This window comes from Staurois parvus, unplaced genomic scaffold (genome assembly GCF_062004578.1).
Source record: "Staurois parvus isolate SC_StPar_1 unplaced genomic scaffold, SC_StPar_1.0 ptg000684l, whole genome shotgun sequence".
Lineage (NCBI taxonomy): Eukaryota > Metazoa > Chordata > Amphibia > Anura > Ranidae > Staurois > Staurois parvus.
This window is the reverse complement of record NW_028318480.1, coordinates 2,093,710-2,165,798: the sequence shown is the minus strand read 5'-3', so window position 1 is coordinate 2,165,798 and position 72,089 is coordinate 2,093,710. Positions and strand designations below refer to the sequence as shown.

Genomic DNA, 72,089 nt, shown 5'->3' with positions numbered 1-72,089 from the left:
ATGCATTGCACTTGCTGAAGACAAAACTGAAGGGAAAATGCCCCAAGAACAAGCAGGAACTGAAGACAGTTGCAGTAGAGGCTTGGCAGAGCATCACCAGGGATGAAACCCAGCGTCTGGTGATGTCTATGCATTCCAGACTTCAGGCTGTAATTGACTGCAAAGGATTTGCAACCAAGTATTAAAAAGTGAAAGTTTGATTTATGATTATTATTCTGTCCCATTACTTTTGGTCCCTTAACAAGTGGGAGGCACATATGCAAACTGTTGTAATTCCTACACCGTTCACCTGATTTGGATGTAAATACCCTCAAATTAAAGCTGACAGTCTGCAGTTAAAGCACGTCTTGTTAATTTCATTTCAAATCCATTGTGGTGGTGTATAGAGCCAAAAATGTTAGAATTGTGTCGATGTCCCAATATTTATGGACCTGACTGTATATACATCCTAGCACCTATCTAGGAGGGTGCTACACAATGAACAGTGCCAACATCACCAAATAACAATCTGGTCATTGAGGACCGAACCCTCCCACACCACAGAGTAGAATAAAGGAGGGGTGGACCGGGGCTGTCACATGAATAAACATTTAGGCAAGTTAAAATAAAACTATAGATTAGATGCAGGGAGGTGGAAAGGGAAAAGCTTTAGGAGCCCATGCTCTTAGAAATAGAAGCTGCATCCAGAAGGCTAGTTGCCTGGCTCTATCATGCTTTGAACATTTTTTAAGTCAAATGGAAATTGCATACTACAAGTGAAATAATTTCACTCCTGATCTGCATACATACTTCTCCTGGGTCAGTGATATGATTGAATGCACTGAATCAACATGATATTCAGGTGACTATTACTTGTGGTAGAGATTAGCAATGACAGCCTTTAGTACAGGTTTCACCTAAAGTTGTTCTAAACTTCACACATGAAATATGAGCAAAGCATGTCCCTCTATAGTGTGTGCTGGTCTCAATCCAGAGCACTATGTGACATTTCTCTCTGCTGTCTTGTTCCTCTGCTATCTGCATGAGTCACTTCTGACAATTTTTTCTAACACAAAGAGGTAAAAGGTGACAGGGGGAGGGAGCTCCAGCACACAGCCTGTGATTGACAGCTTCAGCTCTGTTCCCGTGGGCTGTGTGAGAGGGTGTGTGCCCCTTCCCCCCAATCACCTGCCAGCCCTCCTCACTGAGCCCTGCAGAGTTTATATTCAGCTCCCCACCCCCTGCTTTCTGGGAGCACAGACAAGCTGTATACATTCTTCACTTCAAACAGATGTAGAGAAGAGTTGGCTGTAGATAAACAGATACAATATTTGTAGAAGAATTTGTTTAATCTCTGTGTATCATCTGAAGCTAGTCATTTCACTGGGTATATGTAAGGGTTTAGACATTTTTTAAATGGTACAATCGATACTGACAATGTAATGCTGTGTATTTTTCCTGGAAGACACAATGATTTTGCCCTTCCACACAAAGGCAGTCCCCAAGTTACAAACATCCAGCTTACATACGTCTCGTACTTAAAGCCCAACTTCACTCTCGCAATCAACATGAGGCATTTCTAAATAGATAGGAAAGTATATCATATTTACTTGTTTTAACATTTTTTGCATTCCTTCATTTACTTCCTGGTTTCCATGCCTAGGCAAATGATGTCATACTTCCCAGGAGTCTATAGGAGAGAAGGGAGGGTTCTTAGCTCAGCCAATGCCTGAGCTAAGGAGAGATGGACTCCGGGAAGTAACTGCTACATGAATCATTTGCCCTTACTCATGATGGCCACTGCCAGAAATACCAATAGGTGTTTTTCAAAATTATTTCTCAGAAAAATGAAGCATGGAGACATGGATGGATAGAGGAGTTTGTTTGAATATTAAAATTATATAGCATTTTTAGTTTGTGGTACTGCAGTGCAGTTCCACTTTAAGAACAGAGGCAGCGTGACATCACGCTGGTCCCGGAAACTGCAGGGAAGCCATCTTGCTGCTCCAGTGGACCATTCAGAAATCCCACATCACTGCATGGCCAGTTGACCTTTCTTTATGCTATCCAAAATGTAAAAATAATTTTTGGGCTGGAGTTGCACTTAAAAAAATGTACCTATTCCAACTTACATACAAATTCAGCTAAGGAACAAACCACAGAAGCTACAGTATCTTGTTTGTAACCTGGGAACTGGCTGTAAATAGTGATTATGCCTAGACAATGGAAATTTCACTAGTTTGATCCAGCCATGCTAACTTTTGTTCTGTTTTGTTTTTCCACGCTGACAAATTATATGGCAAGATATGTTGTGTTAGAGAACTTTAACCATAGTAGACTTTTAGCCATATATAGGAAACCATTCTTTAGATCATTCTCAACCAGAGTTGCATGGTGCGAGGGTTACCTTGATATATGGTTGATTGAACTCCCATCTGATGGTGCCACTTGGAGCACATTACATAATGCAAGCAAAGAGCCTGCACTAAAGAAGTCCTAATAGAGGACAACCACAACTTAAGGAACAATACAATTTTATTGAAAAAAGAGAATTAAAAATTCTGTATATCAACACATAGAAAACCCCTTCACCCAACACAATAATATTGATAACGTTGTCAAAAACAGTAAAAGGACAGCCCGGGCTCATAGGCATTCAAACCACTCCCTCATAGATGTGGACAATAAATGCAACAAATCAATAATAGGTATTATATGAGGATCAGCCACAGCAGTGTAATAATAATAATAGTAATAATAATAAAAATAGTCCACCAGATGATAAGGTTGGGGATCTGCCCGTCACCTCATAAATAACCCACAATACACTACAGGAGCTAATGGAACATATATGCATATAATATGATAGCGGCCCTTTTAATTGAATTATAAGGAACTACTAGAGTATATAATGATTAATGTAACAGTCCAAAGCCATCCATCAGATTATACAGTTGCAAGAAAAAGTATGTGAACCCCTTGGGATTACGTGGAGTTTTGCATGAATTGGGCATAAAATGTGCTCTGAACGTCATCTAGGTCACAACAATAGAAGAACACAGTCTGCTGAACATAATACTACACAAACATTAGATGTTGCCATGGTTTAATTGCACATAACATGTAAACATTCACAGTGCAGGGAGGAAAAAGTATGTGAACCTTTGGACTTAATAACTGGTTGACCCTCCTTTGGCAGCAATAACCTCAACCAAACGTTTCCTGTAGTTGCAGATCAGACCTGCACAACGATCTGGAGTAATTTTGGACCACTCCTTTTCACAAAACTGTTTCAGTGTAGCAATATTCTTGGGATGTCTGGTGTGAATCGCTCTCTTAAGGTTATGCCACAGCATTTCAATCGGGTTGAGGTCAGGACTCTGACTGGGCCACTCCAGAAGGCGTATTCTGTGCTGTTGCAGCCATTGTTTTGTTGAATTACTTGTATGCTTTGGGTCATTGTCCTGTTGCATCACCCATCCTCTGCGGAGCTTCAGTTGGCGGACAGATGGTCATACGTTTTCCTGCAAAATGTCTTGATAAACTCTGGAATTCATTTTCCCATCAATGACAACAATCCGTCCAGGCCCTGAGGCAGCAAAGCAGCCCCAAACCATGATGCTCCCTCCGTCATGTTTTACAGTGGTGATGAGGTTTTGATGTTGGTGTGCTGTGCCTTTTTTTTCTCCACACATAGTGTTGTGTGTTCTTCCCAAACAACTCAATCTTGGTTTCATCTGTCCACAGTATATTTTGCCAGTAGTGTTGTGGAACATCCAGGTGCTCTTTTGCAAACTTCAAACGTGCTGCAATATTCTTTTTGGACAGCAATGGCTTCCTCCGTGTTGTCCTCCCATGTACTCCATTCTTGTTTAATGTTTTCCTTATTGTAGATGTGTCAACAAAAATGTTAGCATGTGCCAGAGATTTCTGTAGGTCTTTAGCTGACACTCTGGGATTCTTCTTTACCTCATGCAGCATTCTGTGCTGTGCTCTTGCAGTCATTTTAACAGGATGACCACACCTAGGGAGAGTAGCAACAGTGCTGAACTTTCTCCATTTGTAGACAGTCTGTCTTTACGAGGACACATGAACATCAATGTCAGGGCAGGAGCTGAGGAACGGACAGGCAGGCCTAACAATGTAACGCACTGGCTGACGACAACCACCACCCACAGACCAAAGTCCCTCAGGGCGCGGAGTCTAAGTCCCAGGCTGCCCTTCACCAGGGCCCCTGATGGTGGGGATGGACTTGACGCAGCCAGGAACCAGGTCGCGGCCCCCGAGACACCTCAGCTGCGGTAATGGCCGCCGCCAATGGCGTGTAGCTGGTGGAAGAGACAAAAGAGTAGTCAGACAAGCCGGGGTCAACAACAACAGGACAGAACAGTACAGGACAGCAGACGAGAATCACAGGTCACGAGCCGGGTTCAGCAACAGAGGGTCAGATCAAAGGAGAACACAAAGAATAGTCAAGACAAGCCGAATCAGATACCAGGAGAGTCACGAGAGTCAGAACAGAGTAACAGCAACACAAAGACACAAGACACAAGTGCAAAGAGCATGTGCGGGCCACAGGCTTATATGTCATCAGCCACACCCCTCTGGAGGATGGACCACAGAAACCTGAAGGCATAAAAGGGCTCCCATCATGCACAGCAGAATCCAAGATGGACACCAGCACATGAAGTAACATAACCACAGGAAAAAGGTAGGACCTTGACAGTACCTCCCCCTCAAGGGCCCCTCCCCCTCCGCGGCTCAACAAAAGGTTTCTGAGGAAAGCGGGTATGAAAAGCGCGGAGGAGGGCAGGAGCATGGACATCCGCGGAAGGAACCCAGGAACGCTCCTCGGGACCATAACCGCGCCAATGAACCAGGAACTGTAATTGACCGCGCACCAATCGAGAGTCCAGGATCCGGCTCACCTCATACTCCTCATGACCGTCAACCCGGACAGGACGGGGCCGAGGAAGAGAGGTAGTGAAGCGATTGCAGATCAGAGGTTTCAACAGGGAAACATGAAAGATATTGGAGATCCGCATCCCAGACGGAAGGGCAAGTGCATAGGCCACCGGATTCACTTTGCGGAGAATGCGGAAAGGACCGACAAAACGGGGAGCCAGTTTGGGTGTGGGCACCCGAAGATTGAGGTTGCGAGTAGACAACCACACCCGATCGCCGACCTGGTATGAAGGAGCGGGCAACCGTCTGCGATCAGCCTGGAACTTCTGGCGCTGAGCTGAGTCCCTCAAGGCCCTCTGGATCTGCCCCCAAGAAGAACGCAGGGCAGCAAGATGGTTCTCCACAGCCGGAATGTCCTGTGGTGAGAACCTCTCAGGTAATACCGCGGGTTGAAACCCATAGTTGGCCATGAAGGGAGACATCCCGGTGGAGGAGTTGACCGCCGAGTTCCTGGCAAACTCTGCCCACGGCAGGAGATCGGCCCAATCATCCTGATGGTCTGAAATATAACACCGAAGGAATTGTTCTAAGGCCTGATTGGAACGCTCCGCAGCCCCATTGGACTGCGGGTGGTAGGCTGATGAAAAGGAGAGACTAATACCCAACTGGGAGCAGAAGGCACGCCAGAATCTGGACACGAACTGACTCCCGCGGTCTGAGACAATCACCTTAGGTAACCCATGTAGGCGAAAAATCTCCCTGGAAAAGACCGTGGCCAGTTCCTGCGCTGTGGGTAATTTCCTGAGTGGAATGCAATGGCACATCTTGGAAAACCGATCGACGATCATGAGGATGACCGTATGACCCCGAGACACCGGGAGGTCTACAATAAAGTCCATCCCTAGATGTGACCAAGGACGCTCCCCATTGGGAATGGGTTGCAGAAGACCCAAAGGGAGATGCCGTGGAGACTTATTCTGGGCACAGATCGAACATGCCGCTACATAAGAGGCAATGTCGGCACGGAGGGTTGGCCACCAGAATAAGCGAGAGACGACCCAACACAGCTGGTTCTTCCCTGGATGCCCGGCAGTTTTGGCGTTATGGTAGGTACGCAGCAGGCGGGTGCGCAATCCCTCGGGTACGAAACATCTACCCTCCGGCCTCCCGGGAGGAGCATCAGTTTGAGCCGCCAAAATCTGCTCCCCAAGGGGAGAGGTCAGACTGGTGCGAATGGCAGCCAGGATCTGATCTGGAGGTATAAGTGAGATTGGCTCAGAGTCCTCCCTGGACAACTCAGAGTATTGCCGTGATAACGCATCAGCCCTGACATTCTTGGAACCAGGCAAATATGAAACCACATAGTTGAAGCGTGACAAGAACAGAGCCCATCTGGCCTGGCGGGGTGTCAATCTCTTGGCCTCCGAAAGATAAGTCAGGTTCTTGTGATCGGTAAGAATGAGGACCGGAACCGCGGAACCCTCGAGCAGGTGCCTCCATTCCTTGAGAGCCAGAATGATGACCAACAACTCCCGATCTCCAATCTGGTAGTTGCACTCAGCCGAGGAAAGCTTCCTGGAGTAGAACCCGCAGGGAAGTAGGGGTCCATCGGGCGACCGACGCTGAGACAGGAGAGCCCCTACTCCCGTCTCGGAAGCATCAACTTCGAGGACGAAGGGCAACCCAGGATTGGGATGCGAAAGAATCGGAGCCGAAGCAAAGGCAGCTTTCAGAGCCTCGAAAGCTCTGATGGCCTCGGATGGCCACTCGTGAGGGTTACTCCCCTTCTTGGTTAGGTCAGAGAGAGGCTTTGCCAATGTGGAGAAGTTCCTGACGAACTTCCGATAGTAGTTGGCAAAACCCAGAAAGCGCTGAATGGGCCGAAGACCATTGGGACGAGGCCACTGCAGAACTGCCGCAACCTTCTGAGGGTCCATGGAAAATCCCTCCGCGGAAATTATGTAGCCCAAAAAGGCAACCTGGGATCGATGGAACTCGCACTTCTCGAGTTTACAAAAGAGTCCGTTCTCACGCAATCGTTGCAGCACCTGCTTAACATCCTGGACATGGGACTCCATGGAGGTAGAGTAAACCAAGATGTCATCCAGGTAAACCACTACGCATTGCTGCAACAAATCACGAAGGACATCGTTTATGAATTCCTGAAAGACCGCGGGCGCGTTACACAATCCGAAGGGCATCACCAGGTATTCGTAGTGCCCAGTTCTAGTGTTAAACGCGGTCTTCCACTCATCCCCCTGTCTGATCCGTACGAGGTTGTACGCCGCCCTAAGGTCGAGTTTGGTAAAGACCGTTGCTCCCTTAAGGCGGTCGAATAACTCAGAAATCAAAGGAATAGGATATGCATTTTTAATGGTAATCCGATTGAGACCCCTATAATCGATGCAGGGCCTCAATTCCCCACCTTTCTTCTTTACAAAAAAAAACCCCGCTCCTGCTGGGGAAGTAGACTTACGAATGTGCCCCCGGGAAAGCGCATCCACCACGTACTCCTCCATGGCCTTATTCTCCGCAACCGAGAGAGGGTACACCCTGCCACGTGGAGGAGTGGCCCCGGGTTGCAGGGATATGGCGCAGTCGTAAGGACGATGCGGTGGTAAGGTACCAGCGCGTACCTTATCGAACACGTCCCGGTATTCCCCATAGTCGGTGGGCAACGCAGAGTCCGAGGAGGCACACAATACCTTAACCGGCCCCCGGATGCACCCGGCCCCACACTGTGGAGACCATGAGAGAATCTCGGCTGTTTGCCAATTGAAGGTTGGATTGTGCCTCTGGAGCCAGGGATACCCCAAAACCACCGAATAGTGTGGGGAAGAAATCACCTGAAAACAGGCCAACTCCCTGTGAACAGCCCCAATGGCTACCTCTATTGGCAGGGTCTCGTGGGTAACCTGCGGCGGCTGCAGGGGCCTGCCATCTATTGCTTCGAGAACCAATGGGGCAGCACGAGCCTGCAGGGGAATGGAGTGCTGCGCAGCAAACGAGCTGTCCAAGAACAACCCACCGGCCCCAGAGTCTACCAACGCCTGGGCCGTCACCGAGCCCCCTGTCCAAGAAAGGACCACGGTGATCAGTGGCTTATCCTTGCGGGACGCCGGGGACGAGGAAACTCCACCCAAGATCTGTCCCCGACATGATCTCAGGTGCGATCGTTTCCCGGACGGACCGGACAAGACTGCCGAAAGTGCCCACCGAGGCCACAGTACAGGCAGCGACCCTCCCGACGCCGAGCGGCCCGCTCCCCCTCGGAAAGGCGAGCAAACCCCAGCTGCATGGGTTCCCCACCAGACAAGCCATCCCCAGGAGGCGTGGGAGGAGAGGGAGGAACGGGTGGGACAGAAAACGCAGGTGCCAGTCGATTGGAAGGCCTCCGCAGGCGTTCCTTGAGTGAAGGCCTCTCCCTGAGCCTGGTGTCAATCAGGATCAGGAAAGAGATGAGCTCCTCCAACACCACAGGCAGTTCCTTAGCTGCAATCTCGTCCTTCAATGAGTCAGAAAGACCATGGGAAAACGCAGCCACCAGAGCCTCATTGTTCCAACCGACCTCTGCCGCCAGGGTACGAAACTCTATAGCATACTCGGCCACGGTCCGTGAACCCTGATGCATGGTCATGAGCAGCTTGGCCGCCGAGGCGGAACGAGCCGGTACGTCGAATACCCTACGGAAGGCATCGACAAAACCAGAAAAATCTTGAATCACCGGGTCGTTCCTCTCCCATAAGGGATTTGCCCAGGCCAAGGCCTTGTCAGAGAGTAGTGAGATGAGGAACCCCACCTTTGACCTCTCAGACGGAAAGGCGTGGGGTATTAATTCAAAATAAATACCCACCTGGTTGAGGAACCCACGACACTGACTCGGCTCACCCCCAAAGCGCTGTGGAAGAGGGGCTGAACCGGTCATACCTCTGGACACCGCGGGTGCCGCATCAGCCACGGCGGTAGGCACAGCAAGCGGAACGGCATCGGAAGCGACCACCGGAGCAACAACCGGCCTAATAACACCAGGAGTAAGGTGCGCGGTGCGTGCAAGCAGAGTTTGCAACGCCTGAGCGAACTGATCCAACAGGTGATCCTGTTGATCGAGTCTGGCGACTAGCATTGGGAGCGAAGGCGTGCCTGCACCGTCAGGGTTCATGGCACTTGTGTAATGTCAGGGCAGGAGCTGAGGAACGGACAGGCAGGCCTAACAATGTAACGCACTGGCTGACGACAACCACCACCCACAGACCAAAGTCCCTCAGGGCGCGGAGTCTAAGTCCCAGGCTGCCCTTCACCAGGGCCCCTGATGGTGGGGATGGACTTGACGCAGCCAGGAACCAGGTCGCGGCCCCCGAGACACCTCAGCTGCGGTAATGGCCGCCGCCAATGGCGTGTAGCTGGTGGAAGAGACAAAAGAGTAGTCAGACAAGCCGGGGTCAACAACAACAGGACAGAACAGTACAGGACAGCAGACGAGAATCACAGGTCACGAGCCGGGTTCAGCAACAGAGGGTCAGATCAAAGGAGAACACAAAGAATAGTCAAGACAAGCCGAATCAGATACCAGGAGAGTCACGAGAGTCAGAACAGAGTAACAGCAACACAAAGACACAAGACACAAGTGCAAAGAGCATGTGCGGGCCACAGGCTTATATGTCATCAGCCACACCCCTCTGGAGGATGGACCACAGAAACCTGAAGGCATAAAAGGGCTCCCATCATGCACAGCAGAATCCAAGATGGACACCAGCACATGAAGTAACATAACCACAGGAAAAAGGTAGGACCTTGACAATCAAGGCTTTTGGAGATACTTTTGTAACCCTTTCCAGCTTCATGCAAGTCAACAATTCTTGATCGTAGGTCTTCTGAGAGCTCTTTTCTGCGAGGCATGGTTCACATCAGACAGTGCTTCTTGAAACTAGTAAACCCAAAACAGGTGTGTGTTTTGTAAGGGCAGGACAGCTGTCGGGAACACATCCAATTTCATCATCATGATTGGAGTCAAGGTTGGCTCACTCCTGGCTCCAATTAGCTCTGGGAGAAGTCATTAAGCTAGGGCCTCACATACTTTTTCGTCCCTGCACTGTGAATGTTTACATGTTATGTGCAACTAAACCATGGCAACATCTAATGTTTGTGTAGTATTATGTTCAGCAGACTGTGTTCTTCTATTGTTGTGACTTAGATGATGTTCAGAGCACATTTTATGCCCAATTCATGCAAAACTCCATGTAATCCCAAGGGGTTCACATACTTTTTCTTGCAACTGTATGTGTCCATAGCCAGCTAAACCAAGTAGAAATAGCAGTATTGAAATGGATCAATATTGCGAAAGGGATCAGGTATCAGGTGGTAATGTAAGTTCATAAATGTATATACACAATGCTGCACTGACCACCATGAAGACAGCGTCACAAAGGAGAAAGTTGGTTAAGGGGCAGGGGAACAAGCAGCATAAGCTGATAGTAAGCAACAATATAAGCAGAGTGCAGCAATGCTGTATATGTATTTAGCACACAGAGGTAAGTAACGCCCAAAACCTGAAGCTCAGAGCAATTGCACTCCTGGGACCAGGGGCGGACTGACCATTTGGAAACTCGGGCACTGCCAGAGGGCCCGGGGTCAGTAGGGGGCCCCATGAGATGCCCCTGGTACCTTTTTCATAGGCTTTTTTGAGTTTGGACAAGGACACAGGGGCTCCATGATCCCCTATTGCCCGGGGGCCCCATGAGTTGTCAGTCCTGCCTTGGACCAACTCCCAATATAGGCAACAGATCACCCTTATGTGAATGACTGCTTACCACTCTCAATGTATCGATCCACTTTCAGTCCATCATGACTTTCTGTGTTCCACTGCTGTTGTATGATTCCATTAGTGGCCACATAGATAGTATCTCGAAGGGTCACATTGTTCTTTGCCAAACAACAGCATGAGATGGCATGGTGAAAGGCCGCATGGTGCAGTCCGGAGCACGGGCGTAATGGCGCTTGTGACATCAACGTGTTTTTCTCACCCTGTCATGTGAGCTTCTGCAGGATCGTGCGGCTGCCATATTGAGGGCTTAAATAGAGACCTATACATCACTCATTCCTCTCGGGGCTGCAGCTATGGTGCCACATAGACATCCAAAACCACTATGATATACAATATTAATGGCAAATTAATTAACTATTTTGTGATAAACTAAGTTATAGCACACATCCATCTAGGCATTTAAATGTGTTCTCATATGTACCAGTGAAACTGAATTATAGTTAATTGACACCTATAAATTGTGTGCTATTTCACCTACTGCAAGTCAAAATGAGGCAGTCTAAAAAGGAAGAAGAGGTAGGGTAATGTACATTTAACAGAGACAAATATTGACAAATGCAATCCTCGATATCTATCAACAAGCAATCAAAGTGATAAAAGGTATCCAAGACGATAATTGATATCCATATTAGGGTTCCAAGAACACCTGTAAAAAAATAAAATAAAAACCACATTCACTGTTAGAAATTTGTTCATTTGACAAACATTTTCCATCCTGCTCCTTTGAATTTTTCTGTTGCCATGGATGAAAACGAATGTCAAATTGACCCCATTAAAGATTAGAAAATCTAATGAACATCCTTGAAATGTCCATTCAGCCAGCAAAAGCCAGATTCCTCCATCCACATGAATGAGGTGGATGGAGGAATCCGCCACCAGGATATTGTAATCTGAGTGCAGGACCCACTGCTGTCAAGATTACACTGATCAGCAGCTGATTGGCTGCAGCTTGCTGATAAGAAAGACCAGAGATGTGTGAACTGACACAGGGAAACGCAGGCTCACGTATGGTGTAACAATATAATTTATTAAAGGTTATACACAAATATAACACACACAATATAACAAAACCAAACTTCCAACTGATAACGGAATGTACACAGACAAGAGCAGTCAGGGCTGGTGAGGTGGAGTGGTCAGGCAGGCCGGGTCAGGAACCATCGGGCAGACAAGACACAAAGGAGCAGGCAGAGCGTAGGCAGACGGGCCGGGTCAGGAACAATCAGGCAGACAAGGTACCAAAGGAGCAGGCTGGAGAGTGGTCAGGAATAGCCGGGGTCAGGACAGGCGGAGTTCATTCAGAGTCAGGATCAAAGCAGAATCAGGCAGGAAGCAGACAGGGTGCAGGTACAGGGGCTAATGGGAAACATACACCAAGGCACTGACTGCAGGTCTGGCCATTCCTTAAATACACCTTCTGCAATCAGCCTCAGGTGATGGTTGACTGCAGGAGTGAGCTTCTGGTTGCTGAGAGCACCCGCTGGCCAGCCCTGGTACTGCAGCCCACATGGCAGATGAGTCCCACCACCATTGGCGGGTCCATTCCTGACAATAACATTCAGACAGTCCCTGTCTATTGAATGGACAAATTGGACAACAAGTGTTGATCAGTGGCTGCAGTTTATTTAGAACTACAAGCTGTCAGCTGCTATGGCTGATGGTGCTTGTAGTTTTTTTAATTCACATGAAAATGTGAATGAATGACGCAGCTGTGTGGGTTTAGCCTCACATAGCAGAGCTGTTTTCAAATTGTGACAGCGGGTGCAGGGAAAAGATTCCCCACCCGCTGTCACAAGCTGTGTAATATGGGTGTAACATGGGGTGGACTGACAACTCATGGGGCCCCCGGGCAATAGGGGATCATGGGGCCCATGTGTCCTTCCCCAAACTCAAAAAAGCCTATGAAAAAGGTACCAGGGGCATCTCATGGGGCCCCCTAAAGACCCCGGGCCCTCAGGCAGTGCCGAGTTTCCAGATGGTCAGTCCACCCCTTGCATGTATCATAGTTAGAGAGGTGAACTTATCCTTTAAACTATTTTCATGTTTGATTCATTACCAACCATATTGGGTGACTAACTGGTTCAGTGCCTGTTTTCTTTGACATTGAACTATTACTGGTTAACAGGCATCACTTTCAGTGATTTCCTGTGATATTGCATGCTTTGTACATTCAATCTAGTGTGTCAGAGGGGCTGAAGAGGCTAAGGCAAAGAATGGAGAACACATCCTATCCAGCGGCTCTTTTGGAACTAGCACTTCAAAACGTTTACCTGTTTTAAAAACAAAATATCCAGTGTGATTTTTACAGTTGTTAGCCAACATCTGACCTCTAGCACAGAGGAGAATAGAAACCCCATGCCTCAGCTTCTCCAGCAGTCCGGACATGGGTGTGACCTCAGAGCCTGACTGAATTAGTCACAGAACCTCTACGCTGAATTTACAAATCATATCCTTCAGTGACCCGTGTCTGCTTTTCTCACTAACAGACGCTCTGAATTAGATTCTATTAATCACACCAATCCAGGGGCGGACTGACCATTTGGAAACTCAGGCCCTGCCCAAGGGCCCGGGGTCAGTAGGGGGCCCCATGAGATGTCCCTGGTACCTTTTTCATAGGCTTTTTTGAGTTTGGGCAAGGACACAGGGGCCCCATGATCCCCTATTGCCCGGGGGTCCCATGAGTTGTCAGTCCGCCCCTGCACCAATCCTTCTGGTGCCTGGGAATTCTCAAGTATGAAACTAGCCAAATCATTGATATTTTCTGCAGTCTTTGTAAATTTGTTTTTAGATATAGATGTGGAAATAGTCAGCCTAAAGAGTATGTAGAGCTAAACTCTTTTTTGTGTGTTGGCTAGAGTAGGGAAGAGTTAAAACTCCTATAAGGGCCCTTGCCCACTGATGCACTTTTGCAACGCTGTAAGGCACCTTTGCAGTGGGACAAGAGAGCATCAAAAATTATTTAAAAAAAAAACAATTCCGCGCTATGATATATATAAAAAGATAAAAGAATAAATATTTCAATCCACATGAGCAGCTAGCACAATATTGCAGGTAACAATACACATAAGATAATACACAGAAGTGCGGCGCTTCAGAAAAAATCTTTGAACTTAAAAGTCCAATCCGCACAAATGAAGATATATAGAATAAGCCCATCTTCACTGGAATCTCAGTGCTGCTAAAGATGTCTCAAAGTGGCCGGAAGAAGATAGAAAAAAGTCCACCATCACCAAAAAGTCCACCATCTTACTAGATCATGTTGACCTCCAGTTATGGATGGGCCAAAAAGCGCTGTATAAATTCCAAAAGGCAAGCCGCAGACCTGGACACTCTTTGGTTCCAAACTTTCACATCAGATTGTGGGCTAGAAGGTGAACCTACAAAGGAATTATCCTCATAGAGGACAACCCCATTCAATTTGCAAAAAGAATCCTCATAGTGTAGTAAGATGTTTAAAATTTATTTCCTCAAAGCATAATAATATAGGTTTCTAACCTGCTTTTGTGTTTAAATTGACACCAACAGCAGATTGCAAAACACAAAGGATGAAGGCAAGAATTTGCTAAAATTGAAGAGGCGTAAGTAGACTTCAGCAGAGGTTGAACCCCTAAGGATGGTGAACTAGTCTGGTGAAGCAAATTCATTTGGGTCTGGAAGAGGATTGAGATGAGACACTAGTGTAATCCTGTCTGCGGGGGTCCAGTGCTGTAGCCAGAGTCCTGCAGTTTCAGGGTTTTTGTGAGACAGTAAAGCAGTAGGCTGTAATACTGAATGTAGTACTGAACTGAACAACTGACATTAACATAGTCATTTGTAACTTGTGATGATCTGGGTTATGGAACCCTCTCACCCAGTTTGTAGCCTTTGCAGCGTAAGAGGTAGTCTCTCTGGTGGGGCACTCCATGTTCTCTTGGTCAATCTGTTAAGAAGCAATGCAGATGACAGCACTACATTTCACCTGCCTGCAGGAATGACTTTCCAGCTTGTCAGCAATACCAGTGGTCTGCAATCCTTCTCTCCTTCTCCATGAAGCGGCCCTGTCTAGTCTGGAATTCTTGAGTGCTTCTCCACACACCCGTCCTAGGCCTCTCACCATCTACTTCCTTCCTGTAAAGTTCCCGGGCTTCTCAATATATACACTCCCATCCCTTTGCCAGGTCTTCTGGGAAATGTATTCTGTTCACTCCTTGTCTGAGTGCAGAAGTCCTGCTACTAGCATACATACATGTTCAACAAGGCTTTGCTTCAATAGAGTCTGGATAACTGATCCTCAGAACACTGCCATCTTGTGTTTAATTAACATCCTGCAACCAATATTAATGCAGTGCATTACATACATAAGCAGTTTTCTTTGTTTACCCTCATAAATGATTGTTGATTTTCTAAATATTCAAAATAGTCCTCACTGAGGCTCTGTACAGATTGATCTGTAGGGCAAATTTTACATACTGTCACAGACAGCTTTTTTAGCTAAGATTGATACAGCAACTGACATACAGTCTTCCACAGAGCGGGTCACATAAACCTTCAATTCTTCAAGAAATGTCTCCCCATATGACAAATGAAATACATTACTGTACGTTTTTCTTAAAGGATAAGTTCACCTTTGGAACATGTTACATGTTCCACCCATTTTAAGGTGAAACATGTAACATGTTCCCATAGCTGCAGCCACGCCTGCCACCCCCACCTCTCCCTCTGACAGATAGTACAGGGAAAAGTTTCCCTCGTACTATCTGTCAGATTTGAAAACAGCGTGACCCTGTGGGGCTCCGTCCAAACACAGCCGCGTCACTCATTCACAGAGTTCTGTGAATGAGTGCCTACAAGTCCCAGCAGCCTTTCGGCTGTCGGCTTGTAGTTTTCAATGAACTATCATGGCACTGTGGAGCACCGTGGTAGTTCATTGAAGCTTCCTGTCAGAATATCTGCTTGTTCCTACATCCTGTACAGCAAGCAGATATTCTGACAGGTCTGCAGGAGACCTGCATAGCATCAGTGATCTACTGATCACTGGTGCAATGCCTTCCAGGCTTCTTTGGACAAACATAATAAATGCACATTTTTTTACCTGCAAAAAAATGTGCTTTTATTATTTTTGTCTAAAAGGTGAACTTATCCTTTAAATTTGTAAGAGTATCTTGTAAACTGAGCATATATTCAAATGAAATGCATTAGTACAAAAAATGAGCCCGCACAACAGCGAAGATAAATCTCATATCCTTTTTTTTATTGGCAGCAGTAAAATTGGTCTCCACCCACATTTCAACTTTCTGCGACAGAAAAACAGTAGGGATCCGAAGGAACCTCTTAAGTGGAGATAAAATGAATCATATTGTTCTACAGTTTAAATTTAAAACTGAGAGCATTTTACACAAGCCCTTAAAGGGTCAGCTCAGCTGAAGCTGATAGATGCTACAATGCAGTGCCCCCTCTCCCTCAATGTATAGCAAGGAATAATTGCTCATTTTGTATAAGGGGTAAGGAATAAGTATTAATACTTACCTTATTCCTTGCTCCTTTTCAGTTTCTCCGAGCTGCACGACCAGTCCCACAAAGTTGCTCCTATCCATGACCCACCCACATCCTGGGAGCAGAGGACAGCAGGGGAGTGCAGCACCTGGTGGATGAGTGAGGAATAAGGCAAGCAGTTCTTACTCCCTACCTCCTTCCCTCCTTTCTGTGTGGTGTAGGAGGCACTGCATTGTCATTTTTCATACTAACTGGAGTTCAGCTTTCAGGTTCTCCACTTTCTCATTTCTCTCCAGGACTCTATTGCTGAGATCTCTGTGCTGAGTTTTTGGGTTTGCATACCAGCAAACTAGGAATGCTACCTTTTCTTTTCTTATTTTCTTTTTTTTTTGTAGTATGCACTATAGCATTGTAAATGACCTGGGAAACCTTTGGTTACCCCAAGGAGACTAGTAAGCGTGCCACGGCGGACAGTGGGTGTAAACAAATTGCATTATTAGCCAACCAGATAGGTTGAGATGGGATGAGTCAGCCTGTGAGTGAGGCAGGAGTTCACCTCAGGACAGGCTAGCGAGGTTCTGAAGGTCAGAGCTTCTGGAGCCCTCCCACCTCTCCAGAAACTTAACAGCTTTTGGGAGGAGGCTCAGATCTGCATGCTTGAGGGACCTTGGCCAATCCCCTGGCAGGAGGCTGGACATGGTGACCAAGGCAACCCTTAACTATCACAAAGCCTGGGAGGAGTGAGGGCAGTGTTGGGTGGAAGATGGACTGAGAGGAAAACTGGAGTGAGGACCCTGGAAGGGAGGATCTCCTCTGCCTCGTTGTCTTCTTGGGAGGACGGTATCAAGGTCCTACCTTTCCTCAGGGCTTGTGCTGCTCCATGTGCTGGCATCCATCTTAGGTCTGCAAAGCATTGTGGGATCCTTTATGCTTTCAGCCCTCTGCAGCTCCTCCCAGGAGGTGGTGGCTTATCACATTTAGGTCTGCTGTTTGTAGCTGTCGATTGCATTCGAGTCCTGTCTGTTGCACAGCAGCAAGCTCCTGATCAGTTAACTCATTGCTCTCCTGGATACCGACTCGGCTTTGGCAAAGACTCCTCCTGGCTTCTGACCCCGGCTCTGGCGACCATTCTTCCTGGATTCTGACCCCGGCTCTGGCGACCATTCTTCCTGGCTTCTGACCCCGGCTCTGGCGACCATTCTTCCTGGCTTCTGACCCTGGCTTTGGCTACGATTCCCGCTGGTTCTCGACTTGATTATCCTGGAAGACGACCTCGGCAGGAGAACTTCTGTCCTACCAAGTCATCCACTGTTGCTGTCGGACTTGCATAGACTCTTGCCTTGTTTCTGTGTAAATAAACCTAACCTTTAATTGCACCTCCTTGTGTGTCTGGCTCCTCGCTCCCTGACAGACAGCCTGTGAAGCAGGGAAGGAGTCAGCCCAGCGAAAGACCTGAATGCAGCCACTAACCCACCAAGCAAACAGGGAAAGACAGAGTAAGCACTCCTACACCCCCTGGCACACATAAGGGGAGAGGGTGGTCAGGTGCAATACACAACTAATCTTCATCCAGGAATGTTCAAAAACTACAGCTCATGGGCCCCCTTGCCCAGTGAATACCCTCAGGCAGCTGGGTGAAGAGGAGGATTTATCTGGGGTCTGAGGAGTACACCAAAGAGCTTTGGATGCTCTTAGAGGAGAGACTTTTTTTTACATAGTTTCTCTAAGTTCTCCTCATGTTTACAGTTTCCTTAGGCATCCCGTATACCCCTACACCCCATCCAAGTTGTTAAACCCTTAATAAATCAACAAAACCAAGCTTGTTTATTGAGTTCAGTGTGCAAAGTGTGTAAGAAAATGTATGTTGCCTGGCTGTGCAAAGCTTTAGGAGGATCCAAAAACTCAGTGACTCCTAAGGCAGAAGTACTACATATACCTAGATTAATAAAACATGTCACTGTAAAAAAATTAACTTAGCCTACCTTTCAAATGGACAGTGTCAGTAGGGCAGTAGACTTGTGTGGACAGTGTCAGTAGGGCAGTGGACAATGAGTGGATAGTGTCAGTAGGGCAGTGGACAGTGTCAGAAGGGCAGTGGACAGTGTCAATAGGGCAATGGACAGTGTCAATAGGGCAATGGACAGTGTGTCAGTAGAGCAGGGGACAGTGTAAGTAGAGCAGTGGATGGTGTCAGTCAATACAGCAGTGGACAGTGTCAATAGGGCAGTGGACTGTATCAGTATTTTTCTTTTTTCTTTTATAATTTGTTACAGCAGTGTTGGGAGGCTTTGGGGAGATATCAAAGGTCTAAGCAGACCCCTGATGTCCCACTTTTGAGACAGAGAAAGGGACTGAGGACAGAGGTTCCCCAGTCCAGGGGCGGACTGACAACTCATGGGGCCCCTGGGCAATAGGGGATCATGGGGCCCCTGTGTCCTTGCCCAAAGTTCAAAAAAGCCTATGAAAAAGGTACCAGGGGCATCTCATGGGGCCCCCTACTGACCCCGGCAGTGCCCGAGTTTCCAAATGGTCAGTCTGCCCCTGCCCCAGTCCCTTTCTCTATAGCCTTAGCTGCACTGGACAGTGTATGAATTGGAAGTGCTCTGTGCTGAGCGGCTTCCTGTTCATTCACAAACTGAATCAAAGTAAACACGGAAAGGACAGGGTGGTGGGGGTGGCATTTACTAGAACCAATTGGCTTTATTTTCCTTACTTGCAGTAGCTGAATGCTGGTGGGAGGGAGAGGAGAAGCTGCCTTTCAGCTGCTGCAATCAGTGGTAACGACGGACAATTGTTTCTAGTAAATACTGCCCCTGCTGCCATTCCCGTCCAGGTGGGGAGCCATAGACCAGTCTGAAACCTGGAAACATAATGCAAAATTTGGACTCTACAGGTGAATTCCAGACAGGTGGCAACCTTAGCTGTACCTATTATGAAGACGTCAGGAATTATCATAAGGAAATCTCACTGTTGGATTATTCAAAGTATAATTGATTCCAGGGGCTGCCCACTGTGGGCCAGTACATCTAGAAATGGCAACTAGGACAGGCAAACTGTCACCCTACTTTTTTGGTAGTTTGGTTCTAGATGCAGAGATAAAGAGCAGGTGAATCATTAAATAACCCCCCAAAAATTGCTAGGATAGATGATGGACATGCAACGAGGACCAGACCAGACAGCACTGGCAGGCAGGAGAGCCGAATGGAACTTTTTTTTACAGATGGTAATGGTTTGCTGTCAGCAATGTAAACTATGTCTGTGTGCCTCCCATGACCAATCCTATACCCTAGGCCACGGCTTGTGTTGGCTATACAGAACTCTGAACAACCTGCATTTCAGCCCACACAGCTCAATTCCCCAGTATCTATGTCAACCAAGAAATCAACTGTAGCCAGGTGCTCGGCTACAGCAATATGGAGGAGACATTTGGGTTGGTTCAGGGGCGGACTGACAACTCATGGGGTCCCTGGGCAATAGGGAATCATGGGGCCCCTGTGTCCTTGCCCAAACTCAAAAAAGCCTATGAAAAAGGTACCAGGGACATCTCATGGGGCTCCCTACTGACCCTGGGCCCTCGGGCAGTGCCCGAGTTTCCAAATGGTCAGTCCACCCCCGGGTTGGTTTATTAAAACTGGAGCGTGCAAAATCTGGTGCAGTTCTGCAATAGAAACCAGTTAGCTTCCAGTTTTTTTCTGGTCAAAGATAAAAAGTTAGAAGCTAATAGGCTACCATGCACAGCTGCACCCAGAGTTTGCACTCTCCACTTTTAGTAAATCAAGCCCATTGCCTTTTCTCCTTCTCTCCCTCTGCTGAGATACTAATGGTATGTTGCACTATTCTCCTCCGACCAGCAAGGGGAGAGCTAAAGCCAAGCAAGCCCATAGACTACAATGCAGAGCGCTGAGAATCCTGGTTTTACTTTGAGACAGCCATATAATTGGGACAAATAGACTCCTTACACTACAGATGCCAATAGACACTGTGCTGTAGTAGGAGTAGAGAGATGATTTTTATTAAACTGCCCAGGAATGTTCTTCCTCTTGGCTCCAAGTGAGTTAGAGAGAGAGAGCACCTTTGTCTGGATATTATCTCCCAGTGGGAGACCATACCAGTGGAGATCTGTGCCTGAGACTGGTAGTGAGGACACCCAGGGGTAGCACAACATCGTCCACATTACAACACCTGCACGACTCCTGCAGGAAGACTGGAGTGTCCATTCACCTTCTGTTTCCCACCGCTGATCATCGAAGGCTTTCAGGGAGAGACCGAGGCCCCCCTTCTACAGCAAAAGGTAATTTCGGGGACTGGAGGGCTATTCACCGACTGCTGATACTGTTAGCAGGGACTGAGCCATTAAAGTGATACTTAACCTAGGACCCTGCATTCACTATATCTGCTCTCCCACAGTACATATAACATGGAAATGCAATTATTTTAGTAAATATAAACTGCTGAATGATGTGACTTCAGCAGAGCACTAGTTAAAGCTTGTAGGAGGAGTTTTCTTTTTGCTCTAGGAGGATGTGAAACCCTTGACCCTCTGTCTGGACAGTGCTGATTGGCCCTGTGCTGGTCACATGCACTTTCCCAAGAAAAAAAAAAACCTCTCTAGCAATACACATCAAACTGAGCATGTGCATGTGACTTCGGATTCCGTCTTTATCAGGTGGCCATTTCAACAAGAGGAGGGGCAGAGAAGATAGGATCTAACAGCCTTTTTACACAATGCAAAAGATTAAGCCCTTAGGTTCCACAGTAAGTATAACAAGCATTATTTACTGCATATACAGACTGATTTTACTGTTGTGGGCTTAGTAACACTTTAAGAGCAGGACACCAGGTGTACACAATCCATACTGCATCCATACTGCACTTATTCCAAACCTAGACTGCACCTATATCGACCCTATGCTGTATTATACCAAACCATTACTGCATCTGAACCACATCTACTTGTACCTATACTGCATGCAGGTTAACTGAGACTGTTGCTAAGTGCACTGACGCTCTTAAAGCGCCCCAACAATTGTCAGCAGAAGAACATCTCAAAGAACTGCCCGTCCTATAATAATTATTCTGCAAGCCCTCTTTATTCCTCTGCCCCTTCCACTACCATCCTTCCTTTTTTTTGGACAGTGCATACCCAGTTGGTCTAGGCAATGCCGGGACAAGGTCATCCAGCTCCCAGGGCAAAGATGCCAAACTGCGCCCCCCTCTTCCTATTCATGATGTGCAAGCTTTGGGGATTCTACACCCAACAGTCACTAGCTTATTAAAACCACTGCACCTATCATCACTGCTATCAGCATTGTAACAGAAGGAAGGCACCCCCATCCCTACAGTAAACCACTGTGCCCAGGGCAGCTACCCCTCCCGCCCACCTCTTGTCCCAACCCGGGGTCTAGGACTAGCATTGCCTTCATAAATGCGCTCTGGCAGTATAGTTCCAGCACTCAGTAGATTAAACCTTTCTACTGCTCATTGCTGCACTTGAGGTGACCTTGCTATTGTCTGTGCTGATCTGAACACATAGGGAGACATTTACTAAAACTGGTGCACTCAGAATCTGGTGCAGCTGTGCATGGTAGCCAATCAGCTTCTAAGTTCAGCTTGTTTATTAAGCTTTGGCAATAAAACCTGGATGGTGATTGGTTTCTATGCAGAGCTGCAACAGTTTGCACTCTCCAGCTTTAGTAAATTACCCCCCCAAATGTCATTTTATGCCCAGTCCCTACTGGTAATCACTTTGTATGCTAAATTGTGTTATTACCTTTGTTAATCCATTTTATGCTTGCCTAGCTACCAACCATATTGGGTGAAATTATATTAAGTTTGCCTTTACTACCTGGTTTGGTGTTTGTTTTCTATGACATAGCACAGCAAAACAAAGAAACATTTGGTGTGCTAGATGTCCTATGAACAGTTAAAAAAAATTTGTGAATCCTGAACTTAGTGCCCAAACCCCAGTGAAGTCTATAGAAGCGCAATTTTGTCATTTTTCTGGAATTCCAAGACCAATTTGCAACCTATTTTTTAAGAAAAAGCCATGGGTAGCTGGGCACTGCCATAGGGGACATGTAGTGATGCAAAAAAAAAAAAAAGTTTAGTGAGGAGCTTGTTCAAAACAACTGTGCAACTCATACTTTCATTTGGTGATTGGCAGAAGTGGAATGTTCATATTATACACTTACATCCAAACCAGGGGAGTTGGTCCAAGGCAGGACTGACAACTCATGGGGCCCCCGGGCAATAGGGGATCATGGGGCCCCTGTGTCCTTGCCCAAACAAAAAAGCCTATGAAAAAGGTACCAGAGGCATCTCATGGGGCCCCCTACTGACCCCGGGCCCTCGGACAGTGCCTGAGTTTCCAAATGGTCAGTCCGCCCCTGATCCAAACCTTGTACTGGAAATCTTTAGCTGTCATATAGTCATCTACTGACTTTTCCTCCCATTCCCTGTAGCTGGCAGTGGATGCATGTTGGAAAGCATTACTCACCAATCACTCACTTTCTATCCCACTGTCAAAATAGCAACTAGATATCACTGGATTCTTTTGTGTTTATTCTACAGGGTGTGTGCAGAAAAACATGTGAAGTATGAAGCACATGATGAAAACATCAACAGCATCATATTAATAGGATCCATTTGGTACTGAAGGAGTAGCTCCAAGCACCTATTAAAATTCTGAGTGAATTGCAGATGCCAGCCAAGTAACACTGTTACAGTTCTGAAATCAGAAACCCTTTTTGCTTCGTTTTTAAAGGGTTAGTCCACCTCAAAATGTTATTTTAATCACATTTAGATCCAAGTGGGCTGAGTATCGTAGATATTCCTGCAGTGAATGTACTTTTCAGCTCTCTTTGAGAATGCAAGTCTGCAAGGGTCGGCTGACTCATTGACAACAATGCATTCCATGTTTGGCTGATATGTTATCTCAGCAGCTGTTAGGTGTTAGCCCTGAGCCAGTGAAAGCTCACTCTAGTTGCTAATCCACAAACTACATTTAAAACAATACCAAAAATATGAAAGAACCAAAAATTAAATATGAAAGAACACAAACACAGTAACTCAAAATATGTGTTCACCAAAAATTACGCTATAACTAATTTTAGATAATCTGTACCTCAAGCACCATTATTTCATTTGGTGTACTCACTTGTCTATAACCAAGAGTGTAAAACCTTCACTTGAACTGTCACTTACCACCTGGGAGGGACTCAAAAGTGTTGCCCAGTTTTTTGAGCTTGCTAGAAGACCAACAGTAGGATTGGAAGGGCTTCTTTAAAAGTTCAACAGCCGTCAACACGTACAGCTTTGATGTGATGGTTGCAGCCCAGAAATTGAAGACTTAATAAGATGAAAGGTGTTATCTATTACAAAACCTGATAGTTCTGGGTATGAAGTTCCGTTTGTTTGGAAAAGAAATCTAGTGATTAAAGGAGAAGTATGGCATAGACTGAGTAATTAACACATATTACCATAAACAGGAATCAGCTGCTATTTCTTTTCTCTCTCCTTTTATTTATTTATTTATTTCAGGTTCTTATATAGCGCCATCAATTTACGCCGTGCTTTACATATATATTATACATTCACATCAGTCCCTAACCCTCAAGGGGCGTACAATCTAAAGTCCCTAACTCACATTCATACATACACATACTAGGGCCAATTTAGACAGGAGCTAATTCACCTACCAGAATGTCTTTGGAGTGTGGGAGGAAACCGGAGTACTCGGAGGAAACCCACGCAGGCACAGGGAGAACATGCAAACTCCAGGCAGGTTGATTTATTTTTTTATTTATTTTGGCATCGCATTTGTTGTGTAGGTCCCAGTAACAGTCCATTTGCTGTTTGAAAGTTTAGAGGGGGCAGTTACAAATTCAGCAATCCGCCCCCTCTTTCTGTCCCTCATCCACTGGGAGACGTGGTCACCAGGGTTGCCAACTGTCCAAAAATTTCCCGACAATCTGTAAATTTCAAATCATTTGCAGCCTGTCTGTAAATGTCCGTTATGGACAGCGGTGCCCACAAAAAAAACATGGCCACCTGCCGACTCTGGAACAGCGCAAGGGCTCGGGAAAACTTAGTTCTCAGACAGGCAGGCATCGCAGCCTCTATCCATCTCCTGTATCATGTCCTTCGCAGCCTCTAACTATCTCCTGTATCATGTCCTTCACATCTCTAACCATCTCCTGTATCATGTCCTCCGCAGCCTCTAACAATCTCTTGTACCATGTCCTCTGCAACCTCTAACCATCTCTTATATCTTGTCTTCTGCAGCCTCTAGCCATCTCCTGTATCATGTCCTTTGCAGCCGCTATTCATCTCTTGGATCATGTCCTCTGCAGCCTTTAACCATCTCCTATATCATGTCCTCAGCAGCCTCTAACCATCTCTTGTATTATGTCCTCTGCAGCCCCTAACCATCTCCTGCTGTATCATGTCCTCTGCAGCCTCTGACCATCTCCTGTATCATGTCCTCCACAGCCTCTAACCATCTCCTGTATTATGTCCTTCGCAGCCTCTAACTATCTCCTGTATCATGTCCTCCATATCTCTAACCATCTCCTGTATCATGTCCTCTGCAGCCTCTAACCATCTCCTGTATCATGTACTCCGCAGCCTCTAACAATCTCTTGTACCATGTCCGCCGCAGCCTCTAACCATCTCCTGTATCATGTCCTCCACAGCCTCTAGCCATTTCTTGTATCATATCTGAAGTCTCTGACCATCTCCTGTATCATGTCTGCCATCTCTGGCCCTCTCTTTTTTTGTATCATGTTTGCAGACTCTGAGAGCGAGCATGAAGAGGAGTCAAGAGCAGGAGTGCCACCAAGATGGGGGTCACAGGTGGAGACAGAAATGTGTGGACTGTGGAGAGGAGAGTATAGGATAAAACCAGAGCCACCAAGCTGGAGCCTGGAGAGGACTGTCTGACTGAGCCCTGCACGGTGCACCTAAAAGGAGGTCAGTGACAGTGCCACAAGGCCAGTCTGGGGGAGCAGTCACAGATGTAAGGGGGGAGTGAATACAGCAAAGGTAAGGGGGGCACTGATATAAAGGTTTTCCTTTATATCAGTAATCCCCCCTTACCTTAGAGTATTCACTCAGAGGATGGTGGTCTGTGGTCACCAGAGTCCCCCCCACATCAGAGTTCCTGGCATTTCCCTTTACATCAGAGTCGGCGGGGTTTCCCCTTACAGTGTAATTGTAACTGCAGTCCCTAATGTAAAGGGTAACTCTGAAAGGGCAATGGTGCAGACTCTGATGTAAGTGGGAACTCTGATGTAAAAGGGAATGCTGTGGGCTCTGATATAAGGTGATCTCTGGTCACCAGAGCCCCTCTTACATCAGAGTTCCCCTTTACACCAAAGAATGCAGCATCCCCCTTACATCATGTTTTGCAGCATTCCCCTTTAAATCAGAGTTCGTCTTGCACTGTAAGAGGAAATCCTGCAGACTCTGAAGGGGAACTCTGTCCTGGCTGGGTTATTTTAACCTGGCCTAAATGTAAATGGAGAAATATATTTTGTTTTGTTTTTATAACTTAAACACATTACTAATAGCACTGCCTACATGTTTGTAGCGTAAATATTGATATTTGCACTGTTTTGCACGTAAAACTGCCATTGTATGTACTTTTTTTAATCATCAGTAAAAAAAAATGTGTTTGTGTAAGTAAATTTCATGTTTTTTAGCAGTAAATAAAAATTTTTGCTGTTTGTAAATTTTAGACGTCCTGTCAGTAAATTTCACCTTAGGAGGGTGGCAACACTGGTTGTCGTGCCTAGTGAACAGGCACACACCAGAACAGTAAAAAAGTTCAGGCACTGTAGCAAAAGTAGCATGGACATGGCTGGATCTAGCAGGAGGTGTTAGGGAGGGCTGTGGCCCCCCCATTTCAATTGTGCCCCCATCCTCCATGGATATTGTGCTCATTGAGCTCCTTCTCACATTCCAATATTGGGCACAGACAGCACAGCTCCTCTTCCCCTCCCTTCTCCTGTCACATGGCACACAGCTCAGATCACATCACATTCAAAATGCACTGCCCTTGCGATCTGCAGTGGGTGTCCATGCAATGTTAACAGCACTCTAATGCAAGGTACAAACATAGTGTGTTTGCCTGCATCCATCTTTTGCCCTAGAAAATGGCAGTACGTTTCCAAAAGTAGTGCTCGATGCGGTGCGATTTCAGCCCATTAAAAATGAATAGACTCAGACTGCACCACACTGAATCGCATGTGGAGTGTGCAATACTGTGCAATACTGTGCAATTCATAGGTGCTTCATAGTGTGAACCTAGCCTTACAGACAGCCTCTATCTGTAAACTGTGTAGCTGCCTGCTATGCTGTAGTTCTGACCTGTGAAGTTCCCAGTTCAGAACAGCTGCGCAGCATAGAATCCAGCTACACAGTTTGCAGACAGAGGCTGTCTGTATGATATTCAATCTGAGCTGTGTGCTCTGTGAGAGGAGGAGGGAGGAGAGGAGCAATACTATGTGAAGTCTCGGAGTGGGCACACAGCCTGGTGCTGACACCAATCAAACAGAAGAGAAGGAAAGGGGGTGGATCCAGAAGAGATTGTCAGCATAGGAATTGAGAGATGACTGTAGCCCCTCCACAGGTATTACCTTGATTTTAACAGAAAGGGTGCACTGTTCAGAAGGCTAGAAAGTTTTTTATGTACTAGCAGCTCACAAGCAATAAGATGATGCTAAAAAAAGTAAACCCATACTTCTCTTTTAAAAATAAACAGGTAGATGTTTTGTTAGTCACTAGATTCATCATCATTCATTATTAATTTAAAAAAAATTAGAGATTAACCACTTCCCATCTGCCCTATAGCAGAAATACTGCTACAGGGTGGCACTGGTGCGCAAAATCATGTGTATATATATATGTGATTTTGCATTTCCAGGCAGGGGGGAGCGTGCGAGGTGCGCACACGCCCTACCCACACTGCCATTCGCGGCAGCAGCTGTCAATCATCGGGTCCTTGTCGGTGATTACTTGCCAGTGCCCAGTGATTACTGAGGATCTCCGACGGGGAGGAGAACTGTTTTGTTTACTAACAGTTCTCCTCCCTGTCAGCTCAGGCACAGCATAGCCACCCAAAGCAGTGTGCTTACAGTGAAGCACACAGACACCGCCCCATAGCAAAACACACCCAGCACACAGTTAACCCTTTGATCGCCCCTTATGTTAACCCCTTCCTGCCCAGTGCCATTAGTACAGTGTCAGTGCTTTTTTTTAGTTGATCACTGTATTGGTGTCACTAGGGATGTCAGTGACACCAAGTCAGTCCCACCCCCCCCCCCAGTGTCAGAATGTCCGTTACAGTCCCATAGTCCTGCTATAAGTCGCTGATCACCACCATTACTAGTAAAAATGAAAAAAAAAAATCCCAGTATATATACCGCCATTATATATACCGCCATTATATATACCGCCATTTGTAAATGCTATAACTTTCACATAAACCAACTAATTTACACGTTTTGGGATTTTTTTTAGCAAAGACATGTAGCAGAATACATTTTGGTGTAAATTTATGATAAAATTTGATGTTTTTGAATTTTTAAACTGGACATGTTTAATAGCAAAAAGTCAAAAATATTGTTTTTTTCTCAAAATTGTTGGTCTTTCATTTTATAGCGCAAAAAAAAATGCACAGACGAACAAATACCACCAAAAGAAAGCTCAATTCGTGGGGAAAAAAGGACACAAATTTAATTTGGGTGCAGTGTTACATGACTGTGCAATTGTCAGTTAAAGTAACGTAATGCAAAAAATGGCACGGTCAGGAAGGGGGGTAAATCCTCGGGAGGGCAAGATGAACACAGTAAATATTGTCATTGAACTGATAATTAATTCTTGCTGGAAGGTGAGTGCTTGGACATGCCTGATCACACACACACCCCAACATTATTTTTTCTCTTTACTATGTCAGGCACAAACACAGACGATGGTGATTCCTGGAACACTGGCATAAATTCTGTTTCCTCTTTGTGTTTTTTCTTTTACTCAGTGCCAGCCTATGTAAATAAATAGCAAGAGCGACAGAGAAAGAGAGGTGGAGGCAGGAGAAGAGATGAGAGTGGAGAGAAGAGAGGAGAATAGAGAGGACAGAAGGAGGAGAGGAAGGTGGAGAGGACAGAGAGAGGAGAGTGAGGAGGACAGGGAGTGTACAGAATAGAGAGAGAAGAGAGGAGAGTAAAATAGATTGACAGCAAAGGGGAGTATGGAGAAGAGATCAAAATGAAGAATACAGAGAAGAGAGTGGAGAGGATACACAGGGAGGAGAGTACAGAGGAAAGACGGTGAGGAGAGTGGAGAGGTAAGAAAGAAGAAAGGAGAATTTAAAGGATAGAAAGAGGAGAGCAGAGTGGAGAGGATAGAAAGAGGAGAGGAGAGTGGAGAGGATAGAAAGAAGAGAGCAGAGTGGAGAGGATAGAAAGAGAAGAGGAGAGTGGAGAGGAAAGAAAGAGGAGAGGAGAGTGGAGAGGATAGAAAGAGAAGAGGAGAGTGGAGAGGATAGAAAGAGGAGAGCAGAGTGGAGAGGATAGAAAAAGGAGAGGAGAGTGGAGAGGAAAGAAAGAGGAGAGGAGAGTGGAGAGGATAGAAAGAGAAGAGGAGAGTGGAGAGGATAGAAAGAGGAGAGCAGAGTGGAGAGGATAGAAAAAGGAGAGGAGAGTGGAGAGGAAAGAAAGAGGAGAGGAGAGTGGAGAGGAAAGAAAGAGGAGAGGAGAGTGGAGAGGATAGAAAGAGAAGACTGGAGAGGTTACAGAGGAGAATGGTGAGGATAAATAAAAGAGTTTGTTTTTGTGTTTTTATCAGTGCCAGTCTGTGCTCTAAAATAGCAAAAGAGAGAAGGTGAGAAGAAGAGATAATAGAAGAAGAGAGATGTAAGGTGAAGTAAGGAGGGGTTAGAGGGAAGAAGAGTAGAGAATAATGGAGAACATTGGATAAGAGAGGGCTGATTCAACATGCATAAGAAAGGATATCCTTTTATTGTACTAAAATGTATTATTTTGGGTAAAGGAAGGAAATGTTGGAACATCTCTCAGATTAAACTTTCTCTGTGATCCCACTTTATTTTCCATGCGATTGTTTTAATTGCTTAGTGTTGTCATTCTGTAAATTATACATTGTCTGTATGCTCTGCCAGTGTTTCTTCTGTCTCATTTCTCTGTTTGTATGATTAAATCCTTTAATAGCTGCAACAAAATAAATTAGCCATCTTCGAATTTCCCTGCCAGTACAGCCTCTCTTTACAGGGTACTGCGAGCATCAACAGACAGTTAGAAGCAACTAGTAAAACCTAAATATAAAAGGAATGGAGTGGGAAGAACACAACAAGGTCAAGATTTATGATTTATGAAGAAAATGCATCATATATGCCTAATATAATGATTTATGTGTTAACAACATTTTCAGAAAACATTAAACCGTTCAGCTTCTACCTCCAAAGGAGCTTATAATGCCCCATGGACTTTGTAATGCTCGAATGCCGCATCCAAAGTCACTCATAGTCAGTTGTGCCAATTCAGTGACACACCCAAATGAACCTACCCATATCCATAGGTAGTGAAAGTCATAAGATAAATTTTGTTGCAGACAAACAGTAAAGGCATGCTGTTTTGCTCACTGGGCATTACTTTTTGCATGAAAAGTTTACCAAACCTGAAAAACTGACCCATTTCTAACCAGAGTTTTTTTTTTTTAAAGATAATTATCATTGCATGCTTATATCACTGTCTGCTCATGAGATCTTTCATCAGTTTTAGAAATGGGATGTGTTCATCATTTGCCAATACAAAATGTATTAGGCTGGCTTCACACCTGCTTGTTTCAGTTACATGCACAACATAACATTTTGGAATTGTCCATTTTTAAGGTCACATGTTCAGGGTAGTCCAACATCAGATAGTTAGGTTATTGGAGAGTTAAGTGTGACAAGCAAAGATTCTATTCTGCGAAGCTGAAGACATCAAGCCATCCAAGACTTGATTTTAGCATTAGTCTTTTTTTCTATGGCTTTTTCTTATAAATATGTTGTGACTGCCCATCAGCCTCTCTGAATATCACCGATAGTGATGCTTACATACATATACTCATATACAGTTAGTCAAGTTAAAAAAAAAGACAAATGTCTGCTGATTTTAACCAAAAGACAAAAAATAATAAATTAAACTCCCGCATCCACTGAACCCTAAACTGACAGCAATTCCATAGAAAGGTTAAAAATCCTTAAAAAGCATGGTCCAATTTGCTCCAACAGTGCACAAATTATGTTGCATTTGTTAAGACAATCAGATACTCCCTCCTCCCTCCATTTACACAATCTGTAGTCATAATTATACATATTAGACTAGATGCGAAGAATGAAGTGAAGAGCCACCATCCCTCACAGAGCTTTAGAGATCTTAAACTATGAAAAACCTCACTACATGCCTGTATGACAACCATTAATATTTCAATACAGTCTGGAAGCTATGGCATCCTAAAGCGGACCTTCACCCCAAAAAACAAGTTATTTGTACCTTGTTCCAGCCCACTCCCTTTTCCACAATTATTTTTTAGGTGTTTTTGACTTTGCATGCTGCAGCCCAGATCCTTTTGTTTCCTAGATGAGAATAATGCTGCAATTCTGGTGCCTCATGGCTCATGCTTGTCACCAACTTTGCCCAAAGACCTTTGGCTCATCTGTGCACACAATGGATTTTCTTAAGGGGGAGGAGCCAGCATTACAGGGACTAAAGTTCCTCTTTAATGAAGACCCCACATAACTTGACTCCCCTTTTTACGTTTTTACCAACCGGAGGCCTGTAACTCCCCCCACCCTTTTTATGTGCTGCACATCAGTCAGTAGGTCAGTAGGTGCAGTTTGAAAGGTCCCCCTCTATTTGCTTCTTCTGTTCACGTTTTCCCCTATCTGGTATGCTTTTTCCTTACCACAAAGCCATGGCCTTACAGTATTTGTAAATTATGGCCCTTCAACCAATATCCTAAAATAGGCAACTCCAGGCCTGTGGTTTTGAGTGATATTGATAGCCTTGAGTGACTTGGACAGCCAAATGGTTGTTAACTTCTGAGCTAAAGGGGGCCTTATATTGGGCTGCTGACATCACCATGAAGCCATGCATAATGCTCAATATACGCTAGGTAATGATTGAGAGGACTGCCAGAACCTGCAGGCCTTATAGAGGAAATGAAGGTTAGAGAGTGTGGACAAAAACATAAAAAACTCTATAACACAAATGGAGAAAGAGTGATTAGGTCCCAAGTAAGAAGCCACAGTCTCTGTATGGTAAATCCAGGTGTGTTAATCCACTTCTATAATGGCTGCAGCTCTTCTAACAAGATCTGGTTTGACAAAGGAGCGATTGTGGGCTAGGAAACATGTTACCACCCATCATGCTTTGATGTCAATAAGTCCCGACGTTACTTCTGATTCCGGTCCTAGTGCTGGCTTGCACTCCAGTGTGGCTATATTTGCTGCTGGAGGAAGACACAGCGGGGTTTATTTACTAAACCTGGTTGACTCAGACTCTTGTCCACTTCTGCATAAAAACCAATCAGCTTCCAGGTTTTATTGCTGAAGCTTAACTGAACATGCTAAGGTTAGAAGCTGATTGGCTACCATGCACAGGTGCCCAAGATTCTGAGTCAACCAGGTTTAGTAAATAAACCCCAGCCTGTCATACGGACTTAATCTGCATTCTGACAGAGTCCAGCTTTATTAATTGTATCCTGCAGAGCTGTTTTAAGGATACATCTCATCCATCCATCCACTGTTCACCGAGGCTTGCCAGCGAATAAGGACTGATGATATGCCCATTTACTCTCATTCTTATGTGTGTATTTTAACCCTTTCCTTTACTTGTTTTTAATTAAAGTGATACACTTATTTGGCGGCGCCTTATATTGTTTATTGTTTTAGAGAGTGTGGACATGCTACATTTTTATCTGGTGATATGCTACAGAAGACACAAAACTAGGAACATGATACATGAGGCTAATAGAGATCAATGCTTTTACACTAATCAATGTTCCCTCTACAGACTGCTGTGTGTCTTTGGCCGGACATAATTTTACAGGAGGTAAATCTTAACTGCATCCCTTCAAAATATACTAAAATCATCTTATATTAAAATAGAAATATGGTTTGACTGCTAAAAAAAAATCAGGTAACTAGAACATAGAATTGTCTTTATTCTTTTCATAGGATAAAATAAAAAGCAAAACATTATAAACAAACAAGGAGAGCTTATTCATAATACACAATCAGGTAGTGTGTGATTAAAAACAGAGGCTGCCATAATAACCATAACGTAGGATGGGATACGTCTGAGGAATATATAAAGCAGTGATAACTAGCAGAACAGAGTAGGTGCTACTTATACATACTGTATGTCTGAAGGAACCAACCAGATGTTCAGTTTATTTTCCAAACTGGGGGAATAAAAAGGAAATTTGTCTACCGTGGATATGAAATGGGGGAGATTTACTAAAAATGGAGAGTTCAAAAGCTGTGCATTGTAGCCAATCCGCTTCTATCTTCAGTTCAATGAAGCTTTGACAATGAAACCTAGAAGCTGATTGGTTACTATGCATCTGATTTTGCACTCTCCAGTTTTATTAAACCCCAGAGTCTTCCTTTAAACACTCTGATATATACAACCAACAAAGTTGTTTAGGTCCTCCAGATAAATATATAAAAACACCCTTAGATCACACATACATTGCTTTAAATATCAATATTTTTTTAATTCATTCAGCTATTGCAATTGCAGCTATTGCAACTGTCAAATATATGTATTTAAAATGAAAAGCTGAAAGCAGACGTACAGTGGTGGTGGGGGGGGGGGGGGGGGGGGGGGGTCTGCTCTGTAAGCAAGGGGGTAGAATGTGGACTTAGAGAAGGGTGGATCTAACCTTAGTAGTGCTGATCATTAGCATTCCAATGAGATGGCAGGAGATGGAGCATTATGCAGAACTGTATAGGATGATGTAATGAGGGAGGAGGTCATCAGTAAGTAAAAGTGACACTGCTGCAAAGAATCATTTGTTCCCCTCTCCTGCTTGACGTGGCTTTGCTGTGTGGCTGTGTGTAATTATCAGGATTTTGTAGGTAACACAGCCCCTATATAGGTATTTATCTGCTCATGTAGCTGTTTCCCTGGAATTCTGCTTTAAACATGCCAATAACAGAATACAGAAGTCTACCATCAGTGATGCCATGAAAGTCATATCACTCCCATTAGTTCCTGTGAAAGTCTCTGTTCTCATTAAAATTTCACCAACTGAGTTTTCATTTTGTTAGTCATTGCCAAGTGTGATTATTAAATTAGCAAATGTTTAAGCATGAGCTGAGATAATGGCTATTTACAAAATAAAGGCAACCTGTAATGAGGTCGCCATTGTTGACCTACATCTGAAAATGCTAGAAAGGACATGAGAGCAACACATGTCAGAAAACTATAATTTTCAGAAGAATAAGCAATGGCAGCTTCCATATTTTCTCAGGGCATGTTTCCTTTAGCTTCTAAGTTGCTAAAGCTGTAAAGGGTCTTGCTGCTGCATAGTGAAGCCTTCTAAATGCAGAAGGCAAACATACCAGTGCATCATGCATTGTGCTGTGATACAGACACCCACAAAGACTTAGACCCCGTACACATGATGAGAATATTTTTGCATGCTAGTCTCACATCAAAAATGAAGAAGTTACTAAAGTTACGAAAATTCTTGTATGACAGAATACAACTTTGGAAGTGATGTTATGTATTTTATTGTAATGTATTCTTTTGTTTCCAAGCATGCGTAGTTTTGGTCTTATGATTTTTTTTTATACAACTACTGTATTGATTAAACAAAAATTGTTTGTTCCGGTATTGTACGAGAAAATTGTCCCTTCGGATAATTTTGCATGAACTGTTGTGATGTCTCTCAAAAGCTGTGTATCAGTGTTATTTCTTGTTTGATTTTCTCATCGTGTGCAAGGGGCATTGATTTCCGGTTGAAGTCTCAAACCTTATCTTTTTATTTTCCTTTTTTGTCAGTGAAAATGTTGTTTCTGCTCTCACACTGCAGTGTTTTGGACTTGCAGAGCTGAGTAACAGCCAAACCCCTTATCACAATAATCTCTGTATTGCAGAGGGAGAGAAGGTGCATGTCAGACCAGGTCTGCTACTGTGGTGATTACTGAGTGCACTTTCGGTCTAATTCTGGAGCCTATAAGCACCAGCACACCAAATATTAATGGATCTCTCCTTGATTACTTGACAGGTCCTAAGCATTGTCCAGACAAATAGTTCAGCTGAAGAGCACCTGTTCTTCAAATCATTTTCTGTGTCCCAGTGAAGTCCATTGGATTTCAGGCCAAGCCTTTATGCAAAGCTTAAAAGCCTAAGCTTCTGTCTAAGTCCAGGGACTTTGCAGAACACAGGAATTGATCTGAGGATAAACGGAGATGCATTCAGGCACCACAGAGGCCTACATCTCAGCAGTATGATTAGCTTACAGTGACACTAAACAATTATTCCTGTTTTTCCACAAAAATAAAATCCATACACATCCACTATTTTATGACCCTCTGATCTGTTTTTTTATTAAATCAATTCTTACTGTGTTTTTCTGCCGCTTTGTATTATTCTCTGTTAGCACCTGAACCACTCCTTTTGATCTTCACTTCCATTTGTGCTCTATGCACACTACAATCAGATTAGTCCATAGTCCCTAGTTCATCTCGGGAGCAAGCAAGAGAGGGTGACTACATTCCTCCAAACAGTGGGACCATGTAGAATTAATGTAGACACCCTCTAACATGAAGTCAGATCACAGCAACAAAACAAAAAAAAGGAATTTGGAGGAGGCTGAGAGCAATAGAAGATAGTTTTTAAAGTTAAGAATACATACTTGAATAGAACTTTTCTTTTTAAACCAGAGTTTAGTGTTGCTTTAAGCCATGTTTAGGCATATTTACTATCATTCTCAGGAAAAATATGGGAGGAGAAATCTTACTGCTATAGAAAAAAATATCAATGCTCTTAGCATGCCCTCTGGGCCAAACACAGGACTATCCTGCAGAAACATAGTACGGGAACATTACAAGTTTTTAAAAAATATATTTGGCTCTGATAATACCCTAAAAATATTTGTTTTATTGATAAATTCTAAAATTAAAAAAAGAAAACCTATGAAATTAAATGTATGTATTTTTGTTATTTAGCTATGGATGCTAGAGTCAGGCCTTCTGTGCAAGATATTGACAGGTACGCTATAAAATGCACTAGTCACATGCACTAAAGGGCTGAACCTTTATTAAACAAAGACTTCACTAAGGCTGCATTGGTTCCAAAAAAATCCCCATGACTAGGTTTACACATGCTGCTGTTGAAGAAGCACCTCTGAAAAGCGGTCCATGTGCAAGCCGCTTTTTCAGAGGCATTTGACAGGCAGTGAGGAGGTGGTATGTTGAAGCCTTACCACCTGTTTTAAACTTTTAAATGATGCACCACTACAACACCAGACTTCAGTCGAGTACATTGCAAGCAGTTGTGGGAAGGTTGCAGTGTGGCCTCATTTGCTTGAAAAGATCACATTTGGTGGTGGTACTGCCTACCGAACGTGAGAGGGGAAATACCTTTTGACGTGGCCGCAGCATGTGTACATCCCCCATCCATTGCCTTTCAGTTTAAGGAAGGATACGTAGGGGAGGAAGGGGGGTAAAAACATGACTCAACCATGATTGTTTAAGATTACAATATGGCTTCCTCTTAAAATCCTGGGACTCTTGGCAGAGCCAACACAGATTGTAATTATGGGGCAGCAACAAGAACTATATCAACCCCTATTAGGCAATCCAGCTTTGGGCACAGGGCTTAAGTGACATTACTGTATGCCTGAAAATAGGTATGTGTTGTTTAGTTTGGCTTGCAAGATGGTTACTTTAACATAAGTATCTTAAAAAAATATTAAAAAAGAGCTTGGGGACAGATTTATCTGAGGTGAAAAGAGATGAGTAGGTGTGGAGGGAGCTCAGAGGAGCCTGGCCACCCACATGGACATAAGGACAGCAATGGCAGTTGCGAAGGAGGCCGAGGTTGTAACAGCTGAATTGCAAAGGTCAGTGATGCAGCACTCAGACGTGGTTTTCACTTTAATGGTATTCATGTAGGTTTCTTCAGACTCTCCAACACACTGTGTGAGCGCTGAACAGGACTTCTTCTTTAAATACAGGTCACCTGCATCAAAATACACAGGAGATAAACAATGCAAGCAAGTCATTGTACATATAAACTCATTAAGGTGTATGTATTGCCAACATTTTTGTTTTAGTTTTAGATAATGTAATAAAGGATTGAAACCTCTATCAGTCTTTTTTGTTTTCTGTATGTTTTTTTCCTGCCTTGGAGATACTATAGGAAATAAACGATCTCTAACATGAGTGGAAATTCCCTTTTAGATGGCTGCAACCAAACAAGTATCTTCAATGGAATATTTCCTCTCTCTTCCTGTTTTGGTGACCACCATAAAATATTTGATCTTCCATTACTTATTATCCCACTGACAAAGGTCACCAAGACAAATGGAGAGGGTGATTCTCCCTGGAAAGAACATAAAATGGAGCAATGGGGGAGCAAGATGAAGACAAGTATTAGTGGGGAAGAGGGTTGGGTTATCAAAAAAATTGTCGCTTTTCCCATCCATGAATGGGCAAAAGGGAGAAATTCTTTTTAACTTATTTACAACAGCAATATGCATACGTATCTCAGAATGACATGTGGGCATTAACACCCAGCCTGTGCATCTACAGGTGAAACTCGAAAAATTACAATATCGTGCAAAAGTTCATTTATTTCAGTAATGCAACTTAAAAGGTGAAACTAATATATGAGATAGACTCATTACATGCAAAGCAAGATAGTTCAAACCATGATTTATCATACTTGTGATGATTATGGCTTACAGCTCATGAAAACCCCAAATCAACAATCTCAGAAAATGAGAATATTACATGCAATCAATAAAACAAGGATTGTAAATAGAACAATATCGGACCTCTGAAAAGTATAAGCATGCATATGTACTCAGTACTTGGTTTGGGCCCCTTTTGCAGCAATTACTGCCTCAATGCGGCGTGGCATGGAAGCTATCAGCCTGTGGCACTGCTGAGGTGTTATGGAAGACCAGGATGCTTCAATAGCAGCCTTCAGCTCTTCTGCATTGTTCGGTCTCAGGTCTCTCATCTTTCACTTGGCAGTGCCCCATAGATTCTCTATGGGGCTCAGGTCAGGCGAGTTTGCTGGCCAATCAAGCAAGTAATCCCACGGTCATTGAACCAGGTTTTGGTGCTTTTGGCAGTGTGGGCAGGTGCCAAGTTCTGCTGGAAAATGAAGTCAGCATCCCCATAAGCTCGTCTGCAGAAGGAAGTATGAAATGCTCCAAAATCTCCTGGTAGATGGCTGCGTTGACCCTGGACTTAATGAAGCACAATGGACCAACACCAGCAGATGACATGGCTCCCCAAATCAACACAGACTGTGGAAACTTCACACAGGACTTCAAGCATCTTGCAGTGTGTGCCTCTCCATTCTTCTTCCATACTCTGGGTCCTTGGTTTCCAAATGAGATGCAAAAGTTGCTCTCATCAGAAAAGAGGACTTTGGGCCACTGAGTAACAGACCAGGTCTGTTTTTCTTTAGCCCAGGTAAGACGCTTCTGACTTTGATGTTCAGGAGCGGCTTGACAAGAGGAATACGACATTTGAAGCCCATGTCCAGGATCCGTCTGTGTGAGGTGGCTCTTGATGCACTGACTCCAGCCTCAGTCCACTCCTTGTGAAAGTCCCCAACACTTTTCAATGGCCTTTTCCTGACAATCCTCTCCAGGCTGCGGTCATCCCTGCTGCTTGTGCACCTTTTTTCTTCCACACTTTTCCCTTCCACATAATTTTCTATTAATGTGCTTTGATACAGCACTTTGGGAACATCCAACATCTTTTGCAATTACCTTTTGGGGCTTTCCCTCCTTATGGAGGGTGTCAAAGATGGTTTTCTGCACAACTGTCAGGTCAGCAGTCTTTCCCATGATTGTGATTCTTACTGAACCAGACTGAGAGACCATTTAAAGGCTCAGGAACCCTTTGCAGGTGTTATGGCTTAATTAGCTGATTAGAGTAGGACAGTTTGAGCCTAGAATATTGCACCTTTTCACAATATTCTAATTTTCTGAGATTGTGGATTTGGGGTTTACATGAGCTGTAAGTCATAATCATCACAATTATGACAAATCACAGCTTGAACTATCTTGCTTTGCATGTAATGAGTCTATCTCATATATTAATTCCCCTTTTAAGTTGCATTACTGAAATAAATGAACTTTTGCACGATATTCTAATTTTTCGAGTTTCACCTGTATATGGCACTGTCTTGATCCGGGGCATGCTCCATCTACACCCCAAGAACTATGACTGAACCTTCAAGGACACGTCACAGTCAGCTACTGACACCATCGGAAGCCATCCTACCAGCTCCTGATGATGTCAGCACGGTGCAGCCAATCACAGTGCCACACAATTGGGAGCCCACTCCTACTGGCCTCAGGTGTCATGGCCTATTTATTGGGACGGCGCCCGACAGGTTAAGGGGGTTATTGTATATGTAAAGCCAAAACTTTTTTTTTGTTTGTTTTGGATTGGAGTGGAACTAAAATCTTTAAATCAGCATTAAAGTAGAAGTCCAGGCTAATATTATCCAAGCTAAAACTTGCCCTCATCTCCATTCTAAGCCCTATACTAATTACCCTGTAAAGGAAATATGTGCTTATTTCCCTAATCTAAGGGCACTCGGTCATCTCTTCAGTGGAGAAGGGGGACAGTGGACAACAGATGCCTCATAGTAAGTCTACGGGTGGCATAACTGCCCGGGAACTGCAACCATTGTCGCTGCCATCTCCTCTCCCCTGAAGCTGGCTGCTGGGGAGGTCACATGACCATACCAGAGCACCCTTAGATTAGGTAAGTATAGACATCTTTCCATTACAGGATAGTTAGTATAGATCTTAGAGTTGCAGTGGAAGTAGGTTTACGCTTAGATAACTTACATTAAATGTTTTTAAGCCTTATGTTAACAGATAGGAAGGTATATTATATTATAGTTATTATATTATATTTTATTGTTTAAACTTTTTTTTTTTTTAGTTTCTCAGATACTCAGTTCCACTTTAAATAGGGAATTGGTAAAATCGCTGTCAGGTTTTTTTTTTATTGCCGTGTCCTATTATAGAGTTTTCCCTTTCTCTTCTGTAGACACCACAAGAAGTATGTGGGAAATCCCCCAAAACCACAGAAGTGTGTTAGCTTGAACATAACAGGTGTTTGTCATCGCTAAATCTAGAGTTACGTACCTGTTCTTGCAGTCTCTGTCTTGCACACTTGAAGTAGCTCGCAGGTTTTTTTTGTAGGGGCAAAGCAGGTGCCAAATGGGCAAGTGTAACAATCCAGTGCGCCACCTGTTGGAATAAACACAAAATATCATATTGAGAGGACAATATTAGTACATAAAACACTATGCGCAGGATCAGTCTCCTTTTTGACACATATACAGGTGCAAATAGAAGCAGTATATATACATTTTCAGCCAGAAGATTACTTATCTCTCTTTGATGGCGGCAGTGTTTCATTTCTTGGGCCAGAAACATTCAGTGCTAGCCAGTCCTACATAGTGACTCTTCCTAGATATGATTGGGACGATACACTACACTAGAGGCACTAGAAGTGTGGCCTCACTAAAGTCAATGAGGAGTTGCTGTGATGGCACAGCCAGCTTTGGAGAAGGTTTCCAGCCTGAGTATGTAAAAAATCCAGATTATGCACATTAACCACCTCAATACTGGACACTTTCAGCCCCTTCCTGCCCAGGTCAATTTTCACCTTTCTCACATTTTGAATGATAATTTCTCAGTCAGGCAACACTGTACCCTTATGAAATTTTTATCATTTTTCTCACACAAATAGAGCTTTTTGTTGGTGGTATTTAATCACCAATGTGTTTTTCATTTTTGCTAAATAAACAAAATTTGGTGAGAAAAACTTGTTTTTCTTAGTTTTTGTAATACAATTTTGCAAATAAGTAATTTTTCTTCATAAATTGTGACCAAAATGTATGCTTCTGCATTTCTTTGGTAAAAATAAAGTTATAGAGTCTACAAGCTATGGTGCATATCACTGAAAATTGATCACACCTGATTTACGGAGTGCATATCTAATTTTTGAGGCCCTAACATGCCAGGACAGCACAAATTCCCCCCAATGACCCCTTTTTGGAAAGTAGACAGTCCAAGGTACTTAGTAATAGGCATCATGGGTTTTTTAAGTTGTAATTTTTTCCTACGGTTCTTTGGGAAATTAAGAAATTAAATAAAATTAGTTTTTTTTCCACAAAATTGTCATTTTAACAATTTATTTGTCACACACGGCATAGGCATACTTGCAATTACACCCCAAAACACATTGTGCTACTTTTCCCAAGTAAGGGGATACCACAGGTGTGAGATTTTTTTGCAGCCTAGCCACAAAGAGGAGCCAAAAATCCCAGAAGCACGTTTGGGCTTTCAAGGAGCATAAATTACGCTTCTAATTTCCTGACTACTTATCACACTTCTGAAGGCCCTGGAGCACCAGGGCAATAAAAACACTCACAAAATGAACATATTTTGGAAAGAAAACACCCTAATGTATTTTCTGTTGAGTCTTTGGAACATGTCTTTTTTTGCCACAAGTTTTTGAAAAATGTGGAAAGAAAATGAAAAAGTCAATTGTTTTTTTTTGTTTGTTTTTTTTACACAAAGTTGGCAATTTGTAAGATTTCTAACACATAGCATGGACATACTAAGAAATACACCCTATAATACATTCTGCTACTCCTACTGAGTATGGCGATGTGTGAGACTTTTTCACAGCCACACAGAGACGGTCAAAATCCAAGGCATTACAGGAGCATAAATTGCACATCCAATTTCCTGACTACAAACGATAGTTCACTGGGATACCGACAGATGTTAAGGGTCCATTAGGGACACTGACAGATGTTGATGGTCCAATACAGACACCGACAGATGTTGATGGTCTAATAGGGACTCTGACAGATCTTGATTTTAGAATGGGACTCTATTGCAGATGTCGATGGGACACTGGTACAACATGCCAGATGTTGATGGGACACGGGTACACTGACAGATGTTGATGGTCCACTAGAGACACAGAGAGATGTTGATGTTGCAATGGGACACCAACAGATGTTGCAATGGAGCACTGTTGATGTGCACTGGTACAATGTGACAGATGTTTCTGTGCACTGGTACACTGTGACAGATGTTGATGGGACACTAGTACACTGTAACAGATGTTTTTGTGCAGTGGTACACTGTGACAGATGTTGAAGGTCCACTAAGGACAACAACAGATGTTGATGATCCACTAGGGACACTGACAGATGTTGATGTTGCAGTAGGACACTGACAGATGTTCATGTTGAAGTGGAACACTATTGCAGATGTAGAGCTACCCCCTAAGAAACAGCTGGATTTTGGGGTCCCCCTATTCCTGCACAGCCAGGCAACATGTATTTTCTTTCTCACGTGGTCAGTAACCAGTCAATGGACTTATTTTTTGTTGTTTTATTAAGGGGGAACCAACTTGGATAGGGATAAGGAGATATGGGATGCCCAACTTGACTTGATTGAACAATCTGAGGACAAACTTCCTTCACTATGTACAAAAAAACATCCTGGACTGTACTCCTTCCGGAATAACATCAGTCTCTAAAAGATCAATTCAAAGGTTCCTCTTTTAGGAGATCCAGGTCCCCTGGGTGAAACTCACAAAGTCCCATTACTTTCCAGAAAAAATGTCAGCTCACCTGGCTACCTTGTAAAGTATCCCAGAGCAAGGGATGTAGGTTAGCTTGTGCCACTGTCCTAATAAAAGCATGCTGGATATTGCATCTGGCAGCCGTCTCCCTTGTAGACCCTGGGGGTGCAGAGGTACTCACACTGTTCCTTGTATCCCACTGCCTTGGATAAGACAGCTGTTCAGGCCTTCTGCTGTGCTGGTCTTCCCATGCTACGCAGGGTGTCTCTTGAATAAGATTGTAAGGTAGTGAAGATCCCTCTCTCCATCTTCCTCTCCTTCCTTCCTCAGCTGCAGCCTGGAGGTAGAGCCTCCCTTCCCCAGGGTCTCCTCCCAGGCTTCTCAATTCTCAGCACTCCATCTTCCGCCGGACCACACTCAACAAACTGCTGGTTAGGCTTTTCAATATTTATGGGTGCACATTACTGCACTGCCAAGCCTCCTGCCTGAGGATTGGTCAACCTCCTGAATATTCAGATCCCTGCCCCTACACTCCCACCCACTAGTTTCTAGAAGTTTCCATGGACCTCCAAAACCAGAGGGAGGTGATGGAGGCTTGATCTGAGCTTGAACCCCACAGACATTCTGACTTCAGCTACTCTGTGAGCCAAACTAAGTTTACCTATCTAAGCAATAGAGGATGCTATATAGATGTTCATGGAGCACTGGTACACTGTGACAGATGTTTTATGCACTGGTACACTGTGACAGATGTTGATGAGACACTGGTACAGATGTTGATGGGACACAGACAGGGACACATAGTGCTTGGCGCACTCATGTGGGATGGCTACACTCTGTGGGATCAGTGTGTAACTGCATAGTAACATCATCAGCTACACGCAGATCGCTGACAGACTGCAGTGATCCTCCTCCTCACTGAGCTCAGAAAGAGAGATGAAACAGAGGCACATGACTCTGTTGACATTGTGTAATGGCCGTAATTGGACAGAGCCATCACATGATCAGGAGGGCCAATTAGAGAGCCCATGTCCCTATCTGTGATGTGCTGTGTCCAAAGGGACATAGCCATCAAGGAATCGCTCTGCTGCACGGCCCCAGTTCTGACAGGATGTACAAGTATGTTCAGTCAGAACAGTACTTGTCCCACCCAGCCATTTATATACAATGGCCGGGTGGGAAGCGGTTACAAAAACAGTAGCAGTAACAGCTCTTTAAAACAAGCCCTCATTCATCTCTGCATCTATAAGCATTGTTGAGAAATTAAAGTGTAACTAAAGGCAAAATGTTATTTTTCTTTCTCCACAGAGTGGAGAGGGTTTAGAGCACCTGTCAGGTATTGCCATCTGTGCAAACGTTAGGGAAAGTCAACCTCTCTATTTGTCCTGATAGTTATAAAAATTCTACATTTTGGGTTATCTGTAGAACAGTAAGGCTAGGTTCACAGCTATGCAGTTTGTGTTTGATCTGTTTCTGCATTGCATTTTTACACATGCGTTTTTGCCGTGATTTGTTTTTTTTTTCAACTTGTTGCTGGGCAGATTAAAATGCAAAACACATCAAAAGCACGTCAAAAACACAAAAAAAGAATCAAAGCGCATCAAAAATGCACTACATGATTTTCTGCAGCATATCTGTTGAAGTTTATAGAACCAAAAACGCAACGTTTTGCATTTAAAAAAGTCCCTGACCCTTTCCAAAAATTGGAGCGGGTGAAAATGCAGAGATGTGAACTTGTCCCATAGGAAATCATGTTAAATGGACTGCTGTGCATTTCCGTTTGAACCATTAGTGTGAACCTAGACTAACAGAGGGCAATAATAAAGGGCCAAACAAAAAAAAACAGATCGAAGGTTTCAGGGGTACTCTGCACAGAATGCGAGGTTCAGGGGTAAGCTGCATACAGAATGCAGGGCTCAGGTATGCGCTGTGTACAGAGTGCAGGGTTTAGGGGTGCGCTGCATACAGTGCACAGAGTACAGGGGTGCCCCCTTTTCCTTCAAATTGCCCCAAATCCCCCAGTACAGTGCTCTACTCCTTGACAGTACCTGATAGAGAACTACGGCTGTAGAAGAGCAGGATAGGTTACTCAGGAGGAGAGTGTAGTTTAGCTGCAGGGCACGTGGGGCCGTGGGCACAGGCTTCAGGAGCTGTTGCCACCAGACAAGCACAGGGTTCCAGCTACCTATCTATGCAGAATAGTGGCAGGCGGAGCACAGCTGAGATCACCCTGCAGCCAGCACTAGAGGAGCCAGATTGGCAAATATGTCCGCTGGCTTCAGTCAGCTTCTATTTAAAAATAATCCCAACTGGCTCCAAACTCTGCCTGGATAAGTGGCTGCTGGTGCTGCATCAAGCTGTAAAGCGGTTCTTTCTTACACTTGCGGATCCAACACTAACCTGCCTAAAAAAAATTACTGATTTTTACTGAGTTAAAATTTCTTTATGGGCATTTACTGACAGTTGTAAAATCACTGATTTTACAAGCTGTCAGTAAATTTAATGATGGCTGGCAACCCTGATGTAAATGCACACATTAGGGCGCCTATGCAAGAAAACTTTGAATACATTACACAGGTTAGATATTGCTGTGCATGCTGGAGTGAAAGCAATATTTCTGTTCCCAGTATTCATGGCTAATTCTAAACTGATGACCTGTAGGAGCTTTTACAGCCTATGGAAAATATAAAGTACTAAAGTGTGCACGCAATATATACATATATATATATCGCACATTATATATATATTCACATCAGTGCCTAACCCTCAAGGGGCGTACAGTCCTAGGTCCCTAACTCACATTCACAATAAATTACCCATTTTTTGGTAAAATATAAAAGATGAGGTTGATCCTAGTAAATAGATACTCAACATGTCAAATCTTAAAAATGAGTGTGCCGCCTCATCCCTTTAAAACATATAGCAATTACACAGGATCTGTGGCTGATTAAGATGGTAATTAAACTCACTTAGTGCCTTATCTGCAATAAATTAGCCTCAGAACCTGTGTAATTACTATGTGTTCAGTTTTAAAGGGATGAGGTGGCAACCCTAGGGCACACTCGTTTTTAAGATTTGACATGTTGAGTATCTATTTACTAGGATCAACCTCATCTTTTATATTTTACCAAAAAATGGGTAATTTATTGTGTTTGTGTGCCCTCAAATTAACTTTACTGTATTTTTTATGGAAATATTGTGCTTTCAAAACCATTGCATTAATAATAAAAAAAAATTGGAACTACTATTTCCCTAAGGTGTCTGCTTTCAGAAAACATCAAATGTTTTCGGTTTTATGTAATCTTCCAGCCTAAAATTATTTTTTACACATGTGAACAAAAAAACACAAAATGGCTCTGGCAGCGAAAAAGTTAAATATAATCTTACATCTGAGAAGCCACAAACCAGCCTGCTGATTGCTAGAGAATGAAATTGAATATTACCTCCTGTCGTTATAAGTCAACCCAACCCAATTTTGTACAGAAACACTCCTAACCTTTCCACACTGATGTTTTTAATCAAAACTAATTTGCTGCATTCCTCTGTGTTGGAACAATCGTGCCATGCAGGGCTTACATATAATGATGGAATTCTCCATCAGATCCATTTGAATAAACAACCACAGCTGAATCCTATTGTGTTATAATAATACAGCCAGAATACATTTCCACAAATGGATAATGTAGGTTAATCACTATAGTCTGATTTTGTTAAATAAATTGCAGCCATAACAGGGTTATTTATGAAGCTAAACCAAATAAACTTTGAGACCTTGACCTATTCTCAATTTAAGTTTTCAGCTGCAAGTCGAAAGATAAATGATACAGTTACCAAAACTTTCTGATCTTCAGGTATAGTACCCCCTAGGATGCTAGAGTGTAGGCAAATTAAATTTTGCTCCTCTGGTTATTTGTTTTGGAGGCTGTGCAGAGCTTCACAGGTTGCTGGCCTGTTACTTACCCCTGTCTTCTGGAGTGTGGGATGGAGAGTATGGCTAGCAGCCTGAATATTTATGGCCCTTCCATCAATCCCTGGGGACACATGCCCAGAAGGTGGGGAAGCAACCCATAAATGCTCTGAAGCCTGGCAGTCTGGGAGCAGAGTCCAGGGTCCAGTCACTTGGAGGGACCCCTGTGTAGGGGGACTCTTCCCCTGGGGCAAAGGGAGGAGAAAATTGAGAGAGAGGGAAGAACAACAGGAGAGCTTCTGTAATTCATCCAGTTTAGGACTCAGCTAAGACTTGCTGCAGACCCACAGCCAAGCCAGAAGCAGTCTGTCCAGTGGAGGCCAAGACAACAGCTATTCTAGATCCTGGGTATTTCCTAAGGGACTGAGTGAGTAACAAATCATCCATCACCCCTAAGGGAGGGAGAAGACAGTGGAGTGCAATACCACACATGTCTGTGACAGAGTGTGGCTCAAGTGCATTGCAAGACAGCCAGGAGCACACTAATTCTACAACCTTGGGACTAGAGCAGCCAAGTGCTATGCAATACAGCAGGCTGTTGTGCCCTTAATACAGCTTTTTGGAACTGGTATTTTTTTTTGTGTGTTTTTTTTTTTGTGTGTGTGTTCTGCACTACTGCTCCCACAACTGTGCAACAGCTTGCATACTGAATTAGAGCATATATCTAGTAGGTCTTCAACTGTTTGTACATACTTCTACAATGTTTCTTCAGTTTGGGGTATCCCATGCACCTCCATCCAAGTTCATCGTTCCTAAAATAAACACCAAAAAAACTAAAACCTCTGGACTGTTTATTGAGCCTTCTGGAAGTGCATGAAAATACTGTTTGCCTGGCTGTGGGTACTCTAAAGGGGAAATACGCCCAAAATCCAGTGGCTCCTTTGGGGGTAGCACTACAAGGGCTTTGAATATTCAAAAAGAACATAGTTCCCAAAACTAGCCTAACATACAAAACATTTTTTTCACTGTGGATATGATGTACTGAACAGGTGTTATTAACAATAAATGATGTAGCACAGACCCCTGACGGGCCTCGCAGATTTGTCCCAGATTCTATTCCCAAGTAAGTGCATGGCAGATAGGCACACAGCAGCTCCTCTAGTCTCACACACAATAACCAGGCATTGAGTGCCTTTTTAGGTTTAATGCGCATTGAACTTGGTTGGGGTGCAGGGTGAGACTTAGGATACTCCAAATTTAGTAAGAAAAGTAGCAGAGGACACCCTCTGGCTTAACCAGACTCTTTGGGGTAACTCCCTTCTGGACTAGCAGCAATGGAACACACACAACTCAGGGACTTTAAAAACAGGAGCAGTCCTAGGTCAGCAACTGCAACTCTAGAGCAAGTGCTCAAAGGGTTAAGCAGCAACAGTCACTATAGTCTCTCACTCAGGCCTATACTCTCAATGTCCCTGTGTACATGGATGCCATTTCCAATACCAGCAGGCCAGGTCTTTAGTGAATCCCCTTTGAACTGGCTCCAGTTCTTTTCAGAAAATAGGTCCCCCAGCTCTCCCTGAGCTGGCGTCAGGGAGGGGCTGGCCATAGTACAGATGAAGCTCTGAGGTGCATAAAAAATGCGCAGGAGTGGGCCTACGGGTGCTCGTTTTACGGTGCAGAGACGTGCACATGTGCAAGCACGATTGCACCAGCCACTGACTCTGGCAACAAATGAACTTTTTAAGTGCAGCAGTTGTACTAGATCACTGTCTGATACACAGTGTCCCATGTGTTCCTTTAGCAGTTCCTGTACTTGTCACCTGTAGTTGACCCAGCTTGTCTTGACCATGCTTGAACGCTACCTGCCCTGCTTGTCTTTTATTTATTTCAGGTACTTATATAGCGCTGTCAATTTACGCAGCACTTTACATATATATATTGCACATTATATATATATTCACATCAGTGCCTAACCCTCAAGGGGCGTACAATCCTAGGTCCCTAACTCACATTCACACATACACATACTGGGGCCAATTTAGACAGGAGCCAATTCACCTATCAGCATGTATTTGGAGTGTGGGAGGAAACGGAAGTATCCAGAGGAAACCCACACAGGCACAGGGAGAACATGCAAACTCCAGGCAGGAGGTGCTGTGGCTGGGATTTGAACCAACGACCTTAGTACTGACAGGTGGAAGTGCTAACCATTTAGCTACTGTGCTGCCTACAATGGATTCCATTCTGCCTCCTGCTCATTTACCTGCTCCACTGACTCTGACCTTGGCCTGTAACATGACCATTCTCCTGCCTGTTGTCATGCTTGTTCTGACCATCTGTTACTGACATGGCTTTCCTGACCATGCATCCTATTTTGTCTGTCTGCTCAGCATCTCCTGACCAGAATGCTGGTCCTTACTGGTCATGTGCTATCTACATGCCCACCAGGCTACTCTGCACCAACTGTCAGTCATCTGCCAGCCAAGCAACTACCACCTTGCCAAGTTTGGGGTCTGCTGTACCTGCTGGGAGAGCGCCACTGGAGAAAAACACTCACAGTTCAGTTCAAATGCAGAAGAAAGAGATGTACCAACAGCAGAGTTTTGCCTGGCCAGTCTGGTCCCAAAGGGGAGGCTTCCTCAGGGATAGCAAATCCCTAGTGTAACGGAACCGGAACCCAGACCGCACTGAGTTTTTCCGTTATAGCACAACTTCCCCTGTCCGAACACCATCCACGGACCACACCCTCGGAATCCCTCAGGAAAATAGACAGACACCCAGCTCCTACTAAAACAGGAAGTCAACTAACTTTATTGTACACAAAACATGTTTTATACAGAGGGCGGGGAAAGACAATCAGGGACAGGACATACATCATCAGCCCACCCTCAGTGGGAAGGGCTACAGTATAGGCAGGAAACACCTCATCACCCCTCCCCATCCAACTAGACACAGAACAATGGGATGCAACCATGTGGCAAAGGACACTGACCAACCCCCACACCAATACACAAACAGTACATCCCATAATAGTTCACTAGACAGAGAGACACAGCACAATGGGGGGTAGCACATGGTAAACAGACAATGGACAGCCATGTGCCCTAGACAAAGGACAACACACAAGACTCAGACATTCACATACACACCCTGTAACCCTTAACAGGCACAGGGTGGGTTAAACATAATGATTTGGGGAGATGATACAGAGGTCCCCCCACCCCCAAAAGTCACTCCCGTCACACCTAGCCTGTCCCTACTCATCAAGAACCTTTCTCTGCCACTAGTCACTTTCCCTGTCAAATGGAGTCCCTCTCCCTACTCTACCCACTTTGCAAAAATGCACACCAAAACCCAGGGGCAGGGACTTACAGAGACCCTACTGACCCAAGATGGCTGCCAAAGGTCACATGAATGCAGCGTAGCCAACAAGAAGGCTTCTCCATGACCCAGGAAACCACAAAGAACCCAGGTTTCCCTTGGCTTCCTCTCCAAGCTGTGGTACCACTCAGTTGAGCACCACCTGCAGTGGAGAAAACAGACTGCACCTGCCTACACACACGATTTACATGATTGTGTCATCTCTGAGATGGCATCTCAGTCCAGGAAAAAGATGGTGACCCTGGACCCTGATTCCTGAAGAAAGCTCCATCCCTCAGGAGGGAAAAGCAGATAAAGGCATTCTCAGGGGTAGTATTATGAATAACTGATATCAGTCCCTAAATATATGTAACGCACTCCAAGTCAGCTAGATAGGCTGTTTGTTTTTTTATTGTTTTAGACAGAGGCTGAGTAGCAGCCTGGGATAAGTTAGCCTGTAAGTGAGGAAGGTGTTCACCTCAGGTCAGGCTAGGAGGATCGAATCAGGGCTTCTGGAGCCTCCTACCTCTCCAGAGCTTTCTGGAGGAGGGGTGGAGGAGGGGAGGAGGCCTAGATCTGCAAATCTGAGGGAACCTGGCCAATCCGCTGGCAGAAGGCTGGGTATGGTGACCAGAGCAACCCTCAAATGTGGTGGAGCAGAGTCAGAGAATGTCGGGTGGAAGGTGGAGTGAGGAGCTGGATTTTGAAACCTGTGAGGGGGCCCAAGGGAGGGGGCCAACCTACAGGCAGTTGCTAGAAAAGAGGACCTCCACTGCGCCACCGTCTCCTAGGGAGGACATCCTGAGCAGCAGTGAAGGAGCCAGCCCACCAAAAGGCCTGAAACCAGCTACCAACCACTATGCTGGCAGGAAAGGACAGTGTGAGTACTCTTACACCCAGTGGGCCAGATAGGAGGAGAGGGCAGTCAGGTCGAAAACCCAACTAGCTTCTCATCCAGGACTGCTGCTTTAAATTGGCAGTTTCTGAGTCCCCTGCCCAAGCATATCCTCAGGCAGCTGGGTGAAGAGAAGGAATTATCCAGGGTCTGAGGAGGTACACTAAAGGGGCTTTATCACCCCTTAAAGAGAGACTGTTGCTATTCATGTTTCTGTACATAGTTGCTAAGGAGAGTGTCCTAACGTTCTACAGTACCTCAGGCATACCATATACCCCTGGACTTCATCCAAGTTCAGGCATAGTTTGCATTCTCGATGAATGCCTGTTACAGTTCCCTCTGTTCTTTTATTCCCCGACGCATCAGAAACATAACGGCGGCAGGGTGGTGGAGGACAGCGGAGGAGGAAAATTTCAACTAAACCAGAAGATAACAGCACAAGGGACATGTCACAGTGAAAGTAAATAATATATCTCTTGTACTGATTTTCTATTTTTTTTTTTTACTAAACTTAGGTTTAAATGGAAGGCTTTTTGGTTCCTCTTGGCTAACCTCACTATAAGTTATCAGGATATACTTTCCCATGTCTCTGCATGCAATCCATTCTTTCAGAGAAGTATCCTTTCTATGCTTTTTTATACTACAGTATATTGAAGCCTTGTAAAAGCATCAAGGACAGGCAGTCCTTTCTTTTAGAGTGACTACTCCTGAGTTTAAGAAATGGTAATACCATGGAATAGGTATAGCTGTAGGGTAGCCCCATTAATAAATTAATAATACGTTCCTACATACAGGCAACACACTGCTATCGCCAATCATATTAGGCAATTATTGTGTAGATTATTATGGCTAATTTCTGTCTATGTAATACAAGAAGCTCTGATTGAAAAGTACAGCCTATCAGTTTAAGGACTGCAGAGAAGTTGGTTTAACCTCCTTGGCGGTATTCCCGACTGTAGTTTGGAGTAAACTTTCAGTACCAAAAGCAGTAACCCCGAGCTACACTCGGGATTACACTGCAGCGTTCCCTCTTGCACTTACCTTGTCCTTCGCTCCTGCGGTGTCCCCCCTGCAGCGTGCCTGGCCATCTCCTCCGGCCGATGCTGGCATCCGTCTTCCGGGTTCCGGTCCCTGTGAGCGTCGGGACATACGGGACTTACGCGGGACGGAACCGGCGGGAAATTAAAAATTTTTAATAGTGACATTCACTCAATACACTAAAAACACATAGTAAAACATTACTGTATCTAACCATTTCACATACATTTTGTCCCTAGTGCTTTGTCCTGTGCCCTGCATGCTCTTTTACTGTTCTTTCTGCCTGGAAACTGAGAAAAGTCCATGGCATCAAAAAAGCGTCCCTTTAGGTCAAAAGCTGTTTTAGACCAGCTAGAGAACAGCGATAGTAAATGAGAACCACTTGCAGAATTGAGTGATAATGATTCGTGGGGAAATTCGTCAACAGACACTGAAAACGATTTTGCGACTAAGCTCAGTGATGTGCGAACTTGGCGCTCTATTTCAAATTTCAGTGTTTTTGGTTTGATTATATTATTGAATTAAATGTATTATTATGTTTTATGACTCATGTTCGGACAGATTTCAGTGAGTTATTCCTAAAAATTACAGGTCTAGAATGAAAAAAAGACATATTTCCATGCAAAAAAATGTACCGCTTTGAGCACAGAAATACTGTCATAATCATACCGCTAGGGAGGTTAAGAGATTAGTTCACGTTTTCACAAACAACGAAAAGGTGAATAACACTCTCCCCAAACTTTTGGTCCTCTCCGCATGTACCTGAAGAATCCCCATCTTTCGACACGCTCTATAACTAACATAACAGTCCTACATATCCCAGCAGCCGAATCAGATCTAGAGCTCTCCAACCAGCAAAGCTCATGCTCCCTGCTGAATGGAAAGTTTTAGGTTAGATTTCTACTATGAGATCACTGCCTCCACACAGAGAGAAAGGGTCCTTTTTTGTGGTATGCTGGCAGGGGACAGGCTTTTCTACTTAGTGTCAGTCTGCTGTGGCTTTCCAAACAAAATGAACTGTAAGATATTGCACCCTTTGTTTTCTAAGCTCTAAACGGTCCCCTGAAGACATGCCAAGAACTTGCATCCAGCAGGCTTCTTTCTTACAGACCCTGGGGGTGTAGAGGTACTCACACTGTCCCTGTCCTGCAGTTGTGGATAGAACTGCTTAGAGGCCTTCCACTGGGCTTGTTCTATTCCAGGCTATCCAGGTTGTCCTTCCCCAGTGAACTGCAGGGCGCTCCCTCCTTCAGCTTTCCTCCTTCCTTCAACCTCAAGCCTGGAGGCAGAACCCATCTTCTCCAGGGCCCCCTCCTAGGCTACACAGCAACACTTCAACCATCCATCTTCCACCCAACTCCCCTGCTGGCCAGGCTCTGCCATATTTATGAACCAGTCTGCCACACTGCCAGGCCTAATGCCTGGGATTGGTCAGACTCCCAGAAAAATATGCAGATCAGCCCCTCATTACCTCCGCCTACTGACTTCAAGAAACTTCTCCAAGCTTTTAGAGCAGTGGAGGTATCAGAGGACTGACCTGTAGAGCCCACCAGTCTAATATGAAATAACCTTCTGTCTAAACCTTTAACTGCAATTAACAAACTATCTACACTTGAGGGCGCTACATCTGCTAAAACCATTGGAGGTCAGTGGGATAATGTGACCTACATTTGTGGTCAATAGGAAAAATGTCCCTCTTACATTGGTGGTCAAAGGAATGAAATTCCCTCTTACAGTGGTGGCCATCAGAATGCCACCCTTACAGACAACTAGAAAGATCATTGATGTCATGCTGCTGTCTCTGTCAAGTGATGTTGACCTTGGAACTATGTAGGCACCAATAAATAGGAGCCACAGCTCAAATAAACCCTAAAAACCTCTAGAGGATCCCTAGAGTTCAATGTAATCCTGGTTGAGAATAGCTAAACTAAACTATATCCTTATTCTCCAAAATAATCCATAAATATCTATTATTTAATGGCCCTGTAATCTATGTGTTTTTCTGCCTCCTTATTACATCCTTTGTGAGCTCCTGAACCACTCCTTTTCACTCTCACTCCTATTTGTTTGGAACAAGCAGTGCATTTTAGTTGCAGTCAAGTACTGCTCTATGCACACTACACATCCCAGAGTGTATAGGCCCTTATCCATATTGGAAGCAAGCAAGAGAGGTGGCTACAGTCCTACATACAGTGGGAGAATGAACGTAGCCACCCTGCAACAGGAAGTCAGATCACAGCAGCCAAAAATAAAACAATTTGGAGGAGGCTGAGAGCATAGAAAGTACTTTTTGGTGTTAACAATAAATACTTGAATATCATTTTTTTTAAAACCAGAATTTGGTTTCAGTTTAATGTTCAACCAATGCTTTAAGCTTAAAGCAAAACTAAAGATTATTCTTTTCCCCAGAAAATAACAAACATGTTATACTTACCTGCTCTGTGTGATTTTGCACAGGGCAGCCTGGATCGTCCTCTTCTCGTGTCCCCCACAGGCTCTCCTGGCTCCTCCTTTCTGTCAGGTGCCCCCGTAGCAAGCAGCACACAGAGCTGCAGCTTGGCCCCGCCCCCTCTTTCTCCTCATTGGCAGCCTGGCTGTGATTGACAGCAGCGGGAGCCAATGGCTCCCCTGCTGCTGTCTCAGCCAATGAAGAGGCAGAAACCATGCACAGCGGTGGATCTCGATGGGGCTCAGATAAGTATTGAGGGGGCTTGGGGGCACTGTTGCACATAGAATGCAAAAAGGTAAAAAACCTTGAGCCTTTACAACCACTTTAAAATAGCTTAGCTCAAATCAATTGAGTAGATAAAAAAACACCTAAAAGTATATTTATTTTTTAAAAAAGGAACAAAGTATTAGTAGCAGCTAGTTTTTCTTAGCAGCTTTCATTTCATCATACTTGTACATGTGTTGTCATATGTTTTCAGATTAAAATAACTACCATAAAACCTCACAGTCATTTGGCACCTATTGTTATGTACAAATCTCGATGCTTCCTCTAAAGTTGACTTTGCCCCTTCCTCTTTCATCTTTTGAGCCTTTGGTTGAGTCATTTGTGTAACCTGTGACATTTACCAGAAATCGCTGCTGGAATTTTTCCTAATGTGATTCTAAACCCAACAACAAAATGTAATATATTGCAGTTTACCAGTTAGCAGATGTGGTTAAACAGAGATGGGACACACCCTCACTATCAGCTCTACTCATACAACTCTCTATATTTAAATATTTGGTTATGTAGGAATAGTCAGAAAGGGAGAAGTTAGTGCTGTGCAAAAATTGTTTCATGGGTATACCTTGAACTGGATGTTTAGTTGCAAAATATACATTTTATACAAATAAAAGCTTTTAAACTGTACAGCATAATTTTGCTTTAGTTAATCTCGGGTAAATCTGACAACAGAACTTTTGTAACTAGATCTCTATTTTTCTTTTTATTATGCCTTGTCTGGTTGCCTTCAGAATCCGAAGGGCTAATCTGTGAAAAGGGGACTGATAATTTATCCTAAGAGACACCACAAGACTCTATGCATCTTTAGGTGACACTGAATAATATCCTTATTCACCAAAAATATTCCACTACTCGATGGCCCTGTAATCTATGTTATGTCTCTATTTAATGTCCCGTGAGCTCCCAGACATTTCCTTTCACTCTCACTTACATTTGTTTGGAATGAGCAGTGCATGATAGTTGCAGTTAAGTGCACACTTCAAATCCAATCCCTATTCCATTTCGGGAATGCGCAAAAAAGGATGGCTATGTTCCTACAAATAGTGGGACCATAGAGAACAAAGTAGCCACTCTCTAACATGATGTCGGAAAAAAAATGGAGGTTTGGAGGAGGCTGGGTGCAATAGAAGATAGTTTTTTTTTGTTTTGTTTTGTTTTTTTCATTTAGTTAAGAATATGTACTTGAATAAACTTTTTTTTTTAAAACCAAGTAAAATGTTTTCTTAAATATGTCTGCCACTTTGGATTTGAAGTTTTAGATTAAAATATTCATACAACACTTCCCAGATATGGAACCAATATACTGACATTTTTGTAAACGTACTAAAAAATAGATTTAATTTAAATATTAGTAAAGTCAGACATAGGGGGCTATTTACTAAAACTAGAATGTGCAAAATCTTGTACATCTCTGCTTAGAAACCAGTCGGCTTCCAGATTTTATTGCAAACACTTAATTGAACAAGCTGAAGTTAGAAGCTGATTGGCTAACATGTACAGCTGCACCAGATTCTGAGTGCACCAGTTGTAGTAAATCTCCCCCATAGAGTCTTAACAATGTAAAAAATAAAATAAACACTTTTTAAGTGATCCTACGAAAGTATCCTTTTCCAAAAACTTAATGTTTGTAAAAAAAATCTCATTACTAAAGTACATAAAACATATTACATCCCAATAATATATTAATGGTAAAAAAAAACCCTATACATTCTATGCAGACTTACCCAGATGACAGGCCTGGAGTGCAAAAAAGCAAATTACAATCCACTTGTTCATTTTCTTACTAAAGAAAACTTTCAGTGTAACCACACTTTCGGGTATATGCGTCTTCCTTTTTTCTCTCTTCCTCTGCTGCTTCCAGACTTCCAAATGTCTTTTATATGAGGGTTTGTCCTGGTCAGAAAGACTCCACCTAGTGATGCTCAAAAAAAGTTACATAACAGATACAGATTTCCATGCTTAGAGTGAATAATGTGTACTGTCTTGTTCAATGCAGAATCAAGATTCTGTTGGGTAAAAAAATTAACTCAGGAACTCTAATATTACATAAATAAGTAAATATGATTCTGTATCTGCCTGTTGCAGCTGGTATGTATACGCAGGGCAGCTGTTAGAAATCATTGGGCCCCATACAGGCTATCTGATGGGGCCCCTTTGACCACACCCTGGCCCCACCATCTGCTACACCCCTGACCCCGTCTCAACACAAAATGCAGCTTTGTCTTCAAGTGCATGCAGTAGACGTGGAGCAGTTACAAATACAAGTTTGAGTGAGGCCTAAGGCTACAGGGCTTTTCTTCTCAAAGAATATGTGCAGGAACTCCATCACGCCCCCATCGCAACACTCGACATCAACATAATCAACAACAGCCCCCCCCCCAGTGTGCTACATAGAGAATGCAGATTTCAGGAGTGTGCTACGTACTTAGTGCAGGGTTCAGCAGTTTATTATGCACAAAGTGCAGAATTCAGGGGTACGCTATGTACAGAGTGCAGAGTTGAGCAGTGTGTTACACATGGAGTGCAAGGCTTTAGCAGTGCGCTGCGAGCAAAGTGCAGACATGAGGAGTGTGCTATGTACAAGGTTAAGGAGTGCGCTACTTACAAGTGCAGAATTCAGCGGTGTGCTTGCGAACAAAGTGCAGAGTTAAGGAGTGAACAGTGTACAGAGTGCAGAGTTCATGAGTGCACTATGTACAGAGTGCAGAGTTGAGGATTGTGCTATGCACAAGGCTGAGGAGCGCATAATGCAAAGAGTTCAAGAGTGTGCTGTGTACAGGGTTGAGGAGTGCGCAGTATACAGAGTGCAGGGTTCAGGAGTGCACTGTATACACAGTGCAGGGTTCAAAATTGTGCTACATACACAGCGCAGTGTTAAGAAATGTGCTACATAGACAGTGCAGAGTTCAGTATTGTGCTACATAGAGAGTGTAGGTTCAGGATTGTGCTACGTACAGAGTGCAGGTTCAGGATTCTGTTACGTACAGAGTGCAGGTTCAGGATTCTGCTACGTACAGAGTGCAGGTTCAGGATTCTGCAATGTACAGAGTACAGGGTTCAGGAATGCGCTACATACAGAGTGCAGGGTTCAGGAATGTGCTACGTACAGAGTGCAGGGTTCAGAAGTGGGCTACGTACAGAGTGCAGGGTTGAGGAGTGCGCTACGTACAGAGTGCAGGGTTGAGAAGTGCGCTACGTACAGAGTGCAGGGTTGAGGAGTGCGCTGTTGGGAATGCAACAGCATGTACTATAATGTACTATATATAGTATTGTGTGTTAATATCACTTGACCAGTAGTTGGCACTGTACACTAAAGGTTACTAGTTGTGTATATCTGAAAACTTGTTTGTTCCTCCTCTCTCTATCATCTCTTCAGGAAGTAATGAGTCTGTAACATGTCTGCTGAGAAATGTGCTCTGTTTGTTTGTAACTTAAGCCACACAAGTAAAGCCTAAATTCTGCTATCACTACCAGTGTCTTCTATAACACATAACCAACAGGTTATGGGCCCAGCTCCAGACACTGGAAAAAGGAAAACTACAAGCAAGTAAGTGCTGCATTTACAATCCTACCAATTCACTGAAAGATGGCAAGTGCTTCAGATATGAAGTTTACAATAGCAAAGCTCAACAATACCAACTACCAGCTATGGAAGTTTAAGCTTGAAATGCTGTTATCCAAAGATGACTTGTGGCAGGTACTAGATACACACAAACCCAATGACAACCCGGAAGAATGGGACAGAAAAAACAGGCAAGCAAAAGCAGTCATAAGCCTGTTAGTGGAGGATGATCAACTCCTTCATATAAGGAAAGAAAGCACAGCTAAAGGTATGTGGACTGCATTACAAAAGCTGCATGAACGTGCAAACCTAAACAGTAAACTATATCTACTGCGCAAACTGTATAAGATAAGGCTGGAAAAAGGGCAGAAAATGGGTGAACATGTAAATGCTATGCTAGAAATTGTGGACCAGCTGGGTGCAATAGGTGAAGATTTAAAAAGCAACCATGTTCTGTCAATACTTCTGTGCAGCCTTCCAGAATCATACAGTGCCCTTATAAATGCTCTAGAAACTAGACCGGAAACTGAACTGACGCTAGAATATGTTAAGGGAAAATTAATTGATGAATACAGCAGAAGAAAGAAAAATTTGCATAGTGAAGAGAACGAGAGACCAGAGGCAGCTCTGAAGGTGCATGAAGGCAGAAGACAAAGCAAAGAAACCAGGGTATGTTTTCGCTGCAAAAAGGCCGGTCACCTGAAAAAGAACTGTTCAATCTGGAAAGCTGAGCAGCGAAAGCGGGAGCTACCCACAAGAGAAAGAGCTAAAGCGGTCATGAAAGAAAATGAAAGTGCATCATGGAGTGGTACTTTTAAAGTGACTCAGAATAGTACCTGACGTGGATGGTACATTGATTCAGGGGCAACAAGTCACATGACAAGCGACGAGAAATTCTTCACAGAAATTGATTTTAGTGTAAAAGATAAAGTCTTCCTAGCAAATGGGAAAAGTATTACAGCGGAAGGTAAAGGTCAGGGATTTCTGAACTGCAAAACGCCATCAGGGGGCAAGCAGAGCATCCTTGTAAAGAATGTTCTATATGTTCCAAGCCTAGAAGGAAGCCTCCTATCAGTTAAAACCCTTGCAAGCAATGGACTCACTGTCCAGTTCAGAGGTAATGAATGCACAATTCAAAATGGAAAGCAAATTCTAGCAAGAGGAAGATTAAATGAACATCTGTACAAACTCATCACTGAAAGTGAGAAGGCTAATGCGGCAACTCATAACCCACACGACAAGTGCATCCACCTGTGGCATAGAAGATTGGGGCATCGAAACTCAGAAGCTATAAAGGACTTTGCAAAGAGAGGTCTATCAGAAGACATGAAAATATTGCCTTGCCACACACTCAGCAAGTGCACGTGTTGCATCGAAGCAAAGGCCACCCGAACCTCTCTTCCACAGACCAGTCAGAGTAAAACCACTAAACCCATGGAACTGATACACAGTGATGTGTGCGGACCAATGAAAAACATCACACCTGGCGGGAACAGATATTTACTGACTTTCATCGATGATTATTCCCGGTACACAATAACGTATCTAATGAAGCACAAAATTGAGACATTAGAAAAATTTCAAGAGTTTGTAGCTATGACAAGCAACAAGTTTCAAAGGAAACCTGGAATAATACGCACTGACAATGGAGGGGAATATATGAATAAAGAGATGGAATCATACCTAAAGAAACAAGGTATTATACACCAAACAACCATACCATACACTCCTGAGCAAAACGGTGTAGCGGAAAGAAAGAATCGCACTCTTGTAGAAATGACCAGATGTATGATTACGGACGCTGGCTTACCTAACAAATACTGGGGAGAAGCAATAATGACTGCAACATACCTACAAAACAGGCTCCCATCAAAAGCTATTGAGAGTACACCATATGAAATGTGGAATGGATCAAAACCTAACGTAGGACACATCAGAGTATTTGGCTGTAAAGCATATGCCCACATTCCAAGTCAGAAACGCTCCAAGTTGGAGAACAAAGCCATAGAAGGCATTCTGGTTGGCTACAGTGAGCAGAGTAAGGGATATAGAATCCTTTGTCCAAAGACCAACAAGGTCACAGTAAGCCACAGTGTTTATTTTGATGAAAGTGAAGCACCAGATAATACAATTCTTGAAAAATGTGGAGAGGATTTACACGCTGAATCGGCAAGAGACACTGACCCATGCGAAGCAGGACAAGAGCCAGAACAAGAAGTGGAACTTACAATCAACGAGCCAATAGAACCCACTGAACAACAAGTAATCAGAAGATCCTCATGATTGACAAAAGGGATACCACCCCGCAGGTTATCATACGCTGCTAAAACACATCAAACACAGGAGCCAACATCCTGGGAAGACATAGAAACTTTGCCGAGAAGGGAAGCCGATCAGTGGAGAAAAGCAGCTGAAGAAGAAATAAAATCACTTCAAGAAAAAAAAACTTGGTCACTAACAGAACTCCCTCCTGGTCGCAAAACCATCGGAAGCAAATGGACTTTTAAAGTAAAATATGATGCAGAAGGAAACATTCATAGATACAAAGCAAGATTAGTTGCCAAGGAATACTCCCAGCAATTTGGAGACGATTACGATGAGACATTTGCTCCAGTTGTGAAACATTCTACTATAAGAACACTCCTTAGTATTGCTGCCGGAAAGGGAATGCAAGTAAAGCATCTAGATGTCAAAACTGCCTTTTTGTATGGAGACATCAAGGAGGATCTGTACATGGAACAGCCACCAGGCTTTGAGAAAGAAAAGAACCTTTTATGCAAACTGCAAAAGAGCATCTACGGGCTCAAGCAAGCTGCGAGAGCATGGAATGAAAAAGTGAACGAAATACTCAGAAAAGAAGGGTTCTCAAAAAGTAAAGCAGATCCATGTCTGTATTCAAAGAATCAAGAGAACAAATGGACATACATCCTAATATACGTTGATGACATCTTGACGTGTTTTGAACAAGAAGGGGACTATGACCAAATAGTTCACAAACTGAAACAAAATTTTGAAATTAAAGAGTTGGGGAACATTACTCACTATCTAGGAATTCAAATAGAGCGGGAAGAGGATGGAAGCTATCTTCTTAACCAAAGTCAGAATATTACAGAAATGTTAGAACAGTTTCACATGCAAGATGCAAAGGAAGCGAAAACACCAATGGAACCTGATTATCCAAAAACAAGGGAACGTCATTGTTTTCTACAAAAGAGACTAAATGTCATATAATTATGCACATGCCGTTGAGAAGGGGTGTTGGGAATGCAACAGCATGTACTATAATGTACTATATATAGTATTGTGTGTTAACATCACTTGACCAGTAGTTGGCACTATACACTAAAGGTTACTAGTTGTGTATATCTGAAAACTTGTTTGTTCCTCTCTCTCTATCACCTCTTCAGGAAGTAATGAGTCAGTAATATATGTCTGCTGAGAAATGTGCTCTGTTTGTTTGTAACTTAAGCCACACAAGTAAAGTCTGAATTCTGCTATCACTACCAGTGTCTTCTCTAACACATAACCAACATGCGCTACGTACAGAGTGCAGGGTTGAGGAGCGTGCTACGTACAGAGTGCAGGGTTTAGAAGTGCGCTACGTACAGAGTGCAGGGTTCAGGAGTGTGCTACGTACAGAGTGCAGGGTTGAGGAGTGCGCTACGTACAGAGTGCAGGGTTGAGAAGTGCACTACGTACAGAGTGCAGGGTTCAGGAGTGTGCTACGTACAGAGTGCAGGGTTCAGGAGTGTGCTACGTACAGAGTGCAGGGTAGAGGAGTGCACTACATACAGAGTGCAGGGTTAAGAATTGTGTTATATTCAGAGTGTAGGGTTAAAGATTGCGCTATGTACAGAATGCAGGGTTCAGGAGTGTGTTGCATTCAGAGTGCAGGGTTAAGGATTGCACTATGTACAGTGTGCAGGCTTTAGGAGTGTGTTACAAGGTTAAGGATTGCACTATGTACAGAGTGCAGGAAGGGCCGGCTCCAGCATAAGGCAACCAAGGTGGCTGCCTGAGGGCGCCAGGAGAGGGGGGGCACCAAAGCTAGGGGTCCCCCAAGAAGTGCTTATGCTGGCGCGGTGGTGGCCCTGCTTGCATGTTGCACCTTTCCAGCTCAGCACATTGTGACAGGCAGTGCAGCACAGCCCCAGCGCTGTGTAAATTTCAGCCGCTGCCTCCGCTCTACTGACTTCCACACCTGCAGCTGCTCTCCCGAGTCCCGGGCCTGCATACTCCACATCTCCTCCAGATGCAGGGCATAGATAACAAGATGGCCTTCCTCAGACTCAGAGACACCCCCTCAGCTCCTTCTCCCTTCAGCCCTTGAGGTGCGGCTCGCAATGCTAAAAAACTCCCTCCCACCTGGGCGGTAGCAGTGAGAGGAACACAAACTGAACACCTCCTCCATTCCAGCAGCAATTGTGAGATGAGGGAGAGCCAGGGGAGGAGTAAGACTAGGGAAAGGGACCAGGCCTGTGGCCAGCAGAAGGAACAGTGCTAGTGGCATGGCATACCAGCATGGATGAAGAAGATCATTACTGTGAAAGTTAGGGCAAGCTAGATCGCTGGTGCTTTTACAGTAGCTTTATGATGTCTGAGTCTGACTGGCTGTACTGACCCTCCCCTCTAGAGACACATGATTTGGGAACAGAGAAGGGGGCACAGGGATCTGTCTTGCTGTCCGAATGCTTCCACACACCCCAGCAAGTAAGTTAGGGACTGTTTGTAAATTTCAGGCACCATATCCGCAGTCTCTGACCATCCCTTGTGTAATGTATGCAGCCTCTGACCGTACCATGTACCATGTCCACAGTCTCTGACATTCCCTTGTGCCATGTAGGCAGTTTCTGACCGTCTCTTGTGTCATGTACACAGTCTCTGACCATCCCATGTGCCATGTCCGCAGTATCTGGCATTCCCTTGGGCCATGTAGGCAGTTTCTGACCATTCGTTATCTCATGTACACAGAGTCTGACCATCCTTTGTGCCATGTACACTGTCTCTGACCATCCTTTGTGCCATGTACACAGTCTCTGTCCATCTTTTGTGCCATGTACACAGTTTCTGACCATCTACATGTACAAGAAATCAGAATGCTTGCACTACTTCCTGCACTCTCACTCATTGTAGAAACATTTTTCGTATTGTAGTTTTATACTTTTTTTGTTCAACAACTATTATAAAATGCACTTTACAAACTACAAATTGCTTTTTTTTGGTCTCATTCTTTTTTTATGTAAGCTAAACAAGCACTCTAAGCACCAGAACCATTATAGCGTAATGGAGCACAGTGCAGACCTTTTCCAGACCTTTCCTCTCTTCCCTGTTGTCCCTCTTGTCCAGTACACAGAGCTCTTCTCCCCGACAGAAAGGAGTGTACTGTATCTCACAGTAGGAGGTCAGGCTGCCGGTGCGGGCTTCTTGAGTTGCTGAGGGTGCGAGGCACACTGAAGATTTTTACCTTCATGCAAAGAATGCATGAAAGTAAAAAAACTTTAGCCTTTGGACCCACTTTAAATTAAACGTCCATTTCACCTTAAAGCTGCACTGAGATTTACACAGCTACATCACCCAACATAGTGCTGTCTAGCAGGGCAGGAGACCTGAAATTTCTATGCTGCAATTCAGTAACACAGATAGATCTTGTCCCTCCCTCAGCCTGTGACTGGACAGGGAAAGAAGAAGCAGCAAACTGATGAGCTTACCTCTTATTCATCTGCCTGTCCTCTTTCCTTAGAGCACTTTGGCTTCTATGAATGGAGCAGGGGGGCTGAAAGGGTGGGTGTAGTTGCCAATTTTGTTGAATGTCTATGACTGGTGGAGCTGCTTGTATGTATCCCCTTAGAACCAGAAAACCACAGCAGCATGGGATTCCGGGAGGCAGAAAACGGGAGATGTCAATGAATAAAGCAGCCATCAACACAGGGAACGCTCTTAATTCATATAAGTACAATTCTGGTGCTGAATTTAAAAAAAATAGATTGCTGAACTTCAGCTTTAAGCTGGGCATATACCAAATTTTCATTTTTAGAAAGTTTGTTCGATTTTCTAATGGTTAGTGGGATTAAACAGACATTTGGTTTCAGCTATAGTGATGAGAAAATTTGAGAGAGCAGGGTGGAAAATGAATGAGAAAAATCGTACATATCGTACTGAAACCTGTTTAATACTACTGGGATTTCATTCAAATAGCGGGACTGGAAGAAATTTGAATGGAATTATTTGACTCCATGATGGCAAGAAAGGATGTTCTGACATACATTTTTGTTCACACTAGTGGTTGGGCAGTGGTAAAACTCCATAGTTAATCTGTGATTTTACTGCCTCCCCAACCACTACTATTAAATACTACTATTTACTGCAGAGGCAGCGGGTGGGACTGACGCACTAAAACCAGATTCAAAATAGACTGGAAAAAATGAAAGTGTTACTAAACCCACAACAGTAAAATCAGTCTGCAGTAAAGCATTCTTGTTTTGCTCACTGTGGAACCTAAGAGGTTAATCCTGCACATTGTTTTTTTCTTTGGGAGGGTGCATGTGATCAGCACAGGGCCAATAAGAACTGTCCAGACAGAGGATCAGGGGTTATGCAGTCTCATACCATAGTCAGAGCAAAATGAAAACTCCTCCTACAAGATTAACCAGTGCTCAGCTGAACACTGATAGAAGTCACAAGACTGCTATATACTGCTGATGAGAAAAGGTATTTAGCAGTTTTTATTTACTAAAATAATTGCATTTTCACATTGTATGTACTGTGGGAGTCCAGATATAGTGGATGCAGGGTCCTGGGTTTAGTAACACTTTATTATAAATTAGTTTCCTGGACTAGATGCCTATGTCCCTGTTTTCTCTGACATTGGAAACAGGCATTTGAGGAGCATTTTTGCAGCTTCTTAAACGCCTAGTAAAGCAGCCTGCAATGGATAATATGAACAGCAGACAGAGCAGTTCACATTTGAAAAACATGATTCATTTGCATTTTCATTTGAATAGGTTGCTGTGCCCGTGTTTCCTGTAGGATAAAGGTGCATGCACCTTTTTAAAAATGCGACCGCAGGAAAACCACATGGTCTTTTTAACCATGCGATTTCCCTGCGGTTCCCACACCTGCAAATGCGCTGCGGGCTGAGATGCGTGGGGATGCCATTGTGAATGAATATCAGCCCCACATGTCTTGCAAGAGCATTGTGATTTGGCTGTGGGTGGTTGCAGGTGCAGGAACAAGTGCAATTGCTGCACCTGCAACCAGCCTAGACTGTGGGCAAGTGTAAACCTAGCCTAGGAGTTGAAGCTTGTCAGCTCCTTCCATTCAAGTCTATAGTAATTTAACGTAAATGTATCTGTGATGTTTTCAGCACGTTTGACAAGCGTTAATCAAATATCAGTGAGATGGAAAAAAATCACTTGGAGGGTGTCTGGTGCTTCTATTAACACGCCCTAAACTCATGTTAAAAGCACAATAAACGCATCAAAAATGTGTGTTAATGCTACAGGTGAATTGGCTGGCAAACTCCCCTAATAAACATATATTGGTTGGCGTTACTGTAAGCCAGGGGCGGACTGACCATTGGGGAACTCGGGCACTGTCCGAGGGCCCGGGGTCAGTAGGGGGCCCCATGAGATGTCCCTGGTACCTTTCAAAGCCTTTTTTAGGTGTGATTTGAGTGTGGGCAAGGACACAGGGGCCCCATGATCCCCTATTGCCCGGGGGCCCCATGAGTTGTCAGTCCGCCCCTGCTGTCAGCATTAGTATTTTTAGCAAGTGTGAACTTACCCTCACACCTAAGAGTCTTCAAGGAGCTTGGCTTCATTATAGCCAAGTCTCTATTCCCAATTTTTAATGACACCTTACTGACTGGAATGGTACCAACTGACTGGTGCAGACCAAATTTGGTACTGATATTAAAACACGGGCATACCAGAAAACTACAGACCGATTAGCCTAACATCAACAGTATGTAAAGTATTTGAGGAAATGGTGAGGGACTGCAGAATTTGTCTGTTAATGGTGTCATAAGTAATACCCAGCATGGATTCATGAAAGATCATTCTTTTCAGGAGTAGAAATGTAGGTCGTGGAAGGCCAGTGGACCTAGTATATCTGGATTTTGATGAAACATTTGATACTGTACATCTTAAATGTTTAATTTACAAAATAAGACCTATTGGTGTTGAAGAAATTATTAGTATATGACCAAGAAACTTACATGAATGGGTCTGGTCCAGAGAGTACTAAGGAATGGAGCTAATGGTATTTTGTTTTCTTAATGAGACTATGGTTGGAAGTAAGAGCTCAACTTTGTTGTTTGTTGATGATACCAAACTATGCAGTGAATAAAGTCAGCACAGGAAGTATCAACTTTACAGGAGGACCTTAATAAAATAGGAGGATGGGTAGCTACATCACAGATACATTTCAATATTGAAAAATGTAAAGTTAGGCACTTATGAAATGATTATTCCCCCATCCTTCAACCTTTGAAGAATGTCAAAATCAATATAATTTTGCCCAGGGAAAAGTTGATTTTCCAACATAGCGGGCATCTGTCAGGAGTGTCTAGTGCTTCTGATCCATCACAGCTACTGGTCTCATTCCAGCATCCTGGTTTGGTAGTGATACATTCTCCCTGGGCAAGATGATTGATATGACCAGTCTCTGGGTGGAGACTAAACCTGATTTAAGACAGCCAACCTGCAGTCTCATGCTTTGATAGCACGTGTAATGCATGCTCAAGCTCTCTATCTGTCTGTCCTGCTCTGCTGTTTGGATTATAGTTTATGACCATGAAATTGGATATTCTCTGAACTCTGCCTGCCTTTTGACTACGGATTGGATCCTAACTACTCTGCCTGTCTGCCAACCACAAATACCTGTTTGCTGTGTTCAGTTTGCACCTCCCCCAGCAAGGTAACCAGGCAGTATAGCTTTGTGCAAAATACCTGGGGGCAACCAAGTACCAGTAGGCTTACTTGCCTTTTGGGAAAGGGGGCTGCTATAGGTGAAGAACACAGAAGCCAGCTATAGTGTCTGACCACCTGCATGAAATTATCACAAGCCTTTACCAAGAAAATTTTTCTGTTAAGATGGACTTACACAGGCTCTTTCATTTGCGGAAGGGCTTCACAAACTGACACACTGGCCTTGATTCACTGAGATGTGAGTGTATTAGCAGAGACTGACCATTCAGGCAGACTCCGGTCAATCAATCAGTGGTCTGACCAGCGTCTAGCAAGCTCATTAACGAGCGTCTACTGACTACTTTGCCATTAGTGAATGTGGTATCCCGTCTGGCACATTTTTAGGTGCAATACCGGATATATTCGCTAGATGGCGCACATGCGCGGGCTTTATTAACATTGGCGTTTTACTGATAGAAAATTCTAATACAGCTGTACTATTACATTCTGAAAATTCTCTTTTGCTATTTTTTTTTTTTTGCTGTTTCTCCAAAATGATCAGGAAAGTATTGCATTTACTAATGAATGTCATACATTTTATTTTCAAATTTTTCACACTTATATCTCAAATAATTTATATACTTCTAATTTCCCAATATAGATATATATCTTCATTCTCTTTAATCACATAACTATTCTATGTTAAAGACAAGTGCAGCGCTATAAATGCATGTGATCAATAATGAACGCATGTAAAAACCAAAAAGTGCAAAGAATTGCAATAATGATGTAAACTGGTAAATCGTGCTAAAATAAGTTCATAGAATCATTCCTGAATAATGGAATGTCCTTCGTGTGAGAGTACCAACTCAGAGAGTGCCTATGAATGGCACGTGTGGTCTCTCCGTGACGGACAGTAGTGCATGAACTCGTGAAAGGTAAACCACCCTTGGGACTGGTCTACACTCACCAGAACAAAAGTATTAATGTGCATGGGTTATACACATCGCACATCTGGGGGTGCAGCGGTATGCTGGCAGCTATGGGTTAGTCATCCAGCTCCATCCATCCATCCATCAGGGTGGGTGCCCAAATGGTCCTGGGGAGGAATTAGCTCAGCCACAGGAGCCAGAAAGGTGCTCAATAGTGTAGTACACTGTCACAGGGGTGGATGACCTTTCACGAGTTCATGCACTACTGTTCGTGGTTATATTTATCTTGTGTAATACCATTTTACTAGTCTATATCATTTGACCAGCGCTCGCTTTATCATTTTTAAACAATGTAACTATTCTACATTATAACTCAAACTGTGTTTCCCACAGTGGTTTAGTGGTTAGAGCTCAGAACTTACAGCACTTGGGTCATGGGTTCTAATCCCAGTCTTGGCAACATCCCAAAAAAATGGAGATCAATTTTCTGGGTTGTGGCAGGAATATTGATCAATCAATTATGATTTTGCCTAATGACTAGAAAGTGGATGAATGTTACTTGCGTACTGTTCTTCTGCCAATTAGGTCATGTGCAAGTTTCATGCCGTGTATATTTCATTGTAACTTTTTTCTCTTTTAAATCTGTCTCCTTATACAACTTGACCCCCTCCCCCACCCCATCATCACCTGTCCCATATGCAAATCTATGGATCACCGCCCCACTCTTTAACTATCTATTTACTGATCAAGTGAATGTGTCTCATTTTCTATCAGCTACAGCTCAGATCTCACATTATTATACAATTGCTGATTGTATCTCACCACTAGTCTGATTGAATTCACAATTCCTGGTCAGTCCTGTTCCCTGACCTCTAATAACCTTTAGGGCCAGTTCACACTACATGTGTTTCAGTTGCTTTTTCAGCATCACAAACGCACAGAAAGAAGGTTATATGGTTGTCAATGTCATAGTTCACATCAGAGCTTGCATTTTCAATGCATTGCAGGTGCTGTAAACAAAGTTGACCACGCTGCATTGTTTCTGCACAGAACTGTACTGGAACACATTGAAACGTCCTTGAATGTACTAAAACGCACATGTCCCTAACTACATTGAATACAAAGAAAATAGAAAAAAATAAGTGGAAGGGATACAAAAATGCAATGTAAACATGTCCAAAACGCATCCAAAATGTACTGGAACACACTAAACATGCATGCCAAAAGGGCATGAAAAAAACCCATCAGGAACACATCTAGACTGTTTCTATAGTGTGAACCAGCCCTTAGGACTTGTTCACACCATTGGTGGTGCAGAAACGCATGCAAGAACACACATTTTCCAGCACAGCAAAGAAATGCAATGCCCTATGTAGATGTGCGCAGGTACCATGATGAAAACGTTGTTGCACCTACACACGTCTATTAAAAACAGCCCCATTCACAGCCACAAATACGCATGGCACCACACTACTGTGTGGTTAGGTGCGACACACTTGGAAAATAACATAAAAATAAGCCAACATGGCTAAAACATATCTTGAAAATATGGGGACTCTGATATCCGGCGACAGTCCGTTCACGAACGAGAAGCAATTCTGCACCCCTAAAACCAACATAGAGGAAAGGGATGGTCAAATTGCTGTGCTGCTTCCAAACCACCTCTGGCATGCCAGGGTCATTATGCAGGTCCTCGATGCCAGTTCTTGCCTGCGGCCACAAAATATCCACTGGCCACAAGTGAAGGTGAGTGGAGGACGTGAAGGTGGATTTCTACCAGCTTCAACCGCAAGCAGTACCACTCCTGAAAAATGAGAGCAAATAATCATTGACACGTCATCATGACAGTCAATTCTCAGTGCAGGCTATCTAGAGTGTCTTTCCTTTTTAACCATTTCAAGAGTTTAAGGAAACATTCTTGGAGCATCTACTGTGTTTGGAAAGGCCAAAGGTCCCCCCCTCCCCCAGGCACACTAATGCTTATGCAGGCCATAGACGGGGAGAAAAACAGCCGATTTTTCTTTTAAAAAATGAAAAATCGGTTGTTCAAGCGGCCGACGTTACCAGCAATGGTAAAAAAAAAATCGGCCGATTTTCATCCCGTCTACAGCCGGCAAAAAGTGTCCCTGCAGAGAGCTCCGCTATTTCTTTGACAGTTCTTTGACATTTATAGCGGTTGCAACAATGTATTTGTATCCATTTCGGATACAGATGTTTTTATTCGGAAACAAATAGATACAATGTTGCAACCGCTGTAAATGTCAAGGAACTGTCAAAGAAATAGCGGAGCTCTCTGCGGGGACACTTTTTGCCATACTGGAATTCCTCTCATTTTTCATCCTTCTTCTTCCTCTTCTTCTTCTTCCTCTTCTTCTTCATCATCATCCTCTTCTTCCTCTTCATCATCTTCTTCTTCTTCTTCATCATCATCCTCTTCTTCATCATCTTCATCATCATCATCCTCTTCTTCTTTTTCTTCTTTTTGTCTTCCTCTTGCAGGTCACTGCTCATGTGCAGATTTTTTATCAGTAAAAAAATCGGCCGATTTGCCCATCATTGCCGCGAAAATCGGCCGATCGGCAAATTCGGCCGTTTTTTTCCAACTTTACCGAAAAAAAAAATCTGCCAAAATACCGAAAAACGGCCGAACAAATAGCCCACTAACGATCCGAAAATCGGCCGATTTTATTTTCGGCCGAAAAATCGGCCGATTTTCGACCCATCTATGGCCTGCATAAGATATGGTGTGGCCCTAGGGTCAATGTGTGTTTAGAATACTTCCAAAATGCACATACAAAAACACTCCATCCAAATGCATGTTGCATTTCTATAGCATGTTAAACAGAAGAAAAATGCACTTACATAATGTTAACATGCGCAAGTAAAAATAGACAAAATCCACATCCTTTTATTCTGGCTTCACATACATGCATTGTGGTCTAACACTGCACTCCTGGGCAAATCACATGCAATTTGTGTGCGTTGCAATTAGAGACAAACATTTTGCACACCTCAAATTGCACCGCATCCGGGCCAAAAATGTGCAGGACCCTTTTTCAGGGTATGCACATGGGTGTGAATAGGCATGCCATCCAATTTGGCAAATCGCAATACGCTTTGTGTACCAATATTGGTGTGTTGGTAACTTCACCTAGAAAGCCGCAGCAGGTGGCATGAAGGGGTTGCGGTTGTGATGCGGTGCAGCGCTTGCACAGAAAACACTGCAAATTTCACATCGCATCTGTGTGACACCAGAATGTGCCAATATGTGGCTTGACAAAGCACAGTGGTCAGTGCAGATTATTTTCAATCCATGTTTTTTTACACTTTTCATTCACTGGTTTAACTCAGGTGATCATTAATCACAATTATCTCCGGAGATCACATGCAGCCCCTCAACCATCTACACATATCTCTGGAAATCTATACAGATCTCCTTGAAAAAATGTCTCCTCTCCTCTTCGGAAAACAATTGTCCTCCACCTCATAAACAGGGGGACAGAGAAGACTTCTCCTTGATAACTAAAATCAGATGAATTATCTGTGCTTAATAAACATACACCAATACTGCAAATGCATTGTACTGTCCAAGGCATTGCACACTAACACATTGCACACTAGAAATGTCAAATGCGTTAGTGTGTACAGTGCATGAGTGTAAAATGCTTTAGTGCACACTGCAGTGTACAACGCATTGCACACTGTAATACTCTGTACAAAGTAATACCGTGTACACCCACACATTGTAGACTGTAATGCACTGTACACTGTCATGCAGGATGGAGCAACGCATTGCACACTGTGATACCGTGTACACCCACACATTGTAGACTGTAATGCACTGTACACTGTCATGCAGGCTGGAGCTACGCATTGCACACTGTGATAACGTGTACACCCACACATTGTAGACTGTAATGCACTGTACTCTGTCATGCAGGATGGAGCAACGCATTGCACACTGTGATACCGTGTACACCCACACATTGTAGACTGTAATGCACTGTACACTGTCATGCAGGCTGGAGTTACGCATTGCACACTGTGATACGCTGTCCACTGTCATGCAGAATCCAGCAACACATTGCACACTGTAATACCATGTACACCAACACATTGTAGAATGTAATGCATTATACGCAGTATACATGTCCAGATATTCAAAGATTAGCCATGAAGGTCTAGCTGGTTACCTATTGGGCGACCGCAGATAGCCGAATAACGCTACACTGCATCCAGGCAGCTCTGGGAGGGTGTCATATGACATCCTGGCAGAACGCGCTCTCCGTGATTGCTGTGTCCTAAGGACACAGCTGATCACGTGATGTGGTAAAGACCAATCACAGCGGCTTTTTACCATGTGATCAGCCATGTCCAATGACACGCTGATCACCGGGAAACGCATTTGCCGGGTCTTGGCTGCACTTTCATCACGCTGTCAGAATGTGTGGAAAGTACTGCCGAGAACCAGCAGTTATCAAAGCAGGGGTCGGCCCCGATGATCAGTGCCCACCAGTGCCACCCAACAGTTCCGCCCACCTGTGGCCAGCAGTGCCGCCTCATCAACGCACATCAGTGTTGCTAAATTACCAGTTTACCAAATGTTATAATATAAACAGCCTTTTATTCATTATGAGCTATTTTGTGGTTTATCGAGCAAAAAGTAAAACTCACAGCAGCAAGTCAATACCACCCAAAGAAA

General features: G+C 43.9%; 1 protein-coding gene across 1 annotated transcript; it reads right to left on the bottom strand.

Annotated features, from left to right (window-relative positions):
• Positions 1 to 32,378: 32,378 nt before the first annotated feature.
• On the bottom strand, positions 32,379 to 56,050 carry LOC149447493 (uncharacterized). The gene is made up of 3 exons (XM_089652510.1): positions 55,712 to 56,050; positions 39,593 to 39,697; positions 32,379 to 36,429 (listed from the first exon to the last, which is right to left on the bottom strand). The coding sequence occupies exons 1-3, from the start codon at positions 55,761 to 55,763 to the stop codon at positions 36,224 to 36,226; spliced, it is 363 nt and encodes a 120-aa protein (XP_089508636.1). The 5' UTR covers positions 55,764 to 56,050; the 3' UTR covers positions 32,379 to 36,223.
• Positions 56,051 to 72,089: the final 16,039 nt, after the last annotated feature.

Coding starts and splice junctions, on each gene's coding strand:
- LOC149447493 (XM_089652510.1), bottom strand. CDS start 55,763: ATGAACAAGTGGATTGTAATTTGCTTTTTTGCACTCCAGGCCTGTCAT. Junction 39,698..55,711: donor ACTCCAGGCCTGTCATCTGG/GTAAGTCTGCAT, acceptor TTATTCCAACAG/GTGGCGCACTGGATTGTTAC. Junction 36,430..39,592: donor GACAGAGACTGCAAGAACAG/GTACGTAACTCT, acceptor ATTTTGATGCAG/GTGACCTGTATTTAAAGAAG.